The sequence below is a fragment of the Dendronephthya gigantea genome, unplaced genomic scaffold, assembly GCF_004324835.1.
Source record: "Dendronephthya gigantea isolate DGI-Jeju-01 unplaced genomic scaffold, DenGig_1.0 000189F, whole genome shotgun sequence".
In the NCBI taxonomy this organism is placed as follows: Eukaryota; Metazoa; Cnidaria; class Anthozoa; order Malacalcyonacea; family Nephtheidae; genus Dendronephthya; species Dendronephthya gigantea.
In genome coordinates, this window is record NW_021163199.1 from 236190 (window position 1) to 308278 (window position 72089).

A 72089-nucleotide genomic window follows, 5' to 3' on the forward strand; every position below is an offset into this window, starting at 1 on the left:
TTCTCTCAAAGCAATAGGTCCATATCATTCGCTGGTAAAACAATTCATATATTTCAATAACAAACAAATCCAAACAACATCAACGGTAGAATATCGCCTGTCGTAAACTAAACCCCAGATCGTTTAACAAGCAGAATAAAACTTAGGCCCTGTTTATATGAAAGGCGAGACGGGACGTTTGCCGGGACGGGACGTTTTTCCATCTCGCGTTTACATGATTGTTTTATACGGGATGTTTTCTCGCGAGAATACCCGGGACGTTTATGAAAAAAATCATTGAAAATGATATATATATATATATGTATTAATATATATAATTATATTATATATTATATATATATATAATATATATATATATACAGTAAAGCCCGCATAAAAGAACCAGTGGGTTAAGAACCACCAGCCTGAAATTTGGGCAATTAAGCAAATACAAGAACCACTTCAGGCTGACAAATGAAACTGGTTCTTAAGAAACCTTATTAAACTTTTAGCTGAATTAGTAAGCAGGTACTAAGAAGAAAACAAAATACTGTAATCTTGCCAGCAGGAATTATGTCTTTCAACCACATCATGCATGCATTTATTTTATCAAAACAGCAATCAATTCACAACATAATTCAACTTGCATAACTATATTCAAAAAACTTACATCATGATGGCCCTTTGTTCACTCAGTACTTGATGGGTATAAAATATACGCTATGCATCAACCATATTAACATAAACAGTAAAAACAAATGACAATGTCCAGTACAAAAGTGAAGAAGTAAGGAATCTAACTTAATTTTATGATATCAGTAAGTTTCCAGTTGCTAGATATTTCAATTTTCTTGAGCTTTTTAAGAAGTTGTTCCAGATAACCAGCATTTCCAATAAGTTTATAGTCCACTGGTATTTCTAGACCTTTGCCTTCCCCTTCATTGTATTTACTCCCAATGCATTCAGCCTCAAGTTCACCATAGTCCACTAAAAATTTGTGAAAGATTTTTGACAATTCGATTGGAACATGCCCTACAGTGTAGCCATCTTCATTCTTAACTACCACAGCGTATTTGTCATATTCATTGTCGGGTTCCACTTCACAAGTCAGTATCTCACCAATGTAAACAGTTGAAGTTTGAAAATATGCATGATAACCACGGATGCTTGCCTCTACATAAATTCCATACTCATTTTCCATTCTTGCAGAGAAATGTCGGTATTTTAGTATATTTTCTTTGAAAAACTAGCAAGAAATATCCAAGATGGCGGAACGGTTCTTACAAGAGTGTCTGACTCGTACCCAGTCGTCTCTCTTTCATGGCATTCACATGATCACATCTTGCCAATCCAGCGCCATTGTAGCTAGTTTGTAACTGTTTATGCAAATGAATCGTACATTATTCGATTGTGGTATCAAAAAGTCAGTAGAACTGAAAGATGGACGGCTTTACGACATTACAGAAACATTAGGAAAGTCAGTTGAACTGAGCAGCAAATCTTTGAAATGCAACATCTGTGAAAAATCGTTTACAGGAGAGCAGTATCTTAACATTCACGTGCGCCTAAAACATGAAATTCAGTCTGCTGCTGCGGCTGGTAACACTCATCGTAGTTTAAGCCAAGGACCATCTGGAGTGTTGCAGACAGATTCATTAGAGAATCTTGACAATCGTCAATCTGAATCAGACAAAGAATTCAATATTAATGGCCAGTCGGGACAAGGCCAAAGGCCACAACAACAGGAAAAGCGAAGAGGAAGTGCTAAACGGAACTCATACACCCTGGACTTTAAAATAAAAACTCTTAACCGTTTGGATCAAATCAAAACCAAGGGAAAGGTGGGCAAATTTTTAGCAGTTGCAAAGGAAAGGGGAGTCAGCAAATCCCTGGTGATAAAATGGAACAAAGAAAAAGACCGATTACAAGAACAACTAGTCCTCAACAAATACAGGAAAAACACGGGCCCAACCACAGCTGCTAGACGAAGGCGGAGAATTACTGATAACCGATCAAAACATATGGAAAAGTACCCTCGGGCATCAAAATTACTGGTATCAGAATTTAAACTGCGTAGAGCAGCAGGCAGCAAAGTTTCTAAACTTTGGATTAAGAAAACAATGAAAGCTAAAATCGAAATGTGCTACGGTAAAGAAGCAGCAGAAAGGTTTAAAGGCAGTCACAACTGGTTTCAGCGATTCAAGAAAAGACATGGCATTGTTCTCAGACGTCGCACAAACAAAAAGAAAGATTCTGCAGATGATGGTAGGAGTACTATACAGAAGTTTCACAGGAATTTGAGGAAATCTTTAAAAACACAAAGGAGAAGAAACAGGTCTTCTATTATTAATTATTTTTAATTATTTTTATTATTTATTATTTTTTTACCAATTATTTGTAATAATCTTAAACCGCTCTGATGATGTTGCGCTGCAAGCAACGAAACGTTAGCAATTAAATTTCTTATATATATTATGTCTTGTCTCAAAGTCATTTGCTGGGCATTAATTTTTATCTTTAAATTAGGTCTTCTATTGATCCAAAATATGGAAGATGGCTACCCAAGAACAGATACAACATTGATCAGGTGCCCCTTGCATTTGTTACTGGGCAAGAAACAACTTATGATACATTGGGTAGCAAGCAGGTATGGGTGTCACAACCATCATCTGGCTTAGATAAAAGGCAAGCTACCCTACAACTTTGTATACGTGCCGAAGGTGAACAAAATGTCAAGCCAGCCATCGTATTCAGGGGAAAGGGGAATTTAAGTATCTTTGAGAAAGAACAGTATGACAAGGGAGTTGATGTGTTTTACCAGCCATCTGCCTGGATGGATACAGAGGTAAATATGCAGTGGGTCAAACAAACACTTGTTCCTGGGATTGGAAAAGACAAAGATGACAAGGTTATCTTTGTTGATAATGTTGGTTTTCAGCAAAGCAAGACATTTCACCAAGTATGCAGAAATGAAATCAATGCATCAGTGTACATGCTTCCTGAAAATCACACGGATAAGATCCAGCCAGTTGATGCAGGATGTGGAAAAATGATGAAAGTAAAAATAGCCGCAGAAATGGAAAGGTGGTTGGAGGAGGAACAAAATCTAGAAAAATGGCATGACAAACTCTCAGCCAGAGAAAGAAGGATCCTTATGACAAAGTGGACAGCAGAGGCATGGAGGGAGCTAAGTAAAAATAAAGAATTTTTTAGAAGATTGTTTGAAAAAACTGGCTGTTTGTTAACAGCTGATGGTTCAAATGATGATAAGATCTGCCCCCAAGGGCTAGACAATTACCAATTCTAGTTAAAGACAAGTTACATTTATAGTTTATATAATTAACAGTTAAATTACAGTTCATTTACTAGTCTCATTGTATACAATAAGAGGTTTAAAACTCTAAACCAGGAACAATTGTTTTTGACTGGAAATAAGAACCAGTTAAGAACCACTTCAGCCTGATTTCTTTCTAAGTACCTGTTATAAAAGAACCACTTCAGCCTGAAGTCAAAATTCACTGGTTCTTTTATGCGGGGCTTTACTGTACCGTGCAAAATGAGAGAATCTATTGATATCTACCAACATTGTGTAATTTATTTATCACCGATGATGGCACATATGTACGCACTAGTATGTTCTAAATGAGCTGGGATACAAATATATGCCGACATGCATACTGTTCAGTCAGCTATGGTGTCTGGAATCTGAATAAAATAGGGTGTGTCTATATAGAGTGTTCACCTGCTGTGAACTGTAATACTTAACATGCAACGTGTTAAATGATTCGTTTCATTTGCTTCCCGGCATTAGGAATTCGTCAAATGAGTAGTTACTTAAGTGTAAACGGGCTTGCTCTTTTCTATAGGAATGTTGTTATTTTGAGTCTAGTGATGGCCTGTTGGGCAAAAGTATATGTCAAGTTATATTTATCATGTAATGCCTGTACCCTGACTGAACAAGATCAGGTAAAATAATAATGATTTTTTGGCAATCTTTAGTAATGAATTTGCACGATAACTAGCTCTGTTTGTTTCTCAAACTGTACAACTTCAAACGACGTTAAAATGGTTTGTGGAAATGATTTTCTCATTTTAAAAAAGACACTTGCCTATTCTCATTCCATCGCTGCGGACGCTGGCTGTGTTTAATTTTGCACAGGAATACTGCATGGGTACAAGATGAAATGATTTGGTTTCAGTTTTCAAGCCAAAGCTTGATTTCATATATTTATTACAACGGATAGTGCAAGGTCAGGTGCGCGGCTGGTGGATACAATTATAGTTTAAACTACCGCGGCAATACGATTCGAGAATTTGCAGAAAAAAAAATCGAAAAACTGCAGAACTGCATGTCAAATTATCTGACAATTACATTTCTAAATGTGTGGTAGATTATATTTCTTATATTTATTTTTCCTTATATTTTAACCGATATTATAGAAAACAATATATCGTTGAATGTAAAGCACCACGAGTATTGCACGTCTAGTCTTAATTGTTTGTAAAACGATCTGGCATGAGGGGATTTACAAGCAAAACAGCGCCTAGTGGAAAACAAGCTTAATATTGGGTTATTCGTTCAAGGTAATTGTATGGAGATAAGAAGAAAAAATGTCTATATAATTTGACGGCAAAATATCTATAACATTTCATGAATGCCTATATTTATCTATCTTTCGACTTATTTTCAGTCGTATCATGAGAATAAACTTAAAAGTTTGTATTATAGGCCAAAAGCGGCATTTATATATATATATATATATATATATATATATATATATATATATATATATATATATATATATATATATATATAATTATATAATTATATGAAGTGATTGAAAACAAGACGCCCACTCTGGCGTTAGCTTGCGATGCGAATTCTAGGCTGTAGTTACGAACAATATAGCTACGATAGCACCACAATTAGATTGTACTAAGGGTTCGATTACATGGTGCAATTACAGAAGTAGCTGTTGATGTATGGAAATGAGAAATATTGATTCAAAAATGCTGTTTTTCATTTATATTACGTTCTTAGTTTTCATACACCAACAGCCTCTGCGGAGTCGAAATGTCCGCCCAGGCTTAAGGCGGATTTCCACTTACAGCGAAATCGTTCGCTAGCGAAATATTTGCATATTTTCTTTTGAATTTTAACAGCATAAATAAATTAGTGCGACTTGACTGTTTTCAATTCAAAAGAAAATATGCAAATATTTCGCTAGCGAACGATTTCGCTGTAAGTGGAAAATCGCCTTTAGATTGCACCGAGTGCTAAAATAATATTTCGCGCTAATAGACCGCAAGTAGTATTAAATATGTCATGCATGATGATTTATTTGTACGTGGATAATTATATTTAGCTACCAACACCAGATCAGTGACAAACACTAATTATAATCACCCGAAAAAGGAGTTTTAGTCATGAACTACCGTAGTTGTACAGCATACCTTCAGGTTTTGGCGAACAATCTCACCAATAGACCAGATTCACTGTAAATAAACCTTGATTTTGTTGTATGCCAACAAATATATTTGGCCAGCGCGAGTTACAAACTATAGTAATTGTGACGTTACCTTATAGGAAGTTACTTCGTGTGGAGAGTATATACCGCTTCTATTATAGTAATGAGCCCGTTGAACAAACGGCAAACAGCTTCACGATCATAATATATACACTAAGCATATATCGAAATATGTTCACAAGTTTTGGCGTTCAAAAGGCTTAATAAACTTTGAATAGTTATTGCTGTTTTACACATAGTCTAACTGGTGTTAATACGTGGTATACGTGGCCATGCAGTTTTACGATGCTATAAACGTCAATGTAGAGATTCTAATGCCAACGCACATTATTTCCTCTAATGTACCATCACATGCATGCGTAAACAAACGTATCCCACTCCCATAATCCATGCCAAAGATGACAGTTATGTTAATAAATAGAGGAAGTCACACTACTTCACTGAGCTTCAGTGACTTCAGTGATGCTTGTTTTTAAATGATGTATTATACTATACTCTGAATTTAATACACAAAAATACCATGAACTCCAGCAAATACTAGGAATTACTGTACAAATAAATGGTATATAAATATAGAAAGGACTCCGATTGAAGGTCTTTGGTCTGTACAATAAACAACACTATAAACATCAATTGTATTCAGTGCCTAAGCAGAATCTATTCAGTTGTATCGGTTTAACTTTTCCGAGACAAGTTATGCTACAAACTGAATATGAGAATTATAGATCCAAAATTTTACTTTATTCTTCAGCTTTTTTGCAATTAAAATTTTGGACCCCTGTAGTGTTTTTTGACCGAGTGCTATGACCAAGTCTATACAAATAGCACAGCAACTAAATAAGGTAAAGGTACAGAACCAAACAACAACAAATCATGTGAATGCGGATAGAGGCACGCGTTTCAACCAACTTTGGTCATGTCGTCAATGCTCGCTGGCTGAAAGGACATCCGACCAGATAACTGTAAGCCTCCGAACAGACAATTCTATCCATTGTTTGCAAAATGTAAAATCGTGTCGTACAGGGAGCATAGACGTTAGTCTATAGTTAACAAAAAGCCTTTTAAAACGAAGTCCAGTGCAAACGCTTGATGTTTTACAACGACGCATGCGCTCTGTATTACACGCACGCTTGCTAAATGTCTCCCACAAGCTACCCGAAACACAATAGTCACGGTAATATATACGAAGGCGTTACGTATATCTGATGAAAGAATGATGAAAGATCATTAGCGTCGTGTTTTGACTGTGACGGAAGCTACGAAAAACTCCGAAAAACTGACGACTGTATGGTGTGATACTAAATATCCGGGGGGGGGAGGTCAAACAGCTAAAAGATGTAAGACTTTTGGCTGAATAATAATCAGTCGCTTGAATAATAATGAGTTGCTGAATAATAATTATACCCCGTGGCCGAGCGGAGGTCTACTATCTAGAACCCAAAAAATAAAAACAAAAAAAAAAAAAAAAATGCCCATTTTAAAGCTTGCTATGCTACGCATCGCAAGCAATTAAATATATCTGATGAAATGATCAATTCGTGAGTTTAATACAGTAACTTCTTCATGCAATCCAATTGATTTTCGGTTTGTTACCTCAATTGCATGGATTCTTGGTATATGCGGGACCGCAACTATAGCGCAATGTATATTCGTACAGTATATTCTCACTTCTGACTATCGGAATTCTTTCGAAAACACACATACATACAAAGCAAATCTGTCGAGCTGAACGAATAGATTAATATATGCAATACAGTAATCCCCTCTAAAGTGGGTTGAAATGAGCGCCATAGTGTCTATAAAGTCTCGTGTCGGAGTTTTTAGGACATTCTAGCTGTAGTGACGGCCTTGGAACAATGTTAGCATGGATTTGCCATGGATTTGTTTTTGAAATTGTTCAACAAATATACAGGTTTTTTCAGACAGTATCATGCAGAATAGGTATAGATTTCATATATAGGCTCTTTACTCTTGTGTATACAAGGAACGCTTTGTATTAACAACGAATCGCTATTACCCATAATGTATATGTTTTTCTGATTGAAAAGGATTAAAATTTAAACTTTGTGCTCTCAAAAACCCATTTTATTGAGTTAATTAAAGCAGTGTTTTTACAGTCATTCATGGTGGAATATTGGTGGAATATGTCTTTGTAAAAACATAGTTACCAAGCTCATATCACAAATAAACTGCATGCATCTTTACACCAAATAGGGAATAAACAAATTAAATGCACCTACTCCTCCTACCCTCCTGCTTCCCGGCGTGCGCTACTTGACTCCAAATATCGAGCAATCATGCTATATATGTTCTCGAAGATTCTCCCTTCCCCATGCAGTGGCGTAACTAGAACAATAATTAGGGCGGGGGTGAATATTCATATATTCAGTTCTGCCCGATGGATTTCTTATGCAAAAGCTTACAATAGAAATCCGTCGGGCAGAACCGAATATATCCACCGAATATTATAGTTCTAGTTACGCCCCTGTCCTCCCCACGCTTTCATGGTCTGTTCAGTCCGTCCTATGAGCTTGGCCTCAGGTTAGCGATGCCGTGTGAGTGAACGCATATTTCTCATATTTGGAAGGACAGAGATGACGTAGCCTGAAGATGCCTCAAAAGCGAATATATTCGAAATCGCCGGTTGGTAATATAAATTTGAATTTGATAAGAACTGATATTTAACCACGGATTATTAATTGCAACAGCATAAATGCAATGTTTAAAAGATTAAGGGTAACTTACAATTACAGCATTATAATGTAACAGAAGTTGGCTATGAATTACGCGGCTCCCCCGCATCATCAATATTGCTTGATATAATCGCATGCATGAAATTGTATTTAATTAAGACTCTAAAATGAAAGAGGAAATTTATAAGATTAACATGAAAGTCTTTCTACACTTTCTGGGCCTAGGACTTTTTATTTCAAAACTTTTCTTGGCTTTTGCCATTTAGTACACTTCCACTTGACTAAATATTCATACGTTGCTATTGAAATCATAAATGGTCAAAGACTGCGTGTAATGTTGTATTGCCATTGACCTAGAATACAAGTGCTATATCACACAAAGTAAGGCAGGAAATCTGTCAAACATCAGAACATTTTTAAATATTAACCCAACAAGAGCGACCTGATCATTGTTTTTGGCGTCACATGTTTCGCTGCCAAAAAGTCAATGAACTGTCAAAGGCATTCGTATATAAAAATGAAAACAAAATAATTTGACTTATAAACACTCGTGGCGTTGCATTTAATATTATGGCTGCTATAAGGATGACTGTTTACCATGGAATATCTCTGTTGGCTATGATTCTGGCGTTTCAGAATTCTGTTGCTGCAGAACAAACACTTCAAAGTAAGCACTTCATTCAGTATGTTATTTTCTATTAACTGAAAGTTACATTGAAATTACTTTAAGTAATTTCTCAGCTAAAGTCACTCTCATACATGTTGTCTGACCGCTCAAACTAATATTGCTGTAAAAAGCCCCTTTTGTATTGAGAATATCAATGCGAATTACATATAAATTTTAAAATCATCTAGTCCATAAGCTAATTTTGGGAGGGAAATTGTTCGGTTATGTTAACGAAGTTCATGGTCCTAATTAAAAATAGCATCATTTTATTCCACTGGCCGAATATATATTGCACTGGGCAAATACATATACTTCATTTGACGTTGCGCTTCTCTTCATCTTGCGTTATGAACTGCAAAAGCTCGAAAACCAGATGGATTATTGACCTTGGAAGGTTAGAATTGAGACAATTCTCTAGCAAGATTTTACATCATTACTATAAGATTTCTAAACATGCACTTTCACATAAATCTCGTGCAACTGGGCTAAGTTGGTGGCAGTTTTAAGCGCGAAAAGGTTTGAGGCGGTTTAAATGATTTGAGTGCTTTTACGTGTTTTTTTTACTGTTCGTGGGTGCTTGTACTCCTTAAATTTTTAAGACCGAAAAAAGATATTCAGTAAAATAACAATATAAAGCATGCATTTAATTTAAATATTTTTCTAAATGCTTTTTAAATTAACTATTGCATTAGTTACGCCCCTTCCGGAAAACCAACACTTTCGTTGACAAGGCTAGTTATAGCGTCCTGAAATAAAGCCTACTAAATACATACACATGCACATATATGCATGCATACATACATGTATATGATTAATAAAAACGAGAACGTATTTGTACATCGCTCGCACCAGTACATTCGCATCATGTTCCGTTACAGAAATCACTTGGCTGGCTACTGCATTAATTAACTGCGTAGTTCGCGTTTGTTATTAAATTAGAGACGATTACAAATTAATGTATTTAAAACCGTTCAATTTATGCTATATTTTAGTGCTCAAATAATACAAAACTCCACTTCAATAGCCTTTGTATATAAATGGTAATTGCCTAATTGTAGGACCTTTTTGATATTCCCACTGCTAATGCAAGTTTTTCATCAGTTCAAAAGAGATCTTGGAACTAACATTTATTCTCTCGAAAACCACACCTACTTTTATATTAACCGCTTGTCTGCGTCCGAGAGCCACTCAGCATGTTCTTCCGAGATGTATCTCAATCCATCTGTTATGGCAAATATACACTCGCATGCTCTTCAAACTTGCTACTTGACCTACCTTATTAACTGCTAAAGAATATTCTCCCAACATATCTTCAATACATTATAAAATAAAACGAAACCTAATAAATCCGGTAGTAAAGTATCCATATTTACTTAAAAATTGATAAGTTAGATTTCTACAACAGTGCTGTTGGTGATACTATATATTTATAACCTTAAGACATATTGAGACATAAATATAGCCAGAATTTCCACAGAATTCCAACAGAGTTTGCCAAAAAGTCAATATCTGCGTTTACTTCGATATCTGGAGGCGAGGCTCCACGCGGTACTTGAAATATCTGTTTCTTCTTCAAACATCGAAGGCTACACCTGTTTGTTGCCTTGTCGAGGCAGTTTTGAATGTGAAGTGAAAATATCAATCGAGTTCAATTCGACAATAGTGTTACTGCATGGTACTTCGTGAAAATATTTGTTTCTTACGGCCTACATAATTTCTCCTACTATGCCTGTCAGTAACGTCGCCAGTTTTTTCAAACTGGAGGGGACGAGACAAAAACAAAAGGCGTGACACCTCTGGGGGGGTTTGGGGGCATTCCCCTCAAGGAAATTTTTATTTCTATAGAAATAAGGGTTTTTAAAACGCTATTTCCCGCACTTTCTGGCACGTTCAGGACAATTTGAAAGCCATAGATCGGCGATTTTTGTTATAAACAAACAGTTTTCACAAGGGCAACTTTCTGTTGTTAGCTAATCTAAATGTGTCAACAAGAGTATCCAACTCAATCGTATCTGCAATGTCTCTTTCTATGCTGATATGTTATTGTAATGTCATTCGTTACGTGATCAAAAGTAAGGTTAATTCGACAATTTCGTTATTTACACGGTTGTTGGAATACCCCCCCCCCCACTTTTCTTTTTAGATTTGAAAAATCTTAAAAGTGGTCTTTAGAATAACTGCGGGGAACGAATCTCCCTCATTCCCCCCCCCCTGGCGACGCCACTGATGTTTGTTTGCATTTTTCTTGTTTAAAGAATGAAAGCCACTACCTAAATTCTAGAAGATGTTAGTTTTCAAAGATAGTTTATTTATAAGGTCAACAATGCAAGACCAAAGACAGAGGCGTCGCTATACCGATAATTGGAGGGGGGATTAATATATTCAGTTCTGGCCGACGGATTTCTTTTGTAAGTTCACTAATTTATGAATACGCCCCCCCCCCCAATTATCGCTCTAGCCAGGGTAAAGTATTCAGTGTAGATATCCCCTAGTTATAAAATATAGCCACGGTTGGTTCAGCGAAATGAGTTGTGTTAAGATCTAATTATTGTACTGAAAAATCATATTAAGATTAAGGTGCATATAATAAGGCTGCAGATGCACGGATTGTTCACGGCTATTTCATTCATGCAATACACATGGTCATGGAGGAGATTTTATCATGTTCTGTATTGTTTGATTGGGAAAAAGCATCTTCAGTTTTATATAGCATCATAGTATATATTTTGATGTAGATAATCGTTTCGAGCTAAATCTCTCGATTAGACGCAATAGACACCTGTTCATTCGTACGGCTGTGGGTTTGCAAAAGTTATGGTGCCTTACTTTTTAATTCAGCCAACGAATTCTATGTCTGATTGCATAAAACATTTCCCTCATATCTATATATAGCTTCCTGCTAAAATCTGAGCAATGCACTTGTTTATACCATTGTCGCCTTCGCTGATTGCATATATTGTATGTCTAATACGACATACTCAAAACTTTGAGGAGCTAGACGCATTTATTTGTTCCTAATGATGTATATTAACATTCAAACGGCGGTAAAGCGTAAAGCTATCTTTCAAGTTATAAAACATGGATTGCTGCCCAGTTCTCCAGTCGATATTCGACAAGTGATATGAATTAATTAATCAGTGAATATAATTCCTAAGGTGGTACTCTTTATATCATGATTCGTAAATTTACCCTAAAAGTTACATTAAAAGCACCAGGACAGAATTAAGACTGAAATCAGGGCCGTAGCCAATCGCTTAATTACAGGACAGGGTGTATATTGATACATTCATATTTACATATTAAATCGCATAACAAGTTAGAGTCTGCACGAGAATAAAGGCTTTGTTACATTACACGTTGTAATTGCTTGCGCATCTTGTCTCGCAATATTGTTACAACTTACAACGCAGGTGCTTTGAAAGATGTTTAGAGCTCCCGTTCAGGAGGCGCCATCATGGCTGGCGTTGAGCAAGAACTTTTAAAGTTGATTCCATTTCAGAGCACAGTTACATGTGTTCCCTATATGTACAATTTCAAATACATTTGAATTTCAAAATAATTTATATTATAATACTGTATTATTGGGGTGTCGAAAGATTATTGGGGGGGATGGGGGTAGGTCGCCAAAGTAGACTGATGTCTACATGTGCAAGGATTAACGCAATTCTTTGCGAGGCGGTTTGCATGAAAAAATTGCGTCGTGTAACCGTGGCTTATGCACGAGCACGGAAGCAGGCATAGAAAATTTTTCAACCCGGAAAAAACTTTTTTGTTGGGACTCTAATCTTGTAACAAAAACTAGCACTATTAGTTGATGGTTCTAAAGAATACGTCTTCCTGCAGTAGCGCACCCAAACCGACAATTTATAGTCCATTCTTGAAATTCAAATTTCAGACCTCAGATATTACTACGCCCAAAAACATATTTTTTTTAAAGTAGCCGCACGCCTATATAACCACCCGCGAATTACGTACATGTCGGTCCAAAAGTGTATTTAATGCGATTTCCCTGTTGAAGCTATAACTTTATTATAAAAGAGATATACACATCGCGAGAATAGTGGTCTTAGTCGTGAGCATTTTAGACTCCCATGACCAACTGAACTTCCAGAATAGTGATACACGAGCGGCAAGTATGTAAACGTAATCCAGTGTTTTCAACCCTTGGAGAGCGTCGTCACTTACATCATTGGGAATGAAAATGGTAGGAAGTGACCCTTTTCTGTTTTTTACAGCTATCGTTCCGGGGCTTATGAAAAAATTACTTAATGCTTATTAATAATTAAGTGACTCACAACAATTTCAGAACTTTCATTTTAGACGCCTTTCTTTGAAAAAGCCGTGTCACTAAAAAAACTTGTTTTCTCAGTAATTGAGCTTAGGGGGGTAATCTACAGTTCGAGTGGATTACGAAGCTTAACTTTTTCGAGGGTTTTCTTAACCTTGTAGTTTCAGCCATTTCCCTGAACATTAACCTCCCTTGATTAACTAATCTTTTGTAATTGGTTGTTTTTATGATGTGCCTTTAAATGTTCCATTTTACTGATCGCATAATGAAATTTTCCACTGCACAGTCTAGCCGTGCAAAGAGTTTTTTCGATTATACTTGATTCAGTGTAAATCGTATCGTGAAAAATTTATCGGATAAAATTATTATTTATTTATAAACATAAATAAACTATATTATTATTAGGAAATTAAATATAACACCTATAGTTAGTATTAATTAGTTAGGTGTCAGGGACCAGTAACTACATAGATATACGAAATGCGTACCTATTTTTGCTAGGCTAGGCTAAGTAATGATTCAGTCTCGCAGAACGGATTTACAAGTTTTTAGTTTTTATATCAATGAGACAACAGAGTGAAGACTCCCAGATGCTTTTCGTTTAACATAAAGTTAACATTTGCTATCAAATATGTTAGTCAACCTCGAACCGCTCTACGTACTTATTGGCCTTAAGAAGGAAACAAAGAGTCACAAATAAAGAAAACATTGTACGCGTGGTTGTGTTTGGCTGCTCGTATTATCTGGCAACGCTGCAATTAGCGGAAGCCATTTGAATCTGTGTTTTGGCTTGTGTCATCGCATAAATAACTTTAGTTATTGATTGAGCTTGGTAATGGGGAACCACTTGACCAGGTAATGACGTATATGCATCATTGTTTGGGTATAGGTTATCTGCTTTAGTACCTGTGTATATCAACCATTGATATACTAATCCCACAACTTTTATCGAGATAATTTTATGTATCTGAAAAGTTGAAAATGTCATGCAGATTTAACAAACAATAGTTCAATAACAAGAATTATAATGCTTGACTTCTTTATATATACGCGTTTATACATGCGCAGTATATTTCGGTATAGCTGCTATCAATTCATTACATTGTCATCACATGATTCTCACATCTTAATAACACGCAGGGATTATCAGAGCAGACATAATGAACATTTCGACGAGAAAATCCAATGTAGCTAAAATGTTGGCACTAGAAAGGTTCAATATCGAATTTCGAATTTCGTTTTGGACTTCCATCGCATTTTATCAGCGCTACAGCACATTCGTGTATGTCCCAATGCATGGATACACATACAGCACGTCTGATGTGGTCTGACATTCCTGTTTTTTTCTGAATTTAAATTAATCTAATTAATGAAGGAATGAAACAAACTTTCGTCGAAAAAAATTTGAGGAACCATGGAAGAAATTAACCACTCATGATGATGACAAGTTTGGAGACGATATACCAATATTATGCCCCTTCAGGTTTTGCTAGTGAATAAATAAATATTTTAATGGTCGAAATTTTACTTAATAATTAGTGCGAAATTAGCAGTATGGTTGATAAACCTAAATGTTACCTCCTGTTACTAGAAAAAGGAAAAGCTGCTCCAGGTTTCTCGAAACCAGAACAGCTGTTCAAATTTTAAAAAGTTGCTCAAAAGTTGCCGAGCACAATACACGTTGAGGTCTAACCAATATAGCCCATTATAGGACGAGGCCAAATTCGATTATACACAACCTAGCTACACAACATCACATATTAAGCACAAATTACCATGATTTTGTAAATAAAATCCCTTTAGGCAATTTCTCGCATTTTCCACAAGTAAATTAGTCAAAAATGGGTTTATAGGTCACGATAAAAAATAGTTTGATCCCATGCATGCGTGTTATTTTGACCTATGCAGTAAACGCAATATCGTATACTTCGATCAATTGGGCGTAGCAGTGTAATCTGATTAGGCACTAAACACGCGTGATGCGTTAATTTCACACAAAATTACTGTTTTCAGTTATTTCACGTGTATGCCGTGAAACATGACAACTTAAAAAGTGGCTTCATGAGGAATGGTGGCGTTTAAAGTGTTGGCTTGATAAACCTTCTACTTTCGTGTCGGTTAAAAAGTGACTTTTTATGCTGCTGTAGGTGGAACGTAATAGTCCTAATCAGCCTAATAAGATAGCGTTAATGAGGACATACTTTCACAATCATAAGCCTGTTATTGCTGATGCAACTAGGAACTAATTTTCGGGAAAAAAATCAAACAATTTTTTAACACTCTGTTGGTATTTTAGATAACGATTTTGAGAATCTGCGATATCAAAACACCATTGAAGCGCTATTCGCCCATGAAATAAAAAAATACATGACAATCCCGAGTATTTTTCATCATTTTCATCTCAGCAAATGTTAACTGTAATCACTTAAATTTTTGCATGCTTACTTAGTATAAATTTGAGTAGCAATGTAGTTGAGGTGTAAATTACCTTACGCTAAAATATACAGACGCCCAAGATGCACAACAGCTAATCATGCATGCGTTATATAATATATTATACACTAGATAGACTTTATAAAGCGGTTAGGAGATGCGTATCTGCGCATCTAGGTTGCTGATTTATTCCTGATGAAGCTGTCTCTTATCGAGGCCGGATCTTAAATTGAATAGTTTTATTTTGTGTCGTATTATATAACAACCCTGTAGTAGGAACCTCTCTGCTTATGCGTTAAGAAATCAAGTAAATTTTAATATTTGAAATTTTGAATGGTGATTTATAATAATGTATTATATATCTAACTGAAATAATCAAATTGTAGAAAACACCACGTGTAAATTCTATATGGATCGTTAATTGCACTGATTAAGGCTCGGGTTAACAGACTAAAAGCTCTGCATATAACAACATGGTGTTTTCTACAAATTGATAATTCAAGTCAGATAAATTTTCCCAAGCACTAGCTTGTTATTGTTACCATTTGAAGATTATTGTGAGATCATCTATAAACAGAGCAGTGTTCAAAGTTGTTCAGAGGTTGTATGGTAATTTAAACCGAATGATTAAGGAAGCTGTACCGACTAAATTGTGTATAAAATTCTAGATGATTGCATGGCGTATTGTTCATTGACGACGTCCTCTAGAACTTGGGAGCTCTGGGACGTCGGAAATGGCGTTTCTATATACCCATATTTACATCTTATAGTTCGATTAGGCTTCAATGAGTTACTGTCTTATATGTTGTTCACTTAATTGTTATTTAAAATACGCGTAACACAAGTGTAATTAGATATTCATCTCCTTCGTTCCAAAAATTTTGGGAGTACCATTTCAGTTAGTCAAGTATGTTTTTGGTTTATAGCCCATTTTTATTTTCTGTTTCACTTTTACACTTCATGCAAATTATCCGTAATATTGCTCCTTAGTCTTCCAAAATCTATTTCTGCCGATTAAAAAAGTATATCTGCCGACTGATATAGTCCATAATAGACTTTTAGGTGACACCCTAGTCAACAAAAGATGGAACTTCTACAACTACTTGATTTAGAGAATGTTCTGATGTATGAGAGCCCTTATTGGAACATTCGTAACTAATTTACTCCTTCACATCTATCAAAAGCAGTATCGGCCCTAGTTACTGAAATAACACCAAAATCGCAAGTGAAAAGAGGCCTTTATAGGAAACTGAACTGCAAAACTGGAACTGCATTAACTTTTAAAAAGCTGCACTAAGATACCACAACCTTGCTAGTCGACTATTGGCATTTTTTAAAATGTTCCGCATTTTTAGTATAGTCACTGTTGATATTCAGTTACCACATGTGCGCTAAACGCATGCGCAGTTTGTAAAATAGAGATTTAATAATTTGTTTTCAGTCATAAAAATCATTCCTAATTATTGAATGACTGAATTTTCTATTATAAAATATATGTGGAGGATGGTCAGTTCAGACAATAAGACATGAAAAAGTCTTATCGTACTGAAAAACGTACGATTGTTATTTGTTGATGAAGGTTTATTTTACTATCCATGGCAATACCGTCTTGATGGAATCAATGATGAGATGGGTTTGGTAATGTAGTCTTATACCGAGGAAGTTATTTTCCAACCAATTCGATTAAACATGCAGGAAAGATAGACATTTACAAGTATTTAATCTTTCGGAAATAAGTAAATGTCGCCAAATACGAGTGTTGCGTTATTAACACTTGAAGCTTTTCCTGTATGATAGTGCCTCTATAGCAACGAATGTCATCAACTTTGAAAAAAGCACCTTTTGCTTTTCCTATGGCTTTTCGGCGTGAGTGAACTGAAGTGGGGTGGGTTAATCCATACTGAATTGCGATAAGGAACCGTATAGATATGCATTTCGCTGTAATAAAAAAGATGTCAGTCAGATGTCGATTTAGCTAGGGTAAAAATCTTCTTTTAAATGACACATGAAATCCCAGACATCATGCACTTTCTCACTTTAAGGTGCCATGTATGGGGTACAAAATCATTTTAGACAGATGCACCATCACTACCATGTCATTGTCACTATATCCGCTTTGATGAGATGTTGAATTTTGTAAGAAAGAATTTTCGTATTGAGCCATGACGTCTAGTGTAATGATACTTTACTAAACGCATGTTTTCAAACAAATACCTATATACATAAATATAACTATTATATGTGACCATATTTTATCGTATAAATTTTTTTATTTCTCTGGTGTATGACATAAATTTCAAAAACAAAATGGATTACAGGAAGTAGTAGACATGCAAAAATAAAAAGACGAGGAGCTACTCTCAGTCTGCTGGCTGAGAGCTCTGGCAAAATGGCGAAAACGCCTTGGAACTTTTTCTGCATACACCATGCAGGATATGCGGCAATAGAGCGGAAGAGACGATTCATGTTAATAACTGCGAAGAATTTGGCTTAATATATCAATTCATTGTCTGATCCCTTATTCCTATAACTCGTGAAGCAGGCCGGAATAAGGACTTTTCCAATAAATCTGAACAATATTTTTTTCGCTTCTGACCGCTATAAAATATAAGTTATAACATTTTGAATTTTTCATCACGAAAATACAATAGGTAGGTGGGAAAAAATTGTCTCTCAAATAGAAAATCGAAAACGCGGCAAACAATGCAATGCATAACAGATTATTTCTTTATAATGTCTAAAATAATAGATTCACGAGAAAAAATAAACACTGGTAAAACTATGGTAATTACTAATTAGCATAGAAAAACTATGATAATTGGTGTAGATATATATACATGAGAGGAAGGGAATAATAATTTCATACGGCATATAATTAGCCTCAGAATAAATTACCTGCATGTTCCAAGCATTGTCATCAGGACGCGCTAGTTCCGGCTTCCTGTGGTCGTGTGATAGTCATTGCCAGAATAAAGCATAACCTCACGATGTTATTATGCATTCGTGATCATTAGGTACTTCAACGACTCTCAATCAAGAAAGACGAGAATTAAAAAGGATTAGCACTTTCGGAAGTACGTGCAAATATTAATTATTTTGCGAGGATATCAAGTCTACTTCGACCCATTCAGATTATAGTCGTGATTAAAGAAGGTGCACTAACGCCCGTTTTAAGGATTGTGGTAAAGGAATTAATCAACACTGAACAACAAGGCACGAACACTTTTAACAGCTCTAAGCATTCATCTTCGCCTCACGCTAACGCTTATTAGCTTTTTACCTGCTGCCCCATGAACTCCGTCCGGGCCATTAAACGTCGAATGAATTACAATCTGAAAAATACTTGTATAGCTATAATATTCCAAAACGATATAATGAATATAATTAGCTGTGTTTCGTGTCATATTTTTAATGACCTGATTGAAGATGCCATTTCAGGGCCTGGCCGGCGTGATTAAGCGGACAATGAAATATACAAAGATTACTTCAATTCAAAGTCTTGCCAGTTTTAGGTGAGAATTTCGTAAGTGACGAGTACTTTTCTATTCTATTTTCGGGAACCCAAATTACAAATCATGTGTGGGAAGCGACAATTCTAATTTCGTGCAGTTTTCTGTATCATTCAGTTTCTCGCAGTCATTTGGAACAATCGCAGCGTAAATGGTGCACGGTTTTATGGTTTAGGGGAGGGGAATCGGTTTCATTATCCGTAATAAACATGCAGGTTGTGTAAATACTTGTATATACATTGTATAGAGAGGACTATTCTTCTAGTGTGTTCTTTTGCATTATTCTACGTGAGTGTGTTGTTGCTATGTAAACTAAATCTAAAAAAAAGCTTGCTAGACCTCTGTTATCTACCTGTGACATGTAAATGCATCACATTTTACCCACTTGTGGAATTTGAAGGCCGATTAGAATGACTGATATCGTATGGAATGCATTACGTCAGTAACAAAACGTGCGCGGCGAGGTGCCAGCGCGATGTATTATAATGACCATATGAACACCATGCCGAGTGATGACAGACGAATGTCTCGTAAATATCGCATTAATCAGTGCGCTAAAAACACCGTAGTTATTTTATCAGCTGACGCACAGTTGTAAATCGGATTGCCACTAGCCAGTTTTGGGTCAAAGCTGGCGCGCACTATTAGCATTATTATTATTGTACAGCGTATCAATAGAGGCAGACATTGAATGAGCAACGCAAAACGAAACATGGATATTATCACACGCCTTTTGTGGTGTCTCGGGTTGGTGATAACATTTTCAGGAGTTTGGGCAAGTAAGTCACGCGTGCCTGCATGTTTGTCATAGACCAGACATGTTCGCCAAAATTATATCCTAAGTTGTCGTCTCCTAAACAAGTCAAAGTACAGAATGAATTTGCGTTTGTAGAGAAAGCATGATTTAAAATGCAAGCCTAATGACTTGATTGCCTATATTTTTTGTGCACTTAACCTTTCAGCTGTGATAACAACTGCGATTTGTGAACTCCGGTTACTTTGCGTTCAAAGCTACCTGCGCGACAAAGGTTTTACTCTCGGTATTAGTCACTAGGTCGCATATAATTGATTCACAACAGGAGCAGCAAGGGATAGTAACAATTGTTATTCTTGGGAATTATTCAAGAACTATTCAAAAGCCATAAAGAGTGTTTCACAAGATGAAAACTTGATAGTTTATTTCTTTCTTGAAAGGTTTTGGGAGGCATCCATTTTGATCATCACGTATAATCTTTAGATTTAGATCCAAATCTCGCGTTCCATAGTCTGCAATAAATCTGTAGTTTTACTCTAAAGCTTAAACATTGTAGCGCATTGTTGAGTACATGATATATATTGTGAATTCAAGATGCTCTGATCAAGTTGCCAACACTGTGGTTGAATAGCCCAAGGAATCGCCTATCCTAAGAACATATGGCTGGGTGAATATCCTACCTGGGGCGACAGACATTTTTTATTTGCATGCGTATTTTGAAAACCTCCGTCTTGTGCGGGTTTAAGTATGTGTTATTCTACCCCACACATCCGACGTTCTGAAAGCGCAATCCTATTGTACCCTAAAAGCCAATCAAGCACTTGCAAACTAGCGAGCACTGTTAAATACTCGTAGCAGGAAGGATCAAGGATCATTAATAACTACAAGAATGCTTTAAACATAAACACTTGTATTGCTTTAGAATTTTCCGGAGTAATAGACCTTTAACACCATGTAACCTAATCGTGCATTATGTTCCGCTAGACGCAAGTTATAACAATAAAGAATGTTTATAAAGATAAAGTAATTGATTTTGAAGTTTTTGACTATCTGTAAGCTACATTTTCGCTAAACTGTGGTATTCTTTTCTATAAGGGGAATTGAATGATCAAGTCTATATTGTTAAAACTAGTTACAATCTTAAAATATATTTGCCCTCATGCTGACAAAAATGTAACCAAGGTGCCAATATTCTTGCTGTTGAGGGCTTTTCCGGACGATCAATTGCCAACTTTATCGATAAAATCAGTACTTTGTTTTGCTTATATACACATAATTAAATTCCACCCACATTGCAATAATTTTATTCAGAAAGCGCCAGCATTTTTTGTTGTGTTTCGTGAGTAGAGCTGCTTGTGTGGCAAGAAACTCTTGAAGTGTCTCGATTATTTGTCTGAATTTCACACTATGCTGGCAGTCTGGCACTCATTTCGCATAGAAATTAGTTAATACTATGGGCCGATTAAAGAATAAGTTATTTGTCTAACAAACTGTATATGATAATGAGTGGGAATATATATTATAAGCTAGTGAAACACCTTGCTTTATCTTGCATAGAGCCGAAAAGCAACTCTTGTTTAGCGTGAACAAGAAATTCTTTGACATTCGTCAATTATCAGCTTTAAACCATATAAGCTCAACATTTAATGAAATAATACATAACACAAGTCTGGAAAAATATGATATTCGTAGAGAAGTGGTAAATGCTTTCAAAGTGTTGATTCACGTGCGAGGTATTTCATAGGGTTCCGCGTGAGAACAAGGGAATGGATAATTTTGAAAACAGTATCTCTATTCTCTATTATGGCAAATATTGCATAGTTTCGCTATCCGTACAGCATATAGCTAGGTATAGGAGGTGATGTTTAGTGATACTTATAGGATAGCAGAATTCGCCGGTCTGCATGTACATATTTATAGTTCACGTCTTCGCATACGTTTTTTCCATTATACAGTAAACGACGCTGTCAACAAGTATGGAGTATGACTTAAGTGATATTGGTTAAATTTTCACTTGTGTTCGTTTCATCACAAAGAGCTCATGCTCTGTGATTTTGGTTTCGCTGATATTGAACGTCTATTGAGACTTTGAATGTTCCAGAGCAATTTGACGCACTCGTATAACATACTTATTGGACGCAGATACATGTTTGGATTTTGGAATAATTTGACGCAAAAAATACGCCAAGAATGTTTGTACATAGGTTGAGAAATATTCAGTCCCTGAGATTATATAAGGTATGCTATACATAGCGCAACAATTGACGCCGGTGGAAAGTACTGGAAAGAAATAAAAATTTAGGTATCCAGTAATGCTTTGAAATATTTTTCTGGGGCGCGTCACCTAATTCTTTAAGGGGGGGTGTAATTCACACGCGTCAAATCAAATGGTCATTGGTATAACACTTTGTTTATGCACGCGCATGGGATCGCGTGTATATATAAAAAACATGAAAACCTCGTATCAATCAGTGGCCTATCCCAATGAACAATGTACATCTATAATATTTACCATTAAATAGGTTTAAGTCATTTAGTATCAATCAAAATCGACGCCGTCGGAATTTTTGAAATAAATTTTACAAATTTGAACGAATTTTATTTCGTGTGTATAGTGACTGGCGTGCAACCTAATTATGTTCTTAGCCTTCGCCCATTTCCTGGCTTCGAATGATATAGGATGTTAAAATGATTGATTTTTAGAAAAAATTGAAAGAGATATGTTTAGTCTATGCGTGTTTGTAAATCGAAAGGCTTAATACCTTCATTTTCTTAGATAATGTTTCTTTTAGGATAATTTCGAGAGCAAACTTAAGTTCGTTTTTTTAATACTTAACTCGCGATTTTAATGTTTACGACGTTCGTTGTTCTAATGACTTCAATTGTAGCATGCATCACAATGCATGCAACCATTGTTAATATAATGAGACCATTATATTAAGTATGATGTGACATATACAGTGCCATGAATATGACGATGTATATATACATTGTATATAACTTTTATCATTTAATATATACGCTAGGTTTGTTGATTCAGTGATTAAGTTAATTTCTACGCTTTTTGTAATTCCATTTAAAGGTGAGGTAATTAATATAATCTCTATGACGAGGTTACAGATTATAAGAATTCGTACGTGCATGCATGCAAGTCCGTCCACGGTCACATTGAAAGTATTGAAACTTTAACGGAATTAAAAATCTACAAATGCCTGTGCATACTGACACGTATATATCCAGGGGTTTACATGTGCTTGATATGCATAATAATAAATGATAATAACAATGTCAAAGATAACAATGTTTTCTTTTTTAATAGCTTTACCGTAATCAATTCATATATTTCAATGCCTATACGCAATATAAATAATAAATATCCGATCGTATAAAAACGCGTAGGACCTAAATGAATTAATAAATTTGTACAAAGCAGCTTTATAGCTATCTTCAGAAGAATAGGTACGTTATGCTATACGTCTTTTATCAGTAATCATTACATTACGCACAGCGGCACTTCAACTTGCCAAAAATGAGGCAAAATCTCAAACTGTAGGGGATGTTTGGTAATTATTGCATTTGGTCATTATTTTCTTTGTATAGCAACCCAAAGGCATTATATTTCAAAGCTCATGCCTGACGTGAGCATAGCGTGCAGTAAATCTCGTTCACATCAGAAATCTTGTTATTTTGCTTGGCACAGAGTACCTATTAAAAACGTTAGTGACATCATTGTAGTAAATTAGAATTCTAAATAAGGTTTAATTAAATTTCCCGTTTTAAGCCATTTCCGACCATACCAAGAACACGTGAATACGCATCAGTATATAATTGTCTGAGTTTTGAATAACATCACTAGTGTATTCATTGAGTTGCCGCCACACACGACCACAGCACCGACAATGCTCAACAAAGAAATGCCCTTTGAAAGCGGACATTGAATCCATAATTGGCCCCAACTTTTCAATCACAGCTTCCTGAAATACATACTGTATAACAGTATAAGTAGTTTTAAGATTTATAATTAGCTTCTAGCTGTATTCCGGTAGTGTAGGCCTGCGTTGCGTTTTTATTTCGTAAGCAATTTTAAACCACGATTTCTTATTATTCTTAATGAAAGTACATAGCGCGGAATTATTTTCTAAAAACCGCTTTTAGGTTGGCCGTGATACTTAAAACAACCTATGAGGTGTTTTATGAGAAATTTGGTACATATTTATCAAATTGAATAAATATAATTTTCAAAATTATAACACGATAGTAAGCCACTATTTGTGAACAGACTATACGTATTTTTTATACAGCGAAACTTTAGATTTGTTGACCCATGCATGCAAACGTTCACACGTGCATGCTATGGTATTTTCGGTTACAATGAAATCTTAACTGCTAAATCTTGCGGTATCTTAAAATATTTGATGAAACCTGAATTTAGTATTGAAGATAAGGTTGTCATGATAACATAAGTGTATGATACATGCAGTAAACTGCATTTTCTCGAATCACTAGTACAATCTTAACCTACTGCAACATTTGTTCTTTGCCTAGCAGAAAATATGGTAAATTAGACAGAGCCGGCAAACAAGTCAGTGCCCGGCCATAAACTGAGCTCTTATATTTACCCTAATACAACAATTGATATCTTTCAAAAAATATTATAAATATCCCTTCTACAGAACGTATTTCTTGATCTAGATAGTCAGTCAGACAATGTGACGCCAAACTAAAAAATGTTACAACATAGAAGCATCGCACATGATGTTTATCTCAAAAAGTAACCCATGTGGTGCAGCTGAGTTGATTTTTTATTGTTTTCTCATGATATATCACAGTGTTATTATCACTTTAGGCCAATTCCATCATGCGATCCTGTCGGTCGATAAATTCATTTTGCCAGAGAATTCACCTAAGGCCATAGTCCAACTGTCGGCAGTGCATGCGACTGTAATTGTCTCTATAATTTAAGCAAGTATGAAATATTTGAAAAGTCGTACCTTTCAAAGAATTACGCGGAGAGTTAACATTTACTCAGAAATTAAACATTACTCAGAAATTCAGTCAAAGAATAAGAAATATTTGCCAAGGTTTTTTTTTGATCGAAATTCCATTGTTTTCTCCCTTTTAGATAAATTTCTTTGGGTTTCCATCGCCCCAATGCTCAAAATTACACTAGATATAGCACAATCCAAACCCCTCCTCCCCCAATCGTGTAGATAACGTCTTTATATAGGCTTTACAGCATAATTTAATTTAAGTAACCAATTTAATTTCAGGTTCTATCAGGTTCTTTCAGGTTCTATATATACACTTCACGTGTATCTTGTTACAATAAGTATGACTTTTAGAAACAGGTGGTCGAACTCTATTGCTTCTGTGGAACATATTTAATTGACACCCTGTCCTGAATAACCTTCTCCTATGTATCTTAGCATCTCAAATATAAAAAAATCTCCTGAGAGGGCTTAAAGTATAGCTATAGGATACATTTGATATGATTTATGTTATTTACATTCCAAACTAAAAACAAACATCGCCTCAAATCTCATGCACCCAGAAATGCATGCACCCATTTGGCACACATCATTTCACCCCAAATTTCAATCAGCTATTTTCATAATAATCATCTTACGGGGGTTTTTTGACATCTCATCAAAGAATTCCGAAGTACATATTAATTACTTCAATGTGTGCACGTCTGTCACTTTTATTCTAGAAAGTACCAGCTATTAGCATAACTTCACCGATCATTATAGCCTATATCCGAACGTATGCAGGAAAAATTTCTTAAAATGTTCTCTATACTATGAAATACTACATCCAATAACAAGTTGTAGTTCTGAATGAGAAGGAATTAACTAGGAAAAGTTTCCAATATCTCTATATGCATGCTAGATGATGTGCTGCGTATAGATATAGCTTTAAGTATGGCAAGAGTGTTAAAAGCATCAAAGATTTATAAAATAGAGGACCATTATACAGTTCATTATTAGGAATTAGGATATTGTTAGCTATAGTTTCAGTTATTTGAAAGCCATGCACATTTTGTGTAACCACATAAACAAACTGAAATCCAATGCACACCAATTTTTTTTATAAACGCTGCACGTTATAGCTATATAATACCACCCATTATAATCTATTTTATTGATGACTTTGCCATGCCTGGAATTCGTTTGGATTGGGTTCAGACGCCCATGGGCTCGGCAGTGCGCTTATGCACTTATTCAACAGCCAATGTTCGCCTAATTTCTGGGATACACTTCGGTTTTGCTTGGAGACAAAATATTTCTCTTTTGGGGTAATTAATCAATTAAGGACAATGTGTGAAAAAGCCACTAGGGTCGTCCAATTTGATGGGTCTTATTGTAGCCAGACAGAAACAAATTGCTTCAAGATGTGTTATTCCTGTCTTTTTTTGCAACAATCTGCATAAACATAACTCATAAATGAGTTCATATTCCTTTTTATTTTAGTTAAATTGATAATACTGTGCATTGAGAGAAGGGGTCGGAAGAGTTAACTGCCTGAAAATCGAAAATAAAACGTCATTCCTAAGTAAAGCACACAAACTGATTGGTCCGTCGTACTTTACCTGCGTATATTAATGTTTCTCTAACTTTTTTTTAAACTTCCATTATAATAACTCTAGCGTATATATCGTAGCTATAAGATAAAAGGTAATACATGCAATAACTGCGAGTAAATACTTTAATTGCGCGTAGGTTGTACACATGTACTGTATAAGTTAGCTACAATACAGAAATACCACATGATATCATTTGCAACCGTTATTATAAATGACTAACACAAGATTTGATGTCCAGCACAATAGATCCCTTATTTGTATATGTGTTGAAAGTTAAATGGGAAGATATAGAAAAAAAAATTCTCACGAGGTGGCTAAAATTGTCTAGCTATGAATTATCACACAGTTATCTATAATAGCCGCCCGTATAGATTGGCAAGTAGTTTGTACGATTGCGCCCTCATATGCCATATAATTGGGGCAAAAATAAATGCTTTTAACGTAAACATCGCTGATAAGGTAAACTGTTATTCTGTTATAATTAAAATGGTATAGTTAGCAATCAACATCCAAGGACCAAGATAAAATAATTCAATCAAGAGACGATAAAATCTTGAGCACGCATCTGCAGTTTGCATTAACATTTTCTGCTCAATTGGTTGAACTTTGAGTCTTTGAGATCAATTTGGTTCAACTCAATACTTTAATCACCTAGCCGGCGTAATTGAAATCTGACCCTATTGTCCACGTTTTACAACCTGTGAGGTTAGCATGACTTGGCATTCAGTGAAACTGCCCCTCCATGATTGAAAGCATCGCACATTTCATTGCCCACTGAAGGCACTGAAGGTTTCTTAAGCCATCAAGATATTTTGTCAATTAGTTAGGAATTTTTCAAGAAATTTCCCAAAATATTTTACGAACTCCGTAAATCAACAAATAAATGTAAGCAAATAAATAATGCCTCAATATTTTTGGAGCGCTTTTATGATCGCGACTGTAAGGTCACGTTGACACGCCTGTTCCCTGGTTTGAACACTTATAACCAGTCGAATTTTCATCTGTTCTCTCCGTGTGAACACCTGTAGGCTGAGTATACTTTACAGTTGTAAGAACTGATCGGTGTTATTTATAAGTAATCAATAAGTAATGAAACTTTTCAATTGCTGCATGTTATTTTAACACATGAGCATCGAATTGATGGAATTGAAACCGGCATGGCTCATGTTGAATGTAATTTATTAATTAATGATATTCTTTTACCGGTGGTCAACATGAATGAATTATTTGATTGATCACAGCCAGTAATTTTATGGAATATTTCCGAGTTCAGGTCGCCCTTGGAATACAAAGCAAACTACCGGAGGGGCAATTCGTTCGTGAACTTCAGATCTTGTCATTTTCTAATTTATTTGCCACATGGAGTTGGCTTTAAATAGCATTCAAAACCTAACTAATTGTATGGCTGAGGTCGGTACGTTTAGAAAACTATTCTAAATTACCCTAATGAAAAACATCTTGCCGTGAAAATCAAGCATGTTGTAAAGTCATTGGTAAATAATAGGACTATTGTTTTTCCTATTTTGTGATTAAACTATAGCAATATGTTTTAGAATTAAATAACACCTCGCCTTTACTTGCAAAATCAAAGTATATACTAGTTTAAAGACTTCTCAACTGTAAAAGTAGTGACAGATGATTTGATCATGGACATTAATTAATATGCAGATGTTTTCGCATTGCATCTATATTCTCCCTTTCTACTTTTAATCTCATCAAGCGAAAGATTTTTCATGTCTCTCTTCGTTTCTCGACTTTCTTTCAGCGGAGTTAACGGCATTTCACTGATGTTATACGTGTTGAAAGATCAGAATCTGTTTGGGCTTTATATGTTTACATTTATATTTAGATGTTATAATTAACTCTGTGTTATAGAGAAAATGATTGCAAAGATGCTCACTATACTACTTAAACAATTTCACTCCGAATCAGAGTTGGTAGATATGCAAATATTTTAGGCCAAACTGTCATTAGTGCTATCAAGAAAACAAAGAAAACAAAAGGCAAAGACAAAGGAAACAAAGAACTAGTGTGATGTTGTTTGGCCTCAAATATGCAGCTATCTACCAACCCTGCTCCGAATCCGCGGGTCAATCATTCTGATTAAAATTCCTGAGACAATGTTTTCCCACGCATAGTCTATCAGATTGTTTCAAGAACCTGTTCCTAATACGGCTTCTGTTTTATTGGAACATTATTCTAAGAATCATCTAACCATTTTGTCCCTCGTAGTATCTTCATCTATCTACCAAACTATTTTTTTTTATTTGTTAGTTTCTAAAAATATAATACAGTGATTTTTAATATTATGCAAATATTTATGTAAGCACACGCATGTAGCAATAATTCAAAAACATACCGCTCTGTTGTTGATGCAAATGATCATGTTTAGCTGAGAAAAATGTCAACAAAGTAAATTGTATTTTTCTTAAAAACAACTCAAAGAGGGTTTCAAATTTATATTTGGTTAATAATCTCAAATTTTCCCAAAGGTCGTTTGTTTATAACCTTCATTTCACTCGCCAGACAAGTCGCAACAAGAAAGTGTTTGGATAGGTGAATTGCACACTGTTCAACAATTGGACATATTGCTGTTCAGTCATATTATATTATTGAGTCATATTTGGACCGCTGTGAGTTACAATTTAGTAGTGTGGTTTGAATTACCCTTGCAAGAAAATAAGGTTGATATACCAATATATGGTTTAAAAAATCATTTTAAAAAGGTTGATATACCAATATATGGTTTAAAAAATCATTTTAAAAAATATACTTAAAAAATGGGCCTCATATCTGAGAAAATATAGAGGAAAAATTGGGAAAATAATACGATTATAAACGAAATTCTAACATATAGCCATATTAAACCATGGCTACCCTTTAGATTTTGTATCTTTAAAATTTGTCTGACGTGTAAATAATCTAGTTCTTGTGGTAACGCCCTCCATAATTGCATTCTGGATAAGTGTTATTATTATAGTGTTGAAAGCCATATTCTGCACTTGCTTTAAGTACATACAATTAATAGAATACATGCATGCAGCAACCCCTCGCTATTCATTCAAACCAAGTACACAATGTCCTGAACTAACCTGACCTAAACTTATATTATGAAATGACACAAAACTCAAATCAGTCTATATTATATTTCACCAAATATATTATAGCTTAAATGTTTCCATCCAATACAATTATAATCATAAAGCTAGTGTAAACCTTGGCTGTTCAATTTTGCTGCATTATAAATAACATGGCAGCAATTAAGTAATGGTTTAAAATTGACGTTTCAAACGATTAAAACAGTACAAAATCTTCACAGACAAAGAAAAAACCTCAAATACCTCAAATGTTATTTTATTCTGTGCTGCTGCAGCCGACGGCTAAAAGTTTTATACTTAAACTGTGTATTTGTGACACCAAAATTCAAATTACACTTTCTCGTTTTATTTTGCACAAAGTTTATGAAACGTCAAAAAGAGTTTACAAAACGACAGTTGTTTACAAAAGAGTTTACGAAATGATGGTTATTGCTGACGCTCTCGTTGGAATACAAACTTTCTGTCTTAGCTAATCAGAACGTTGTTGATTACCACTGGTTACTCGCGCATGCGCATAACTTACAAAACCACCTAACGTCGACGTCCATGACATAGGATTTTAATCTCCGAGCGGAATTAATACCCTCGCAGGCGCTCCACGCCCGCTCGGGGAATACATGAGCATTTTAGTTTTTCTCGTTACACCAATGCATCATTCAAATTTTCCTCTTTTAAATTTTTTCTTAATTCCTTCTGTCGTGTATTCCTTATGAATAGAACTAGAGTGCATAAAACCCTTTTGATTTTGAAAGATTTTAGCGATTTATTTTATGGCAATATTATTGTTCTGACATTAAAAACATTTCAAAACAGGGTGAATTTGTGCGATGTTTTAATTCTAAAAGGATTTATTTTTAGCTATGCTTATGAGGGAACAAGTGTTTACCGTCCCACGCATGCATAAAACCATACGAAATACGAAAAAAACAATAATACTTATAAGGACTTAGGTTATCGATCCCCTTCGTTTCAATGTGAGTTTTTGCGGTTGGACATCAACACGTACGCTATTAATTAAAAGCTGAAAACTTACTCAGACAGGTCATGATCCTAGTATTTTTAATTGCAGCATTATACATTCCTTGAGCCCTATATAACCCCTCTCCGTTATAGTTTGCTATACTCTGTAAGTTCGATTGAACGTTTAAACGAGCTACTTTGAAAAGTATGGGAGCTGTGAATGGGACACATAACCACAGGAATATACTTGCATGATTGTGACATTACACTCCTAGCTTGGTGTGTTGGTTACACAGACTGTGTTTAGTGCCTGTTATATGTGCCCGAGCTTCACTTTTTGGCACCTCGGTAGAACACAACGCTTCAAAATGAAATTAGGCGTGGTCATGGTGCCCAAGAACGGGAACTACCTTCAGAGGTATACTGTGGTCAGCATGTGTTACGAACCAGTTATGACTTTGGACACCAGTGCCAGGGGTAGTCAAAATACAGGCTTTAATTGTTACATCTCATCGATGTGAAAACTAGTCCCTAACCATAATTTTCCAAAGCTATACCCGCCTATTGCTAGTAATAGTGTGGGTAGGGTTGGGTCGTGTACCCTCCCCCCGTCGCTTTGATAAATGGGTTTCGAGCAATTTCATGTATTCAGAGAAAAACAGTGTATACAAATTAAATGTATAAATGTGTACATGAAAAAAATACACGTCAGTATGCAGTAAATGATGTTAACATTTTTTTATTTTTTGATAGCTCGAAAATGCTCCAGAGATAATTTGGACATTTTCATTGTGCTGGATGGCTCGAAAAGTATCCAAGAAATTAACTTTGCAAGACTTCGGAATTTCTTGTCAGACATTGTGGGAGAGTTCAAAATTGGCGAGTTTGAAAGCCGCGTGGGCTTGATGCAGTTTAGTAACAAGTTTCGCACAGTCATCGAGTTTGATTTTGGAAAACATATGACGACCAAGGATGTCCAGGACAACATCCATAAACTTGTACACCAATATGGTAATCAAACATATGCTGGGGATGCTTTGAGACTCGTAAACAAGCATGTAAGTTTGACTGTTGTTTATACGATTTTAATTACTACAAAGACATATATATGTTATCAACAGACAGTGAACTCTAAGTATAGACTGGGACTGATAGCCCCAGTGAGTGAGTCTCTCGAGTTATATGATCGATGAAGCCGATTTGAATTTGATTTGCATACTAATTTCTCATAAATTAAAGGCGGGAATCACGAATCGGAGAGTGTCAAGGTGTGAAAAAGAGTGTGCAAGAAAAGTTCGTTTTTTACGATGGTCTTAATTTAAAAGACAATCCAAGTTTTCAGCATACTTTCAAGTAGTGTACTTGTAAAAAACTCAAAATTTTGAGGGGCGCCGCTTTATATTCGAAATATTTAACAAGTTTTACTGTGCCGACATTTTTTGAAAACATTTTAAACATGGATGTTTGTTGAATCATCTTGGTCCAATGGATGCATTTTGACTTAGGGGTTGACATTATCCCAATGGAATTGCTTTGGTTTTGTTTTTTTCTGTCGTTTTCTTGTCCGAAACTAGGACAGTAGTCTTTATAATTTCTAATTCATCCGCCATCTTGAATACAAACACGCGCAGCTGTCGCTGCATGCGTAGAACGTAGTTTTCCAGCCCGGTTAAGCGGGTCAGCTCGGAATTTTAAGTTTATATTGGAAAAATTGCAGCCTGGCCACGCCAAATCCAGGTTTTACAAACGCCCTCCATATAAACACAAGATAAAAATTAGTATAAATTCTAGAGCGGAATTAGATCTCGGCGAGCCAGCCTGCATGCGTACCCGGGCCAGCTCACCTCCATACAAACCCCCCCTTAATACCTTTTAGGCTTATTTTCGGCTTAAGACGTTCAATGACGGCTTTCAATTTGGCTTCAGATATGGTGGCTGAGTAATTATCCTTCTAGTCTGCTGAGAGTTTACTGGGTCCAAATGAACGAAAACCAAGGCCGAAGAGAAAGTCACTCCATAAGGCGGTCGAGGTCTAGTAAATGAAGTAAAAAAAACTAGTAAATTAGGAAAAAGTTGAATGAATATGTACATTCATCTGACCATCTTCTCCGTATAAAGCTTGCAAATATAAAGGAATTTCTTCACTTTCGTTTTATATAGGTGTTTCCAGGAAATACCAGTAGCTCTGGACGTCCAGATTCTGAAAAAATTTTGCTCTTGGTAACAGATGGCCAACCACACGACCAAGATTTGGCTTTAAACGAAGCATATGAATTGAAAAAGAAAGGTGTTCATTTGATCACAGTGGGAGCGGGAACAGAGAAATGGATAAGCAAGTTGAAGTTATTCCTCAATCGTCTTGGATCCAAACCAACCCACAACCAAAACGGGGACTTTAGGTACTTATCGAGGCTCACTCATCAGTTGGTTAAGGACATTTGCGGAAGCAAAGCAAGACAGCCAGCTCGTAAGTTTTTTACCTATCCGTACCTAATCGCAATAAACGTTTAAAGCTCTTTTTCTTACAACTGCTCAAATACATTTTTTTGCTTACAAAATAGTTATTGATTGAAAGGTCAGCATATGTGCTTTTTTTACTTAACATTTACCTAAAACCAAATTAATGTTTAGCTCCACACAAGTGTTTTCAGGAGAAAAATGACATTCTTATCCTGATGGATGGGTCCAAATCAATGACCAAGAGAAACTTCCTTAAAGCACGTTCATTCCTGCAAGATTTCCTGTCTCGGGTGGATATCGGACCCTCTCGGACTCACGTCGGCGTGATTCAGTATAGCGAAAGTCACAAATCAAGTATCGAAGTTGCACTTGATCAATATGGCACCGTGGAAGATCTGATGGCAGCTGTGGCAAAGATAATGTATCAAGGGGGAAAGGAAGGAGACTTGTTTAACGCTTTGAGACAGGCTGACTTATTGGTAAAGTTCCTACAAGCAGTGAAGCTACATTTGTTCAACAATCCCCTTGGGATTGTGTTGTGTGCTTTAGTTGTAACTAATTTTTAAGGATTTCCGTGGCATGAAAAATCTTCCATAGCTAAATAATGTCTTTGTTGTCAAACATAGGCTGTGCTATAAATTACATACTATAGGATGGAAATGTGTAGAACCCAGTTAGGATTAAGTACTTTGTTTCAATCCTTTTTTAAAAATGATCTGTTTAATTCAAACTCTGGTTAATCACATCCCTACAGGTTTTCACGAGCGGCCACGGTGACCGTGTTTCAGCGCCTGATACCATTATAATTTTCACTAATGGTAACTACAACAACGAAGGCGTACCCGAAATGATCAGAAGACTAAGACAGAAGAAAATTCGGATTCTAAGTGTAGGGGTTGGAAATGGAGGAAAGATTTACAACCAGGACAAGATTGATGCCCTCGCTATAGGAACTGGTGACGTGTACGACCTTAAAGGGTTAAAAGGGTCAGTGTTTATCGATGATGTCACCCCAACCACCTGCAAAATGACCACTTGCACCTCAGGTAAAATAGCTGTGGACTAACTGTAGTGCTCTCACCCTTTTGCGTCAGAACTTTACCGTTTCCAGTTTAGAAACACCTCAAATGAAACGGATTTCAAGTTTTACTTTCACGAACTAAGATGCAAAGATGTAAAACATCCTTCTTCAACACATGCGTCAGAAATAATTTTTCATTTTCACCAATGAATGTGGAAATAAGCCATAACACGAGAATCCCACATTTATGTTGGTCAAAATGAAAAAAAAATCCTTCTGACGCATTTGTTGAAAAGGGTTTGCATGTACATGTTTTACGCGCATAAATAACCTTTGAATAACCTGGGACAAAGAACATCTGAAAAGACATTATGAAATATTCCACCCTCCCAAGAAATTTCCTTTTCTAAGAAATTTCCTTAAGTAAAAACGCTGTGAGAACGCTGACCAACTGGAACAGTAACTTGGGAAACAAATGCATTCCTTCCTCTTTTGATATTTTTAATATGCTCGCTTAAATATCCTCTATAATCCCTCGCTCCGCGCTGCCTTCGTGTACCTCATCCACTATGGTGCTGGCTATATTTTTTGAATTTATTAAAAACCTCCCAATTTTAAGACAAGGAAGATAAACACATTATTATACCGTACCTCTTATCTCACTAACCTAATATCCTTCCTGGACACATAACAATGAAATGGATACGTTTTACCCGCATGTTTGTGAAAATCCATAAAATCAATTTTCGCTGATATGATTTTTTAAAAATCAAGAAAAATATAAAATTGCATTCCCTAGTTGCAACTAGAGAACTTATACGCGGCGACGAATAAACAATATAATAACATTCGACTTACTTTAACAGCTGCTCCAGAATGCTCACCAGAAAATCAAGACATCATTTTCCTTGTTGACGGCTCAGCCAAAATTGACGCGAGATATTTTCGACTGGCGCAGAGATTCATTAAACGTCTTATTAACAAGATGACTGTTGGGAAAAATACGACACACGTTGGTGTTATGCAATATGGATCAACTGGCCGAGTTATTCATTCGTCCCGGCTAGCTACAGAAAACTTGAGAAGTCAAGTAAGCGAACAAATCTCCAAGATGGTTTATATGAGAGAAACGGGACGTGACTCGAATTTGGCTTATGCTTTGTCCGTTGCGAGTGATACGGTAAGTTTTCAAATAGTTAAAAATTTAATTAAGCCAAACACATTTTTGGCAATTGCTAAGTGCTTTACCCGCACAAAAAAACTCTGAGAAGAGGTTATAATACTTTTCCTATGAAATATGAGTCAACTGTTGGCATCGTTGCACAGATTGCGGGCGCATGCTTAATTCCTTGTTACACGGTGCAATTTTTGTTGCAATTTGCAATGCAATTCTACTTTTAAAAGATGTAAATTAGTAAAAAGTCTTTAAAACCTTGAGTAAGAAACATGGAGTGCAACATAAACAAGTTTCGGTACTTGCCAAGTTTTTCATCTCCCGAAAGTAGATTATTGTATTCCAGATTGCAAAAGGTGCACCGTGAACGGTGCAGGGAGTCTTTGCTCATCCCTGCACAGTTTCCCTATACAAGGTATATCAACAGTGAACTCGACATGTTAAATAAAGGCTTAGCTCAAATTAACCACGTCTGTAACTTTTTTCCCAACTGACCAAACTTCCACGAATGATTGAATTAGCTTTTTAGCTCACATTCTGGTGAACGTAATAGATATTCGTGACAGTGTAACAATTTTGAATAATCATTTATCATATTTGCGTTCTAGCTGCTTAACCCTCAAATTAAAGATCGTGAAGGTGTTACAAAAACTATCGTTTTAATAACAGATGGTGATATTTCGGAATTTTCTGAAGTTAATGCCGTGGCTCAAACTGTACGCAATCGCGGAATTCGCATCATTGCCTTGTCGAATGGCATAAACAGCAAATATGAAACATTTGTAGCGTCACTACGATTAATCGCTTCAGGCCCTAAGGAATATTACAGATTGGACAATTCACAGTTCAATGAAGTTCTCAAAGAGCTGCAAAAGACTGTGTGCATCTCGGAACCACTGAGTAAGTAGGCAACTTAAGGTTAAATTATAGCCACTGGACCACGTACACGTTGAGAGCCGTGATCCATGAACAGTAATTCTCTGGAAATGTTCATCTGAAATTTCTAGGATGGAATTTCTTTGATTTGGAAGGATTTCACAAACTTACAATAAAATTTTTGACAAAGCAAAAACAATGAAGATGCTTTGAAAGTAAATTTACCCTTCCTAAAAAGTTGACCTGCATTTTCCTCGGTACCACATGATTGGGATTTTTTTCTAGAGATGTGCTTTACGAAAAAATGTACTGTATAATAATGAGGACTTATATCATAATCGGTGTCATCGTCGTGGATGTGCTTACAACTACCCCCAAATAAGGCCGACCCATGGTCACCACTAATCTTTTTGCAAAAAAGCTCTTCAGTAAAAAAAGAATTCGAATAAGCGTAATCCTCACGCACTGGCTACGGACGCTTTGCAGCAGGATTGGTCCCGGGGGCGGAATTATGCGTTCCCTCCGTTTTGCCTGGATATTTTCTACTTAATTGCATCCAAGAGCATACCCCAATTTTCAGTTAGTAAAAATATTAGTAACGTAAGAGCACTGCTAAAAATATTTGGTACAATTTTTTGAATTTAGTTAGTATGTGCCTCAATTCTGAAGAAAATATTAATATCGGTTGAATAATCTTAGGACGGCAATACTCCCTAAAAGCAATCTTTGATACGACAACTAAACAACAATGTGCATTGCATTAGTAAATCCAAAATCAATATTGTCGATTTTGGCTCGATTTATACTAGTGATGGATCGTGCATCAAAACAAATGACTTCGCCCAAGTTTGCCATCATGCCCATACGCATGATTTAATCACGTGATATATAAAAAAAAACATTTCTCTTCCAGTCCCAGATACCTGTTTTTCCCAGAGAAGGCGGGTGTTTTTCGCGCTTGATAGTTCGTCAGGACGGGGCAGGAAGAAGTTCAAAGAGGTGAAATCATTCGTGGAAAATTTGGTAAAGAAACTTCAGATTGGTTTGTCAGATGGTCTGGTTGGTTTCATGCAGTATGATGATCTCACGACTGCAAGAGGTCGTGTTGTGTTCAGGCGAAATGAAACGGTCAGCAAAACTTTGTGGCGCATTCAAAATATGGAATATCGCAAGGGACAACGGAGCTATCTTGGAAATGCGTTAAGAATTATAAATAACGAGGTTAATTCAAGTATAATTGTCTAAAGTTGGTAGTCAACCTGACGATTTTGTCCCGCTATGTAAATTTCAAGTCATAATTATTCCTGTCTTTAGAAATTAGCATGGCGAAAAATCGTCAGGCAGGCAACGCTACCGTTTTCCCCCATCGCCAAATTAAGTTGCAAGCTCGTCGCCAGGGTTCGGACAGATCTATTTAATTCTTACGAATTGTCACGTTTACACAATATATGATTCGTCTGTCTGACCGGGTTTATCACAAAGTTTCATCATTTTGCATCACCCATCTAAATAAGCTAAAGCAAAGACACGGATTTGCTGATTACCAGTTTTACTCATGGCATGCGCTTAAAAATGCTGAATTGCAACACAATTGAGACGAAGACATAGCTGTAAAGCTGTCTATCTGTGTACTTTTAAACCTACACATTGATATTAAAACTTCGATAGCATTTTTTGTGACATAGAATTTGGACGACTTCCGATTTTGCATTGCTCCACTACAATACTCGGGTGCAACCTGCGGGTGGAATTAGTAGCCTTGTGCGATGAGGGAATAAGGTGTTAATAAAAAATAAATTTACTAAAAATAAATTTACTCAATTGGTACGTTAAATTTTCTCACTTAGGTATTTCGAAATGGCGCCGACCGTCACGAGGGATACAAGGATTTACTCGTTATCATCGCTCACAAAGAAATCATAGACGCACAGGTAGCCTTCGACGAAGCTGAGAAACTTAAAGACAAAGGCGTTGAAATAATCTCAATAGCCACTGGCAACCGGAAGACGATAGAGAGAGTAAAGAGTCAGTTGCAAGTTATCTCAACAACATCGACCAACACACATTCGGCCGACTACACGTCACTATGGGCTTCACTCGAAGATGTCCTGGTTAATGTCTGTGGTCTTGGGCAGTGCACTTCATGTAAGTTTGATATGTATCTTTTTCCACATCCTCCCACCCTTTGGCCCCACTGGTCACCACGCCTTGATAACCTTAGCAAATTTTTTGCAAACAAATGTTGAAGTCGCTCACGATATACCCCTGCATGGGCAGAAAAACTTTTTTATATTTTATACGATGGGGTTCTATTTATATTATTGCCTTGTAAACAGGAATGGATTCGTGTTGATAGTATTTTTTACATTCCTCAACTCTTTTTTTCATCACACGTTTTTAGTCATGGCGAAATCGTGTACTCCAAAGAAACAAGACATCGCGTTTCTCATTGACAGTTCAAGAAGTATTGGAGCCGTGAACTATCGTCGACTGCAAAGATTCACTCGACGTCTAGCCTCAAGACTGGACCTCGAGGAAGGTAGAACGCATCTTGGTGTGATGCAAGTCGGAGGTCGCAAAGAATCGCGTTTCCAGTTCAACATGGGTGAATTTCCTGACCGTAGTGATGTCCTCTATATGATTAAAGACATGACCTACATTGACAGCAAATATACGTATATGGGTGAAGGTCTGAAAAGAATACGAGAAGAGGTATGGAATTCAATATTTTATTATTATTAACTATAATGACAAAGGTGATTATTGAAAATTCACGTTGTTGAATGGTGGTTAACTTTATTTTGCATAAAAAACTTTATTTTTGCATTTGTTTTATTTAAGTCACCGTGATATTGTGGAGATATTTGTTTACGTTTGTGAAAACGCATTTTCTCCTAAAAAAACTATTTTCAAGTAAACACCTTGGCACCCATCCCCAATTAAGCTTCTAGCTACGTCCCTGCCGATAAAGCGCGAAAACAAAGCCTGAAAACTCCCTCTGTTTTTATAGTCAATGAATGGCAACGAGTCTGAATTCTATATGCTGTTTACAACTCCATATGCAGTGCTATTTCGTCCTGCATGTGTATATGTGCAATACAATAAAAAAGGCCTTCTAAATTTTCTTCTTGGTTTTAGGTTTTCAACAACCGTGGTAGGGATCGTCCTGAGATTCCTAACACTCTCGTAATCTTCGCAGACGGGCACTCTCACGACGCAGACGACATGTTGAGGGAGTCGGAATTATTGAAAGCTAATGGAGTAACGATTCTGGCAGTCGGTTACGGTCAAAATGCGTCTTTGGAGAGATACGGAAAGAAAAACCTAATTAGGATGGCAACAAATCATAGGGATGTTTTCAGCATTGATTTTCAAAATAATGACTTAAAACTGGAAGAGAAAATTGAAGTGATTGCTAAACATCTGGTGAAAGTAGACTGCCCAAGAGGAGCTCACCGTAAGTAATTTGTTTCTCAGTTTAATCGACGGAGGCCGTCGTTTCAAGCCTTCACGTGTTTAGTCCACACACAGGAGACACAGAATTATCTTCTCGACATCCTCAAAGAGTCCGTATTTACATTCAACTTCAATAAACACTATCTATTTTATATCATATATTCTAATATAAGTTATAACTAATATCCATATCAGAATATTCCCATCGAAATATGAAGCGAGTACTTCGAAGTGGATACAAAACAGCTGGGCTTATGCATGTCCAGTATCAACTCCCACATAAAGATTCTAGGCACTCGATAACTTTGACGAATTCAAAATCCTCTCCTTTACGTCTGACTCTACGAGTTAATCACGTGAGAGTCTCCTCATGACCAAATCTCAAGCCAATTTCCTCATCACCAATTCTCTAATGTTCAAAGCAACTCGATCCTTCTCAATTTATTCTAGTCCGTCATTATTGTAATTGTCATCGTGTCGTGACGTCCTTCTCCCTAGTCCCCTTATGCACCGTTCTGTCCTTACGTTGTCCCTGTTTTACCCTTATCCAAAATTACATTTAACTTGATAAGTAATAAAGCTTGTATATGTACACCACGTAAGTATCTAATACTGCAAAGCCTCAGACCGTTAACCCGGGCCTTCAAGAATTTTATTAAATTCAACTTGTTTTTTAAATTTAAAACATGAGGAAACCTTTCGAGGAAACCCTTCTTAAATCATGACAATTAGACATGACCAAATACGGTGCAAACCCAAACCTGAATAACGGAACATGAAATTTGTGTGCTATAAGACTACCAATTATTTTTCGCGTCAAACAGGATTAAAGTTCGTATTTTCGGACATATTTAGAAAATTTCTCTTCATATTTCAGCTCCTGTGCATTGTACCCAGGGATCAGTCGATCTTTTCCTTCTCGTCGATGGCTCACGAAGTATCACGGCAGAAAACTTCAAATTTGTTCGAAAATTTTTGAGAAAGCTGACCGCAGAGTTCGACATCAGTGAGAATGCGGCACATGTCGGATTATTGCAGTTCAGTGACCAAAAATCAATGAGTTACGAATTTGCTCTGAATGAAATGAACAGCAACAGGCAAGTGAGAAAAGCTATCAAACACATGAAATACCAAGCTGGCTCAAGAACGGAGACTGGGGACGCCTTACGAATTGTTAACAAATTTGTAAGTATATACCATTGCTTTCAGATTCATAACAACGAATATAGGTGGCAGTGTTGATGAAATAGGTTAGCTGATATGGGAATCGCCTACATATAAGGCATTGATTTTCATAACTTTGAAAATGTGATCTTTTAGCAATTGGGTCGAAACGAGGCTAATCAGATTCTCTTTCGCTAAAATTTTTAAATATTTTTTTATTTCTTTTTATGTCGAAGGAACGCTTCGACTTATTTATTTTTTGTGTAGCTTTTACGTCGGTCCAGCGAATAAGGGGAGATAAACAAATGATTTAAAAAAAATATCTGGCTAGCTATGTTTCGCCTCACTCGCTGCTTTTTTTTCGAGTATAGGTCTATAAGACATTAGAGGACCTTAGCTAGAACGTGCATATGAGGGGCGTATATTAATATATTCATGTTTACATAGCATAGAAATAATCACTTTCAAAAAAATTCACTTCCCTCCTATTTTAAGCTTTTAGCTACGATCCTGAGACGATAAAATGGCAATATACCGCCAAATATAGCTTCTCAGGATCGATTCAGGGGAGGCACTTTGTCCCCCAATTTTTTTGTCTGCCCAACAGTTTGAAACAGTAACAACCCCCCCCCCGACAGAATTTTTCATGTTACGTTAGTATAGTAGTTTTATGCGACGTTAGCTTATAAAAATGTTGTCCCCCAAAACATTATCTTGTCCCTCTTCTTCCATTTTAACCCCACACCGATTTTTGGACTTTTTGTCACATTGTACGGGTATACCCCCACGCCATGCATAGACACCCTTCCTTTAATTAACAACGCCCCGAGTTCGCCCGTGTATAGATTGCTCAACGCTGGCAACGCCGGCCGGGCCGGGCGCGCACTTAATATATAGTTTTCTTACAATACGCTATTTTATAGATTTTCAATCATCGTAACGGCGACAGGCCCGATGTGGCAGATGTTTTAATCATATTTACAGACGGCGAGGCACACGACTTCGAGGTCGCTAAAAAACACGCTCAAGAGATGAAGAAGAGAAACATTCGCATTATTACGATTGCGGCCGGCCCTGATGCGAAGAATCCTAAGGCAGCACTTGTGAAACAAATGGAAGCTCTCGCGAGCGACCCGCTCAACGTGTACACTGTCGATTTCTCTGAACTCAACGACATTGTGGACAGATTAATAGACATTGATTGCTCTATAGTGCCGGCAGGGAAAAAGTTAAGATAAAATGCGAGAGAACCATGTATAGCGACGTCTCGCGGGACACACGGGCGATGTCATTTATATTCATACTTGTACCATATATAAAGCGTACATTTGCGCGAAGATATAAAGTTGATAACAGTAAGGAATAGAAACTGTAACTACCTAAAACCATGTAATGGTGTACGTAGCAAGAGAAATAAAGCCCGTAATATTGATTCTTGGAACTTTTGGAGTTCAGAGTTATATAGTAAATGAGTAACGAGTAGCAGCCGATCGTTGGTTCAATTACTTTAATATAGGTTTTAGTAAGTGCAATAGCTTACAACAGAAATCCGTAGGGCAGAATAAACACCCTCCTGTTAAACACCCTCCTATTAAACACCCTCCTATTACCGTTCTAGTTTCGGCCCTGAAAGCAGCGTTTTGACATTTTCAGTCAAAATCATTAAATAAAAATGTCGATGAATCGGTTCAGACAAGCAAGGTATTTAGACAAGCTCAAAAGGTGACTAATTTTTATGAGCGAGAATTACTGCATATGTGTAGCTAAGAACAGGGACAGGCAGTAAAGGGTGTGAGGCTGGGCAGTGGCGTAGCCAGCCTGACAATTTAGTCATGCTATGTTAATATTTTGATACTCATCGACTGTCAAAACAATGAATTTCTAAAGTAATCATAATAACATTAATTTTGCATAGCATGATCAAATCGTCAGGCTTTTCAAAATGGGTTGAATGTCCGTCCTGAAAAGTTATCATCATGCAGTCATTGCTAGAACTGTAATATACACGACATATACACAATAATAAACAAAATTGCAAATTTCAAACTGTGTACCTGAGACTCCATATGAGCACATGCGCAGGAAATTTCGCTGATTTTGGAGACTCCAAATTTCAAAATTTCCCCTTGTACCGCTCATTTTCTCACTTCTTACTTCATCAGACTCTGTTTAGACGCTGATATTTCCAAATTAAGGTCTTCGCTATGTAATCACATTATTTATCTAGTAGAAGAGATATTGATTTCGTATCATCGTCTAAAGGAAACCGAAAAGTGCGGCCTGGGAAATATATAGAAATATTACACAGCCGAGATAACAAAAACACACTGCATCCACCCAGAAATTCATGACAGGTGCTATCAGTGGCGTAGCCAGCCCGACAATTTAGCCATGCTATGCATTTAGTCATGGCATGCTAATATTGTGGTATTCATTGACTCTGAAAACAATGAATTTGTAAAGAGATGAATAATGATAACATATAAAATTTGCATAGCATGACTAAATCGTCACGCTGGCTACGCCACTGTTTGCTATTACATAAATATGTTATATAGTATATGCGAAATAGATTTGCCGACTGCCGTACCATTCTTGTTATCAAATCTAAATGATGGCTTAAAATAATACCAAATGCTGCATGGTCTAATGTGAACAGAGTTGGAAGCTATTTTCAGTTTTATCCACACCGTTTCTAATTGAACAAATTGTTTTAATTTTTGTATAGCCAATTAGCCTTTACTCTTCCCCACTGGAATTTGGCTCTATTCATTCCCCTTTGGTTGCCTCGGGTAATTTTTGAACTTCTCTTTAACACGCCCAGTATTTTTTTGGCCGAATATTGCCGCTCAAAAAAATTTTTGGTTTCCTGTTCAGTTCATGAATGGATATGAAAACTACCGAAAAGGTAATTTCTTTACATGGAGTCTGTAAGAGGGATTAACCAAATTAGTTGAACAGATAGACCCTTATTTCCTTCGGAAATTTTATTTACGCGAATTGTTTCCTGTTCTACTTATTGGTTTCTTCACCCAATTTATAGTTTTGCCGATCTAATGTAATTAAATGATCACAACTCATCGACTTATATAACTGAATGTGACCAGGGTTATAGTTCGACGGCTTAATGGACGACTTGCGCTTTAGACTAATTTCTTACCTCGGCGATAAAAAGGACATTTTCTGAAAGAGTTTACTAAAATAAGTAAAACTGCCAAGTTTGACTGCGAATTGTTGTAAAATACGGAAAATATACCCATGCGAAGTTGTCGATTTTTGTATACTTTTGTATTACGACCGGAAGTTTGTAACTAAATTAGTTACACATTTCCGCACGTAATACAAAAGTATACAAAATTTGCCAACTTCGCATGGCTATATTTTCCGTATTTCACAAAATTTCGCAGCCAAACTTGGCAGTTTTACTAATTTAAGTAAGATTTTTCTAGCTGGGCTGATTTATTTTCCTCTAGTTACTTCGATCAAAAGTTAGTCTAAAGCGCAAGTCGTCCATTGGGTGTGTATATTTATATACATGTATATGTTTCCATACCCTGGGAACAATAGCGTTAAAAAGATATCAGCCAGTCATAAGATGAATATATCGGTAAATGAACGTAGACTGAACAGGAACTGAATATTTTAAGTGAAAATTTGAATTTACATAATTATATACATCTTTGGCCATGATTACTGCGAATTGTATGTGGGAAAATAATTTCAAGGAGGAAATGATCCAAGCCCGCGCGTATTCATAAAATGCCCGCCGAGCCTTAGCAAAATGCCCACGGTTTTTAGAGCTGTTTGCTGAAACTATCTCGAACAAATTGCTCAAATACAAAAGAATAAAATATCTCTACTGGAAAACCGGGTTTAGTAATGTTGACAGGGCTTGCCTGCACGAAGTTCAACGTTTTCATGTGTTTTCGAGTGGCTTTTTTTAAGCTGTGTGTCGTATGGCTATTGCTTTATCGTAGGCAGGAAATATCGTAAAACACACTACAAAATAATGAAAATAAATTTGTTATAGTGCACGAGAAAGCCCGTTGGCACAGTCGCCAGAAACTGAATTATGTCAAGTGCATGCTCAAAACTACTCAAATTAGGCTCGAAAAACGGAAAATGAATCATAATGAACAGGAAATTAAAAAACAAATAAAACAAGCGTAATTGATGATGCTCAAAAATCACCAGGGTAAATAGAAAGCAATATTTGGCAAGACAGTTTTAAAGCTATTCAAGTACCTCGAGCCAAGAGTACTTGAAAAACCACTGTTAAAAACAGAAAAATTTAATTCCCTTATTTATCAATAATGCTGCCATAGTAATGAATTTTACTTAAAACGGCATAGCGGCTTATCAAATAGTCTTAGGAGAGCATGTAGTCAGAGTTGTGTAAGTCAGAAAAAGAAAATCATCCTTGAACTTGTTGGCATTGTTAGGTCACTTGTTTGAACTTGTTGGCATAATGGCATTGTTATATTAGGTCAGGAAGAGGTAAAAATTGCTACATGCTCCCTAGGAAATTAGTTTAATTTGTTGCCTGCTTAGAAAGAGAATTGTATCGAATTAATTTTGTAGGGCATTATTAATAGGGCATATTGGTTGTGAACAAAATTGTGTAATTTCTTCCCCTTATAACCCATATTACATCTTAATTTAAGACATTGTCGCTATTAGTGAATAAGTGAATTAGAAAATAAATGTAATATTCAATATGAAATAATGTTTTTGTATTACGATTCAATTACGCGTCTTAAAAATACAAGCGAATACAAAATATTCAATCCCAGCATGCTTTTCGGAAAGCGCCTCCAGGCCCCCAGCGTGCAATAATTGGCATCGATTTCACCGAGCATCTATTCAAAGATTCAAATTAAGTACCGACCAGCTTAAATGTTTGATCGTGTTTCCACGCCAAGAGATGAGCAAATGATACGAAATATCCGACGGGATCGAACCCAATATGATTATAGCTTGCGTTTCAGTAGAGTGGAATCTATGACGTCACAGTAAACCCAGTTCTAATTAATTAAGGAGCTATATCAAGTGTATTCTGTTCAAAAGAGTGGTTTGTTGGCATTAATTGCACGCCCTTGGATTTGGTAATGTTCTTTATAGTAATTTACTCCGCTTAACTTGAAATCGCTAAACTCGAATTCCTCGCTAATTCGAATAAATTTTGATTTTCCTTGGTCGAATATATCCGGTTAACTCGTACTTTGGTTTCGAATCATAGATCAGCAAACTTTGAAATGTGAGAAGATATCATTTTGACAACTGGAAACTATAATGTTCGCCAATACACCGCATTATCATTACTATAGAAACTATCGAAATAACAACAATTTATTCGGTGTGTAATTGCATAAATGATTATAAATTTTAAAAGATTATATGTAGTGCCACGATCGTTATTGATCTAGCTTTTTCTGGGGTTTTTTGTAACATCTTTACATATTAACTTCAGTTAATTTTGATGTCCAGGGGCCGGTTGTATGAAAGCCGGATAGCGCTATCCACCGGATAGTGGTTTTTTCAATCGCTTCAAAATCGCCCATTATTTGCTACAACTTTGATTAAATCTTAGTATTCCTAAATCGAAGATTCTATTTAATAATTGCTGCTTCCAAGCTGAAATTTTATCGCTTTTCGAGCATTTTTAGAACAGTTGAAAAAATCACTATCCGGTGGATAGCGCTATCCGACTTTGATACAACCGGCCCCAGTTAACTTTATGGTGTTGTTGATTAAAGAATCAGTATTTCATTATTATATCAAGCAGGACTTTCAGTTAGGAAATAAACGCATGAACTGCGGCAATCCAATATACGTAAATATTGACGTGACCTTAACACCAACCCCGGTTAACTCGAACCATCGGTAACTCGAACAATTTTTATTTCCCCTTTCCCCGAGTTCGAGTTAGCGGGGGAATATACTGTATATATATATATATATATATATATATATATATATATATATATATATATATATATATATATATATATATATATACGACCGATTACGACGGGTAATTTAATTACAGGATTTTGACGCGCATGATGCTTAATATTCATGTATATATAGTGGTATGACGATACAACTGAAAGACACAATATAATTTTGGCTGAGATTGTGTTAATTAATATACGTCATTTATACGAGGTTTAAACAAGACGTGTGCATGAATATGCGATATCTGCTACGTCAAATGTGGTTATGTCACTTATGTGGATAAACGTATGATTCCATTTCAGTTTAATTGCTCGCTACGTGCATGGATAATAGTCTGATAAAACCTAACTTTCTCATGACTCACTTTAAGACTGCATGAAGCCTCATTCATATCAAAAATTCAACATAAAAAATACTGATTTAGACTTTTTATTCTGATATCATTAAATTGGTAAAGAAGGAAAACCTTTCTTTATCACCCAAAGAATTCCATACGTGCATGGAAAAAAAATCAAAGGACAATAATTTAAGTCATCCTCACATATGTTTCCTGCAAATACATATTCTATGATGATCGCGTCCGAATTTTGATAACATGAGTTTACTGCGTTACGTTAAGATGCCACCAGTCGAAAGCGTTCATTTTAAATGTTATAGATTTCAAACCATATGCTTGCATTTTTTGGCCGGCAGATAAAAAACTAACCTGGCAATCAACCAAAATCAAGAATTGAACTCCGAACATCGTTGTGTTTACTCAAATGTGGTCAAGAGGAAGAAATTATTACCTGTATACCTATTTTAATCACAGCTGATATAAGGGGCTTAAAGATTACAGATGCAATGGTTGGACACTTGGACTGACACTCAAACGTGACCAGGAAAACGTAATTGCCAATTCTTGAAACTTGTTTTTCTGGAAATATAAAACAGCCATGCAGCTAATAAAGATCTTGCATGGAAGGAACACTGGTTCTATTTGTTTCCATCTTAATACATAGCTATGTCACTCTACCATGCTTCTAACACAGTAACAACAACAACAAATAATACAAACAATATACAACAAACAATAAGATTTTCGAAGCAAATGTCAACGGCACTTCTACTAGGGGGGTGGCGAGTTGACGCATTCGCGCGGCATAAAATTAAGAATATCACGAATCTGTTGTCTTCGACGATTATTTTTTACTAAAAGGTCAGGACTGTTTATAGGGCAGACTATTTATCAAGGTCTGGTTTCCATTTAGTCGCAATTGTCCTAAGCAAGTCATTTTGACCAAAATCGGTCATTTTTGACTGACACATAGAAATACTCTATATCACTTCAGCTATCATGACATGTTCTCGAAGCTCACGACTAATTGGAAACCTGGCATGAAGGATATTTATTTGACGACAAAGGTGGATGGCACAGGCTGTTTGACTGCAGATCGTCCTGGTGAAAGCATAATGACCTGTCATTACACTTTTCTAATATCAGTAATATGTATGTTGGACTGCACATGCAGGTAATTAAAAGTGTAAGAATGGTGCATAAAATGTGCTGAACCGAAACAAATTGCTCGGTGACAGCAAAGAACATTTGCCTGACGAACTCTACTGCACCCTGACGAAACAAGTAATCAAAATTGGCTTCGAGTTTTATGCGGAGAGAATTTTCTGGCGGGAGGTCAATGAAGCAGCTGCGATTGCGAACAAAAATTCTTCCTGTCAAAATTTGTTAAAAAAATGGCATGTATAATAAATTACTTATTGACCACGCTTGCTCAGTGAGTAGCTATATTAAATTTTAATAACCAGTTATGAGTTTTGTGAACCGACTAATGATTAAACTCATGCAGGAAACAAAAAGCAAGCTAATTTTTAAAAATAGAATTTGGAAATAATAGTTTTCCCTAACGAGTAGACATCCATGAAATTAAGAGATCAGTTTCGGCGCCTTTCCGTTTCGTAGGGAATACGGCAAAAAGTAGCAGAATTTCCTGGCGTCTTGGGACTTTTTAATTATGGTGAATATCGATGAATGACGAGTAAAATATGCATTTATTGCTCACAGGTACGTTAATGAAAAATTAATTAAAATATATGTACCATTCGTCTAAAAGAAAAGAAAATTATAATTGGTCTGTTTGGTAAAAGTATCGCAAAAATAGACAAGAAATGAACTAAATTAAAATTATCAGAAAATTTTTCTTTACTTCAAATTTGGCTTATCTAATTTCGTTATATCAAGAAACATATTTTCACTGTTATAAATACATATGCGAGGCTTAGCCCCCAATTTTATTTTATATAAAGGAAAAATTATGTCGAACATGTTTTCCTGGATTATGCATGTATGCATGTTCCCCCTCCCAAAAAATGGACTGTAAACGCGACAAGCACAAATTTTTAAACTTGGAAAGTTTAGTTTAACCCACTCAGCGTTCATGGCTCTAACTGGCAGATTTAACGTTTATGCATGAATAATATTCTTGTGTGTTTGCATATGGTGACATCATCAATTGCGCTGATGAAGGCCCGGGTTAACGGACCGAAAGCTTTGCAGTATTAAATACTTACGTGGTCTACCTACAAGCCTATTTACATTATGCATGAGGTTTGTGTGAACAACTTTTCCCAAATTTGCTCACTTGAACTATGCCGTCAGAACCCCATATCCTCAATTTTTTTGTCATATTATAGCTCAGATTCTGGAGATTGCTCAAATTTTTGACGGGGAATTTTTAGCCTTGTTCATGGAAATTGTCAATGATTGGTAATAGATGATAATTAAGTTTCAATTCAAAAGCTGATATTTGCTCGAAAATTTGTATAATTGTATAAATATATGTATAAATGCATGTTCATACATGTTAGTAAGTGTGTTGCACACTATGTTTCGGTAAACTTGTTATGACATCTGTACTGTGTCAATACGCATAATATAATTACTAGCTAACTATTATTCTTACGAAACGAACACGTGTGACGTTAAATTGTTTGTATATAAATGTTGTTAATTATAAATTACTTTTGTATCTGTGAGAGCCAGGGTTCTTGGTAAATGTTTGACTGAATTTGAGCGGAAAATACATGCAATATGCATATATTATAAATTCCTCTGTGTATTTTCCATCTCTGATATTTACCTCTATCGAGCGAAATGCCTGAAATAAATAATTGAATTAGCCCTTATAAATAAACTGTTTACTTTTGATCAGATTTTTCCGGAAGCCCGATTCGCATCAGAACAATCTAATTTATCACAAATCGGAGATACATGCACGTATTACGTATATTACCCCAGTTGCGATTTTTATGATCTGACGTCAGAAGAAAATAAACAAAATTAATGTAACAATAGAACTCTAGAAGTACTTCTCAATGGAAATTATCCACTCAATTTTTTTCATAATCTTATTTCAACAAGGTGGCAATGAAGACAGTTAAAATTAATTAAGCTCTCAGCTTAAATAAAATATCGTGTGGATAACTGTTAAGCTCTTTAAGTCCTTGCTCTGTATTGGTTAGTTGCGAGGTTAGTGGAAGCTGGCTCACGCAATACTTGAATTCATGATTATTCATCTTTAAGTGCAGTGCTAATTCTCTACTGCACCGTGATGAAATCGCCTTATTTACATCAAGCTTTTAAATTATTAAAGGATTTATAAAAGCGATCAATCTTTATTTCGTCTGGCTGTGTTCCGGCTTTATAATGCAGTTAACAGCGGTTTGGCAGCCATTCAATACTCACACAAAGATATTCAACAAGCATCTACACTCATTACACTCGGATGCCCAAGATGTTTATGGTATAGATATTTTCCCTACTGTCTGCGTTGTGCTTTAAGCAATGCCATATATGTACTTAACAGTTGCTAGAGTCAAGTGTATTCATGAAAATCATGAATTATTATAGTGACATATATATAAACAGACTAACTGAACAAAGTTAGCTATGCCGGCCACATTAATATGAATAGAATAAGTAGTAATCTCTGCTGGCGACAACATTTTTCATGCACTCGCATGTAATATGACTGTAGGATTATAACAATAGGCCTACATAAGAAATCCAATTCATCAATGTGCTAAATATACTATACATATATATTCCACAACCCTTATAATGCAAACACGAATATCAACCTATCCCTCGTGACCCGTTACTTCTGTTTTGTCAATCAAATATAAATATTAAAGATATTGCATATGTCAATGCTCTGATCAGTCTGATGTGATTGTTGTGACTATACTATAAAGTTTAAATGTGACTAGCCCTATGCATAGGGATATTCGCCAAGCTTAACTATATAGTACGTTTCAGAAAGCTCAATGTTTAAAGGTATACTATATACGCTTAAGAAAAGCGGGCATATCCGACGATGAATTGAGAATACTGTTTACTTCACGCAGGATTTTCTACAGTAAATCTTTTCACCTATGACAGTAAAGAGGTTGCCACACATTGCATGAATGTTAACGTCCTCGTGCATTTACTGATTTGGTTAGGGGAACTGTTATTGGATCACTAGAAGCTTGCCATTCATAGTCTAAAAAAGTAATAATTTTCATTACTCTGGCAAATTTCTGTTTACAGTGATTTATTTGCTAATATTTTGTTAAATGGAAAATTTAGTCTCTTTATATCCTCTTTGGAGATTATAAAATCTTATGACTTATCCCTAAAACATTATAATGAATAGAGTGCGCAAATCTTATTTTTGTAAATCTTAGAGATGATTCGTTAAATGAACAGGTCAGATTCTTCTAGATCAGAATGTTTAAGATGTTTAGGCGTGGTCGTTTCATACCACACGATGGCTCAATAAAAATAGCCCTACCTAAGTAATGGATATCTATTTTTTCATCGGTTAGCCATATGAAATGTTTGGGAAGCGATTGAGCTACAGAGGAACATGGCCGACGGAATAGAAAAACCTGACTTTCAAAATAAAACGATTTAATCTGGACGGTAGAAAACAATGGGTATTATAAGTGCGAAAGGCTCTTGGTGAATAACGGTTTATTCAATTTTTGTACAGCCGAACCGGTGGTTCCCATCTGGGCAGATCTTATCATGGAACTTCGCGTGTTTCAATGTTTTATATTATTTACTTGTGTTTTTCAAAACGATGTAAGATGAACAGATTTCACAGTTATGCTATGACGCTACTTCCAATTCCTACGTTGAGTGAGATAAGGGTTAGCTGAACGTTGATTTGATATATGCATGTATGCCACGGTCAGCTTCTTTCCTGAATTAGTCTTATTAACATTTCACAACGTAAAATTCAAAGTCCTAATTCGAAATCGTCAGATACGACCGGAATTTCAACAATGTTTTGAAATTATTTATATTAGCTTTTTATCTAAGCATCACTGTAGCAACTTGTTTAGATTGTTTAGAAGAATCGAGATTCCACAATGAATAAGGAGTACGTACTTGTATTTAACGTTGATTTTCAAGATTTACAACGTCAATGATTCACTCTCATGCGATAAAATATGGATGTATTATGCTAACGTTTGCTGCGGTTTTGTACAAATTTCTCAAAATATCAGTGTCGGTATATCACGCGCGATACTGTCCCACTGGAAGCAATATCTAACTGAAAAAACACTCAGGACACTTTTAACTTAGGATGAAATATAGCACTTACGAATAATCTAGCCACTGTAAGGTTTTAAGTACACTGCAAATGCAGTTCACGACATGCGTTAGAGAAAGAGCCCGGAATCGTAGTTATATGATATAAAACACAGTGTGCCAGACATCGCTTGAAAGTTACAAGGGCCGCATTACGAAAGTCTATCCTAAGTCAAGATTGGGAGACCCAAGGTAAACAAAGATACGTTTGCTATGCCTGCATGCCCTTTTTCTCGTTCACTTGCGAGTTTCCTGTTTTCAGAACTAGCTTATCAATAATACGCCACATGCGTGCGTGCATGACGCCCACCCCGATAATTTATAGAAGCCGCAGATTTTTTGGCGTGATTATGTTACATGTCAGCGTTGCTAATAATCCAATAAGAAGCCTATTAAAATATCGCATTTCTGTAATTCTCAGGGTTTAATATAACGCGGAGACGAACGGTCGGCATAAAGGCAGTTGTGGTCAACGCTGTGTGCTAAATCGCTGGTTGGTCTTTGGTTAAAACAGATATTTTGAATCCGTTGCTGTCGCGTCAAAATGGACACGCCGTGTCGATATGTTTACTTTGGAGTGTTGATACTTCTCGCTATAGCTTGCCAGGCAAACAGTTATAGGAATGGTATGTTATATGTTCCTAAGCTTACTTCTTATTCATTTATTTGTCATGCTATGGTTTGCAACGGTCTCTGTGAGAACCATCATGAATGCACATAGAACGCCTACTAAACCATAATGGCCAACTCGCAGACCTAACACCTATATATCATATTATTATTACGCCTTCGGCTTTGTACTGTACAGTGTTTACATGCATGCGCGTAGAATATATCCCATTCTTCCAGTCGTCAAGTTTGTTCAGCCCTCGTGCCATTAATGTCCTATGGCTATGGCGTATTGTATTAATGCCCTCAGATTCCCGGCTAATTTATTTGAATATATAATGATAGCTCATTATACATGACTTTTAAGTACTTGCAATTTGTTTGAACATCGAAGGGAATGCACAAAAAACGACTTTCAAGTAGCATATATACTACAATTTGGAACATATTCCCATACTGAAAAAGAATTCGCTCATTACTATTGATATCGAAGCGCGCAGCTTTCTGAATCTCAACATTGCAAAACTGTAATCATTGCGTCTCGTATACTCAGCATATTACATTACCGGGATTACGATGAACGGTGTTTACTAACATAAGTTTCTCCAAAAATGATTTCTGTGCAGACGGGTCATTCTTCTATGCTAACAATGGTTATCGCCTATTAAATTGGGTTTTTCAAGAGCAGCGCACCATCTGTATTTCTAATCTCGCTCATTCCCAACAATTAGTAATATTTACCTCTCGTCGAAACGGCCGATTTAGATCGATTTGTGATACGTTCTGTTTTTTCAAGCACGCACATCCTATTTTTATGATAAACGACTGTTCCCTATATACTGTTAATTGAACGCATGCCCATTCGTATAGATTACTTATATGTGTCTAATTACCTGTCCTAACACGCGGTTAGCTGTAAAATGTCGCTTTTATTAATTTCATTTCATCGGCTTCTTCCAGTTCCTGTGTCAAATTTGTGATTTTCACATTTTGAATACGAAAAACGTATTATCAGACATTTCAAATGTTAACAGAAGCCGACTTCAATAACAGACGTTTACAAAACATCGCGCTGAAGGAGTCACGGCATTAAACCTTAAACCCACAAAAAGCCCGTTCTGTATAATTTCATGCATGAATTAATTTTATCTCTCATTTTAATCTATTGTGTTACGCGTGAAACTATAGAACAATCGTGTTTCACAATCTCAAATAGTTTCAACATTTATATATTCCATTCCGTAAATGAAGACAGCTCGCTTATTGTGCTCCATATTTTCTAGTACTTTCTTTTATGCAAACTGGTATCAAGGTTAGCTTTAGGGAATTTTAGACGTTGAAGTACGAGCTTATCTAAGAGTATGGGGTGAAAAAAGTCAAAATGGCATTGCGTATTTTGTTGATAGGGTGAGTGGGTGACCAATCTATGTTAGACCCGAAAGCTTGACTGCTGCCCATTCTGGGTTTTTGCTCATATGAACAATACGAAATTGACTGGTAGATACACACCCAGTGCAGTATACAACGTATGATATAGTGAAATATTCCAAGTAAGAACGCAAATGGTATTTTTCAGCGAACACGGCTCACTGAACTCGCCAGGCTCAGGTCAAGTTGACAACAGACGTGCAAAACAAGGTCTATAGTATAGACAGATTTTCGTTTGTGCTAATTGCGCAGCGATTTAGAGAGTAAATTCGTGGCAGATTGGCCAGATTCTGTCTGACATCGAGCGCAACAAGATCCATATAGGAAACAGCACTTCAACTGTCAATAAACGTTGCTTAGTTTGTATATTTTCAGTTTTTAGTACACTTCAAATTAAAAGCCCTCTCTTCCAAGTCCGCCAATATAGGAGAGGGAAAGTTTGTTGACAATATGACATGTGTATTTATTTAGAGTGGATGAACGATGCGTCCTTTTTGTCGGAAATGTATATAGTCTTATTACCAATGAATACATTGCTTTTATGAAACTTTTATCACATAAATTAGCTGCGTACTTTCTACCCCAGGCATATCCGGACTTTAATTGGCTCGGGGCGGTTGCAAGTTAAAACATCGCGATTATATTTAAATCAATGGAAATATCTTACATTTAGTTAAATAGAATTGCGATTTTTTTTTCATTAGGAGGGAAAATTAGCAAAATGTAACGAACAGAAAAAAAGTCCACATTCCATTCGGCAATTGCACAGAATTTTAATTACGTTTTAGTGTAACTTCATTAAATATCAAGTCATTTAGACATACTTAGACATATTAATATTGTTTGTCTACGATTTAGATTGAAATTTCTCGGCCCAAGTTTCAATTTCACACCATGCACGCTAGCACAGTATATTTCGTACATTTCCACACGCACATGTATGCTTATTCAGTTATTCTCACCTGATCATAAAAATTATACCCACCATTTCCCTATATTATGTTTTTAATGGTACATTATCACGCAGAGATTTAATGTCATCATATATGTAACAAAGTGCTAGTTTATAAAGTATAACGACGCCGTTAGCGGACTAAAGAGATCAATAGCTCTCATGTGAGTAGGATGGCATACAAGTTCAAAGAAATCTGTGCTCCAACAAACTACCGAATCAAAACATAATTATTCGAATCATTCCTTTCGCATAATTAATAAGAAATCACTAAAGGTAAGTAGAACATTTGCCTAGGACATGGTTCGGAATATGTTTCACTGTGATTAATGATTTTCAATGCTGTGATTTAGGAATTGTGTATGTTTAAAAAAAGTTGATAGAATGGTTTTTCCGGATATGTCAATTCCCGGAAATTTGGGGGGATTAGCCATCCCTCCCAAGTACTCCCCATCGATATGGCGCTGAGCCCCCTCATTCCCTTCCCCTTCCTAGTAATGGGCCTTGCTATCAGGTGTTGGGGAACTGCCTAAGTCTATAATATTTAGACGTACGCAATGGTGAGTCAGAATAATGAAACTGCCGCCCTATAACGATAGATTATAAATCATTTTGGTTAGTTTGGCCTAGGGATAATATACATCAGCATATGATAATAAAACGGAACCTTTGTGTGCCAATATAGTGCCGGCAAAGTTTGTTGACAATATGACATGTGTACTTATTTAGTGTAGATCAACAAAGCGTCCTTATGTCGGGACTGTATTCTAATTCTATAACCAATACTCTGTTTCATGAATTTCTTAGGCCTAACTCGCAAATTACCACAAGGAATATACAAATATATACCCCCATCTTAATTGGCTTTAAATAATTATTGGTATCATTCATTTGTTAGTTTTCTAAATATGAAACTGGTGTAGAAGTGCATGGCATGATATAGAAACGTATTTTACGCACTTTGGTGATCGCCCAGAATTTTTACTGTAATTTTTTATTAATGTTGCTTAAATATTAAGTAGTTTTGATACTCTTAGACATACTAATATTGAATGTCTGCTGTTTAACGAACACTTTCACCACACATTTCGAAGTCACATAAGGCTTACAATAACAAAATGGTTAGTCAGTTTTTATCTTTTGAAAATAGATATTTCAACTTACTATATAGTGATGGCGAGACCACCAACAGTTGTGTTATTTCCGTTACTCTTTGAAGTTCTCGTTAGCATTTGAAGATCTCAGTTAAGCGTCTCATTATAGGTTTAGCGTGGTTAGGTTTTACGAAAAGGATTTAAATTGGACCGTGCGAAGATGGCGACTTGTGCCTTCGAATCGTGTTGCGTCTTAATGTTTTGAGTCAAAGGATATTTTAATACTTTCGCAAACGTTTTATAACTCGCGTGCAACACTGTTGATTTGGTGAACACGGTATACCAGATATATTAAAATATTCTGTTGTAGCTCTCAAATACTTTGGCACTTTGACAAACATGTTTGCCAAGGAAATCATGGTTAATTTGAACATTTTTTAAATTTTGCTAGGCCTATTAGTATTCATTTTGTGTAATCAAAAACCACTACCGGCCGAGTATAAAAAAATACAAGACAAAACATAATCAGACGGTTATTAAACACCTGCAAACCCGATGCCTGTTGATTTCGCAATGGGATTGAAATTATTATTATGAAGTCATTGTTGTCTTGTTTTTGTCTACATTTTGGGTCTGAGGGTCCTTTTTTATTTATATCTGTGTAAATAGGTGCCGATACCGAGGCCGATACAAAAATCAATGTCGAATAAGACGAACATCTGTTGTCTCTGAAACGTATTCTGTGTTTTATTAATCTGGCGCAATCACAGCGGCAAACTTCCTCCGAAGACAATCGTTTTATATGTCTTTAGGAGAAATATATTAGAAATTTAGGAGAATATATCGATTTTTTATTCTTGTATATTTCAACTGATTTGAAGTTTGATTTGTGAAATAGACCATAGAATTAATCGCGGACTTTATCGTGTTCTTAATTAAATAGTTGTTTTCATAAAAACCTATTTTTGAGTACCTTACTAATCTTCAATTGGCATTAGAAAACAACGCTGGTGGTTTCAAGAAGACCAATTATGTTGGATAAACACGCCCAAATAAAAGAAAATGCCCAAATATAGTAAAAAATTATTTGGAGTGCATGCAGTTGAGCTGTTTATATCTGCATATGATATTTGTTTTTTTAAAGCCATATCAGTAAATGTTAATCATATAATATGCATATCATTATTACACAAATGAGTTTACATCAATACAGTTTTAGGGTAAGAAAATGAATTCGCTTATTCAGATTTGAAAATGTCTCAATACAATAACAATAATTGCATGTAACATGTACATGAAATCGCAGGGTCAACCATCTGGAATACTCCGAGAAAAAATGTAGTTATTGGGAGTGCCCTAAAGTTTAAGATACTAAAATTATTGATTCTCCGAAAAAAAAAACGAGAATGGTGGGAAGTTTGCGTGCAACGAGAATTGATTAATTTATTAATGACTTTAAGTTGTTTTTCCGCATATTTATATTTTGGACCTAAATCTGATCTTTACATAATTATATAGGCTACAACCTTTAACTTGGTTTGTATACCCTTACTTAAGTCATACTTAAGTTACCCACTTACTTCACCTCCGTGATTTTAATCGGAATTCTTTGTGTAAAATTGGATACGTTCCAAAATAACCATGCGCTGATAGTGTCTTCAAATAACTTCTCGTCAAACGTGGCCATGTTGAGAAATTGCCTAAAGTATACAATTAAAAATGTCCTGATATGGCTGATATCTAGATCAAAGAGGCATTCGTCGTCAGTAAGTTAGGTTGGAACACTTTTTAACGTGAGATTGCAAATATTTTGGCCATACACATCAAAAACTGTTTGTTTGCTTTGAACTCAAATGACATCTATAGCTGTCGTCGCACTGTTCTGTATCCAAGATACAACAATGAAACATAAACACATAAACTTAGTCTAATCATAGGATTGGTGATAAAAAATTTAAATTGCTTGCTGTTTTTTAGGACATAATTATAGCATGAGATGTTCTGTCTCATGCATCACCGAATTGTATAGTGGACCTGAGCCAACTACTCAATGAAAAAAATACCTGCAAAACCTTCTAGAATGAATCACTTATCAAATTAGACCGGCTGTCCCCGGTTACAATTTAAAGCTGAAAAAGCGTGATTAAAAATTTTTACTGAAATTTTTTTTATCCACAAATTATAGTTAATTTTGACTTGAATGTCATTTGAGTCTGAAGGTATATCTAAGAATCAAATGAAAGTAAATAAACAAAATGTAACCAACCATATGTTCGAGAACACATTGAGATTACTTAGGTTTTCTTCAAAAATAAACATGATGGAATTATTCCAAAAATATATGGTGACAATCCGGATATTAACACTAAACTAGATAGAATTGTAGCCCTTTCGTAGAATATTTTCAAAATCGTTTCAGAATATTTTCATTATATACTAATATAGCTAGATAAACCGGTCGAACTTTTTAACCATTGAGTGAATTCCATTGACGCTTAATTTGTCATGACAGATTTGGTATATAATCCCAGTTAGACTAACCACATTTTTTTTCACTGAAGGTATTATTGCTATGGGCTATAATCTATATTACACATCGACAAAAAGATTATACAAAATCGCACTGTTTAACCGCAAACGGACTATTCTAGTTTCCACCGATTTTGTTAGAAAGCGAATTTGAATCTTTAGGTGATAATAAATAAAATACGAGCGCCCATGTTATGTGCGGAGGCGATTGTTGTAGCTACTGAAATCGTCAAATGTTTACCAATTTCATGCAGTCAACCGAATCGAAGCGAATAATATATTATTTACTGGGGAATAAGAACTAATTGATACAGCACATGTCCGCATTTCGCTACAATACGATGAACGTGGAAAACAGGCTTAAGGAATAAGCATTTAAGTCTATATTTCTATAGCAAAAGTGTGGGTTTAATTTCTGATGGAGTACTAAGCATGCCAAGCACTTTTACAATGAAAGAACAGTGTCAATGTTCTCCCGGGCGTTCTGCAAACAAACTACACTATATATATACCTCTTTATATATTCCTGCTTAAACTAAAATATTTACGTTGATTGTAGTTCACGATTTCAGTTCGCAGATCTAAATGGGGTTCCTAATAAGTTTTTTTGCTTTAATCACTTAATGTTAGATTGACAACTACTTTTTTCGCCAAAGGCGTGACAATGAAATGTACTATATTAGCAAAATTTAGTAGAAAACCAAAATTAAAAGATAATTAAAATTAATTCTTGGAAATGAGCTGACATATTCTTAGCACGTGTTATATACTGGAATGTGTCACAAAAACTCACAATTTCAGCTTAATTAATATTAAAAATGTAATAAATATTATTGTATGCATGACGGTAAATGGAAGCTTTATTGAAATTAGTTTAGCACGTTGAACACATGAGCACGTGTTGCTTATTTTAGTGAAAATGTGTTAAATCTGTTCAAGAGATCACCATTCATATTAAAATAGAGCACACGTTGAATTTTGCATGTAGTATCCAGCCCTAGCTTGTTAACCAACTAGCATTATTGTCAGTCTTGTGACCCAGTCAATTCACAGGGTCAATCAGCAGGCCGTAGTTAGACTTGCGGGGTTGCTCATTCATATATTCATATATTTACATATACTGTGTAGGAACAATAGCTTTTTGAATATGCACCACTCCCTTCTTACTACCCTCCTGTCAATCACCTACACTGTCAAGGTTATGTGCAAAAGTTTCCAGACCTGTTTCAGACATTGAACTTTTCATGTGCCGAAACTAATGTTAATGAGCTATAATGCGTTTGTTTAAGTTAATTTGCATTCGAGTCGGCACATAAAAAGTTCGACGGGGTTAAATAAATTGAATATACTTGGAAATTGGAAATAAACCTTGATAAATAAATTGAACTGCATCAAGACTCAAGAGTGAAGGTTCTCTTTAAACGTCTGATTCAGTGCGTGTGCAGGAGTTGATGTCCTAAAAGTAAAAAAGTGCTTTTAGAACAAGTATCTTTATAGTTATTTAGTTATATAGTTATTATGAGACAATACTTTCTTAGTGAACGAGTCCAAATAAGCCATGGCATGTTAGCGCTAATTAAAAAAATCTTAGGGAGTTAGGGTAATTGCTTTTTGAGAATAAATATGTCTCATTGTAGTACATATTGGTTCAATGACGTCTGTGGGAATTGATCGCAGGATCTGGAATGTCATGGAATACTGAGTTTCCGATACTTTCAATATCTCGGCTGAAAATTTATTGCTGAAGTTGAATTATTGTTATCAGCAAGCTTCGCCGACTGAAGATTAAAACGATTAGGAACTAATGGAAGTAAACAATATCCGTTCAAAAAACTGATTTCACCCAGATCGTTTCTCTGGTTGTTAGAAAACCCAGCAAATAGCGAAGCAAACATTTCTCGGGGTCCATTTCTTTCCCTATGAAGAAGGCCTTCCCTGGTGTCCCGGTTGGTTTCAGTCAGAATGTCTTCACACAATTAATCATGCACGAGTGTTGACATAGGGTGAAATTTCCAATAAATCGATCACATTTCATACGTGCGTCATTACACAGACCCAGCTAGTATGTATAGTAGTACTAATGACATTCAAATGAGGGAAATGAACATACAATTCTCGACGTTTCTACTCTAAAAGCCTAACTTCTGCTCTAATAGCCTTAGTCATTATCTTGGTATGTAGGAATGTGTATCTAAGATTGTCTATATAAACATGCTTACATTTATATCAAGCCGAATTAATGTCAAAACAGATATATACGTCACATTAAGGTTAGTAGTCGTACCAGGGATAAATTTGTGAATAATGTTAAGAAAAAAAGATTGCAATCGAATATCTGAAAATGTATAGTCACGTGAGATACGAACACTAACCTTATATGTATATTAATATAAACAGCAATACTCATTTAAGTGACATGCTATTCGTATAGTGAGTTTTGTCTCCCTAAGCGTCGACTTAGTTGCAGAAAGTATGTTAGTGATGATAATGGCATTACTCTTATAGTTCTTGTGCAGCCAGTGATAGGACTTTGAGTAAATTACTCAAGATTAAGCTCCAGATAAAAAAGCCGCCGTGGAGTGGTTGGGAGATGATTGTGACGTCATACTCATTAAGTATCGAAATAGATTGTAAGAAAACACGGTGGTGAAAGACAGCTACAAAGATTGATATAATGATTGAAATAATCCGTCTGGGCGTTTTCCGTTTCGACCACTTAAAGTATAGTAATAGTTCCCTAAATCTGCATTTCACCGTCTACATTTTACGATTGTGGTGATTTGGGCTTACGAATAGCTATTCAGGATTTCTACACAATCAAGGAGTGCATTAACAGAAAACGTATGCTGCTTGTATAGTGGTTAAAATAAACTATACTTCATGCTACAGATACCTAATGGCTCATGTAGGAATGATCCGAAAGACGTAAATCATATATCCATAAAACAACACACTTCGTTCATTAAATAATTTGATGTTGTAGTTGTTGTCTACCATGCAGTGAATTTCTATTGCATACCGATATGCTTTGAGAAACAACAGACAACTGCGCTAAAATTGATAATATAGTCCTCATGTTACAGTCCTGGAGTGATGTGGCTAAATTTTATAGCACTATAAACATCAAGAGTATAACTTATAGCTATATGATGAAACGGACATCGAATTGGCAGGCATAAATTTTCATGCCGAATGAATATACTCTCATGACTATTCTCGCAATTCAAATCAAAAGCCCTGCCTCAGACTCCCGCGACTCGCGCTTTTTTATCCCATGCAATGTGGTTTGACATTGCCATCTATTGATCTGTCATCATTTGTGTCCGCAAAGCGCAATTTGGAACCCAAAGCGCATTTAAATCGGCCACGCAAAAATCTTCGAATGAAATCTAACAAAAATGACTTGATGTAATAGATATATGTGAAAAACAATAAAAAGGCGCTGTTTTTATCGACGTCTCTAACCAATTATACAATACAAAGCTTTTTTGGGACTGCGTCCTTATCTAATAAAGCTCTCTGCGTAAGCTCTCTGCACATCCTCCAATATTTCAATTATTGGCGCAGTAATTATCTAAAACAAGGCCACTTGTGACTTGACCTTGCAATCGCGAAACACCCGCATCTCGATAAAGCATAACACATAGCTAGAAACACCTAGAGAATGAGCCGCTGATTAGTTGTTATAGGTAACAACTGCGAGATACCGAAATCCGAGCATTGCCAACGCAAAAGTAGTGCACTGTGTGGACACGATACTGTGATAAGAGAGATAAAGATTTGGAGTAAACATCAACGATTAACGATTAATTTGTTTGCAAGAGTAATTTGTCCGCGGTTATCATCGCGGTCACACTTTTTGTGATTTTTTCAAAATGCGTGTTTGCCCTTTATGGTCTCGAAGAGAAAGGTTTAGTCGGCCATCGTAAACCGAGGTGAACTTTCTTGTGTCTTTCCACCAAGCGGAATTTTGTGCGCGGAGTGGAATTTTTTGTTTCGCGCTCTCATGCAAAACTAGTGTGAGAAAAATAAAGAAGAATTACGCTCTACGGGCAAAATTCCATCTACAGGAAAACAGGCTTAATGTGCAAGCAAAATACCGCTTAGTGGAAAACAGACTTCAGTTGCGAAAACAGGGAGTAGCTATTATCTACAAGTATCAGTGCCCCTAATTTCCATTAGATTTGTCACCGGCGAGCAAATGTTTTTTAATATGGATTTTGAATGAAATTTTCGCAATAAATGACAAAGCTGCATGGGAATGTGATTTCGTTATGATTGCCCAGTTTTTTTTTATCACCCACATGCAGACATGCACGTTTGCTTATTTTGAGGTCTGTGTCTACTTTCATACATACGTATGCACACGTAAGAGTCTAAATCCTAATATATGTTATCTTTCAAAAAACTAAGAGGAAAAATCGAAAGAACTACGTTTTCCGCATTTGCTAACCCCAAAGTTATAATAAAAAATTATAGCAATAAAAATTTTTCGTGCGTGTACGTGCGTAAGAAATACGCGTTAATGGACTCTGTCTAAAGGGCTAAAATCTGTGCGAGTCGCTTATATTCACGTTTGATTTGAAGATTTTGAAATTCGGAGACCAAAATGAATATACTAAATCTTAAAATGCTAAGCTTATAGTAAAACCATCTCTAGCGTATCAATAAAACAGAGCTGCACAATTTGCTGAATAGGCTTTACCTATTTCCTTCTCTTAACCGGTGCGAAATTCTATCATTACCAGGTGTTCCCATATGTTCTGAAAGATAAGATTGAATGTCAGATGAAATCATTATTCAATTTAGTGGCCATTCAACTCTTGTTGTCACAGGAACTGATTTCCCGCGTAGCAAATAAAATGTATATTAAGCAATTATTATCCAATTGGCATCTGTGGTTTTATTAATCTTGTCCAAAATACTTGAATAAACGTGAATGCGAAATAAACTTGATCGGTAAAATCAGTTATTATGCGTGTTTATTACCGTGATAGTTTTAAGTATTTCATTTTAGTGCATATTTCTATGGGTTATCGCAGCATATTTTGGGGGAGAGGGATATTTATATGCTAAAATGTTCGTAAATATTTATACTAAAGATTAGTCAAGTACTATAAAGACAGCTGGTATGCATTAAAGAGTAAACTGTAAATAAACATTTGATAACTGTTTTTGGAATGCTTTATGATGGCAGCAAATGACGTACAAGTCCTATTAACTCGTCAAAACTTATATTCCATTATTTTCTAGCAAATTTGAGTTATTTTCGGAACGGTATGAGTAAACGAGTTTAAATTATATTTTTCAAATCAAAATATAAAATAACAATTTTTTCAACTCACTGACCCGATTGTTTCCATTCCCTGGAACGTGGAAAATCTAAAAGCCAACCTGCGCTTTGCGGCGATTATTTTTTTTCGAAATGAAGTTACAATACCCAGCCTACAGGCATGGTAGTAATCCGTACCGTAGCCAACCCGACAATTAATCATGCTATGCTGATATCTTGGTGTTTATTGACTGTGAAACAATGAACGAATAACTATAATTTGAAATTTGCATAGCAGAGCAAAATCGCCACTGGTGGTAATGTTTACTATATCCTCTTATTTATATCTGATGACCTTAAAAAAACACTTGCAAACTCTAGAATATAATCGTAATATACGCAAAAATCTTTAAGTTTAATTTTGTGAGAAGATTTTTCGAGGCACTCCAGTACTCGATATACTAATATTTCTCAATATTTGCACTGATTTCAACCTTTAAAGTTTTTGAAGAGCGACAAAACTGTGATAAATCCGTGATTATCCACCTTTTATGGCCCTTTTTGAGGTCATTGTTTGGTTGATATGGCAACTGCAAAGGTGATAAACACTACAGTTAGACTTAATATTAGCGTGTCCTTTTTGCCTCCTAAGAAAGCTCCAAGTAAAATAATCAAAATAGCTTGAAATTTTGCGAAGAAATCGTCATGTAATGGCGCAAGACCACATTTACAAATGCTTGCGTGTTGCTTTCTTGCGGTCAAGTGATGTTTCCTAAATGGTGGGTAATCAAACCAACTAAGGGCAGTGGCGTTGCCGGTGGACTGGAACGATGACTGACGGTTATTTCATAGAGTTATTTGGCCGCCATATTTGAAACCAATTTTATACCAAATTGGGCGCCAGTGTGAACTGGAGCGATAAATTGGTGGCTATTTTTGTTGTCAATTAGAACAGAATTTTGCACCAGTACCAGCCCCTCTCTATTTTTTTCGTAGGCGCCACCGTCGGTTCCAGTTCACATAGGGCGCTTTCCTTTATACGGTAAAAACGGCCAGACCAGTTCTGTTGAAATTCAGTACTGACAGATTACTAGTACTTTACGTTATTTACGTCTGCCTTGCAAGGAAAACGCAGTTTCACGACTATATTATTAAGAAAATACTTTATTTCAATCCAACAAAACGACCGGTTTGACCATATTGGGCGCAAGAAAGCGTTCTTAGAGTTCACTGGGTGTGGCAGTGAACCTTCCACAAGACGCTTCAATCCCAAATATGCTAGCAAATTCATTCTAATTATTCATTCATTTACAAATCGATCAGTGGCGTAGCCAAAACGATAACTGGGGGGCCCACATTCATATATTCGTGATTCGCAGGATTAATTTCTTTTGAAATCTATTATCATGAATATATGCATATGCCCCCCCCCCCCAATTATCAATGCTGGCTACGCCACTGAAATCGATTGTCTTCGCAGTAGTAAGGAGGTTACAAATCCCTTTGCTCTCATGACTTGAGCCTTTATTCATTGCAAATCGTGAAAGTGGATTTTCCTGTTAATCCTCTTTACCGTTCCATTCGCGTGGTTCATAATTTTACGATTAGACAAATTTTTGTCGGCAGTGAAGATGTACATTCTTTTGTGGATTAGAACTCTTCCTAAGTAGGAGCAATAAAGAACTTAGGCCATCTGGCAACAACATGCATCTACTAACGTTGTGATTATTTTTACTATTTTTTTATTTTAACATTTCCGAAAAACGCGTAACCATAACATTCGCAGATTGCAAAAATGAATGCTTAAATAATGTGAAGTTGGTGTTCGTGAGGACGTACAACATCAGTTTATCTGGTCAATATCGCCTAAACCTAATTAGTGTCTGTTTTTACGTTTTGACGAAAGATAACAGACACTTATTACGACACTCAACCTTTTTCGGCTTCTTCCCAGAATTTATCACAGAGGATTCGCAGCCTATAGCGTGCACAGACATACGCCTGTATTCCAAAAGCTTACACTCACACTCATTGAGTGGGACATTTAATTTTGTTAATGCTAGTGAACGAGAACGTTCTTTCTGAATAGGTGGTTTGCGATTGACGCCATCTTCTTAAAAAGTAAAAAAAAAACTTATTCCGTGATCTAAGCTGACAATTTACGGCCAACACGACGTCGGGGATCATCAAAATGCATATTTTTTATATATGATTTAAGGTTCTCGTGAAAGGTGTCGGCAAATATCTTTAATGTCCTCGTATAAGACTAAAAAAAAGTTCAAAGTTGTTCAAAACGATACGGGGGAGAGATTTTAAAAATCTAAGAAATGATCATGCAAATTCAGTCATTTTGAGAAGTGTTTTTTTTTTAATGCGTTTTCTACTCTTTTAGTTTACCGCGCAGATGTGACAAATGATTGTGCATCTCGTAAAATGGATCTAGTGGTGATAATGGACGGCACTATCTCACTCGGTTACGAACATTTCAATATTCAAAGAGATTTCGTCCTGTCAGTATTATCGAAAATGAAATTTGGCCCTCAAGCAACGCAACTTGGCATCATTCAATTCAGCGACGACCGGAGAACTTCAGTCGAGATGGAAATAGGAAGGCATGGGAGGCAGGAAGATGTGTTAAAGAATGTGTCCAACATTGTGTATCAACAAGGTTTGCAAACCAAGACTGGTTTGGCAATGCATTTAGGCTACGAACAGGTATTTCCCACTTTTCAAATTTTCGTTTCGTGCGAATAATCTATATGAATGCGGCACAACAACATGCAGGAATTTCATTTTAAAGCAATCAGCAAATTTGTTTACATTTTCAGTAACCTAATCAGAATGCATAAATATCGACCACTTTTGGTAAAAAGGTGCATTATTTGCCAATTTACATGTGGTAATAAAAAAAATCATGCATTCTAATTTGTTTAGGCTGAAAATGAAAAAAAAATTGCCGATTAGTTCAAGTTATTTCAATTACTCCTTGTTTCTCATAACCAATCCGAAAGTGCGAGAATCAGCGACAAAAAGATACTTTTTCGTATAGTATTTAAGTATTTACCCCCCGCATGCATGCATATGTATGTAGAGAGTGAAGTAGTTTTTACTTAGTTCACTACCACTCAGTTGCCATTGAAGATTCGGCACTGTTGTCATGTTATATATGCGTGAAATATATTTCTAGTGTGTATGTAAGTATTTGTGTGATCAAGTTTAGGCTCATTTTGTTTAAAAGGCAAATGCAAAAGTTCAGTGGCGAACAATTTTAAAGACGCGGTTACACAATGCAATTTTTCTTATTGGTTTTCTCCAAAAAAGTGAAGTTATCGTATTTTGTACGTTTGCTTCAGCAAACACCACGTTAATTTAGTTTCGCAGAGCTTTCGGTGCAAATCATTATCATCAATCGACCATCGATTTTCACTGATAATGGTCCGGGCGTACTGACCGGATGATGATGTCATTTCAATCAAATGTCGATTGAAATGAGGATTTGCACTGATAACCGTCCGGCCTTACGGACCAAAGGCTCTGCAAAACAAAATGCAAGTGGTATCTCCACAGACAACGTTCCATCCCAGGACTTAAACGATCAATGCATGGAGTCAGAACCAGTCACATTAGATTTCACTGGCTTTGTTTTAGTTTATCATCCCTAACGATGTATAAGGAAAGAATAAACCATACGGTATACTAACAGTTATTCGCCGAAGGCGTAGTGAATATCACTGAATATAAAGCTCAACTTCTTCTCGTCTTGTTTTAGAATAAATAAAAAGGTAATTTTTAGAAAAAACGAATCTGTCGTTGAAACCACAAGACACATGTTCGACAAACGTAAACAAATATCTCCCCTCTATTACAGCGAAACACAACTCGTACCTACGGGGGGGACCTGACGTACGAGGTGGAATAAAACAATGTTTCCGCACAATTCAATAAAGTTAAGCAGTTTACCACGCTGTTTTCTTACCTCGAAATGATTCTGCCCCTATATTTTTTAACTTCGACATAAAAATCTTATCGCCATTTTGAATAATCCGCCTAGGTTATTACGGCGTAATAATCCGAGCCGCTGACCAATCAGAGGCCATAATAATTAAATTTGTAATTATACTAAACATGAATGTTTTTAATATTAAAATTAATCTCAATAATATTAACATAATTAATGTATCTCCTTCTAGTTTTTTGGTGGTAATAGCCAATCCCGCCGTGGAGTTGACAAGGTCATACTTTTGATTACCGACGGAAAACCAGTCGATAATAATTTGTTGCAAAATGTCGTCAAAGACCTCAACGATAAGGACGTGAGGATTGTGAGTGTTGCCATTGGAACAAGCAATCACCGCATACAAAGATTTCGTTACATAGTAAGAACCATCGCAAGTGGCTTTAATCAGGGCTTCAAAGCCGAGCATCGAAAATTAAAATCTTTGGTGGATGATGTAGCAAGAGAAGTCTGCACGTTAAAAAAGATACCTGCGCCTCCAGGTAAAGAAAAATGTAAGTATGAAAAAACATGCATAAAGGCCTAACTCCACGAGCCCTTTTCCTCGGTAAAGTGCGAAATATTTCTTTTGAATTGCGGGCACTCAAAGACACGATTTCTACTTCATTGCTCACAATTCAAAGAAGCCGGTGAAATATTTCGCAATTCGCGGAAAAATTTCACCCGTGCAATCAGGTCTTAACATAGTTTAGGACAAATAGTAGCGATCATATTCAGATAGATTTTGATAACGTGGAACGCGGGTTATAATAAATTGAAATGTATTAATAAAATTCACCTTCTATTCAGCCATGGATAGTTAAAAGACGTGATTTTAATGACTCACACATCTATTTTCCCTACCATAATCTTCACCCCAATCAATACAAATGTCAGATTATGTTAGAAATAATGCTAAAGTGTTATTATTATATTTGTAGTAAAACAAAAATGCTTTCAAGAAAAAAAGGATATTTTGTTTGCGTTGGATGGATCGACACAAGTGGACACTTACATATTCAACAAGGCAAAGTCGCTTGTTGCACAGATCTGTGCCCAATTGGACATCACTCCTAATCTTATTCATGTTGCTATGCTCCAGTACAGTGACGAGCTGAATACCAGAATTGAGTTTGACTTAGATCAATATACCAAATATTATCAAATCAACGAATCGTTACAGAATGTTTTCCATTCAAAAGGAAGAAGATCAGATTTAGAAAAGGCCTTAAGTATTGTTGATGAAAAGGTAGGAACAAAGTTTTAACCAAACTTTTAGAACGTTTTTTATCACATGACAAATAAATTTTGTTATAACGGATCAATGAGATTTTGTGAAAACTCCAAGCGGGAAATTGCATTTGGAACACCCCCACCCCCTCTTCAGTAAGCGATAGTAGATATTTATAGACATTTGATAGGAAAGGATCTATATTTAGCATCTTAATTTTTTATCTCTTTATATTAACCGCCCTGTAATATCTGTCCCCGAGGACGGGTGAATTCAAAATTTAAAAACTTGGACAAAACGAATACTTGGGACATGAAAATTCTAGAACTGAATAGTATTAAAATATCATAATCTTACTTTTGTGTTGATTTCGTAAATTTCCATCGCGTTTTAGTTGAGTTATCGCAATATTTCAACAAACAACGTCTCACTCAATCTCAAAAATGCATTGTGGAAAGTATGAAGCAATGCTTTATCTTGGTAGCGTTGTATCTTCGTTTCTTTTCAGCCAAAAGTGACGGTTCGCCCACCATTTTGTTTATCAAACTCTGCTCTATTTGTGTACTAAATGACATACGCTACAAGTACATATTTTGCCTTATGTGGGCATTTGCGCAAACACTCGGTCGGGCGAAAATCTCCTTCGGGCGCCTTTCGGGCTGGCTGTATGTTTTGGTATCATTCAGGGGCCGGTTGTATCAAGCCCGTTTAGCTTAAACGGTGGATAAGTTCAAAATAGAAAGCAAGTCTATCGTTTTATTCAACAAGCAAACTAAATGTTTTCAACCTTAATACAAAGATACTGTTTACAACTACATATTCAGTGCATAATATTCAAGTTGACTCATTCAAGAGAGATGTAAAAGTGTTATTTAATTTTGACTTATCCACCGTTTAAGCTAAACGGGCTTGATACAACCGGCTCCAGACGACGTATTTTAGTTGATTTTCAGCCAAACGTGTGGCTGTTCTTCGCAATTTTTAGCGATGCGGTTGCATGTAATTTTGCGATTATGTTCAATCAGGAGGGGGTACTAGTTAGGAATTGCGAAAACAAATACATCAGATGAAAGATCATTGTTGGATAAGGAAGGATTGGCACCCACGGTGGTGCTATTTCAACACTTCAAAATTAACAGTGTGCTTAAAATTCTCATTTCAACACAGATTTTTAATGGTAAAAATGGCGATCGGATCAGTGCGGAGGACTATCTACTACTATTTCTAAACGACGCTGTTAGGCAAAGCGAGAACATTATTAACAAAGTAAAAAGTTTAAAAGAGAAAGGAGTCCATGTGATCATTGTTGGATTAGGAAGACTTCAGCTAGATTTCTACGAAACGTTAGCGTCCCATCCTAGTGATGTGAATTACATTGACTCTGTCAAGTTGAAACACATAGTTGGTGATCTTACTGCAATTACCTGTAGAAAAGTGAATTGCGAGGAGGAGAAAGATGAAACTCAGAAAGGTAAAACAACAAAATCGCAGCAAAAAATTAAAAATTTAAACGTTTACAAAAAAGATGGTTAAAAAAAAGATAAATGTTTGGCTGGAAGTTTTAACTTTTTTTTTCCGAACTAACTTAAATTGCTAACACTGAACTATCCGAGCAACTTCAAAATAGAACGGAGTATTTAGGATTGCATTTGGTATTTTTTATATTTTTTAATTATTTATACAAAAAATATTCTAGATAAACGCGAAACAGAGGAAGCAGATCCATCGTGCCAACAAGGCTCCCAAGACGTACTTTTTATGATTGATACAACAAGAAATATGAATGGCTTCTTTCCAAAAGCTTTGAAATTCTTCACTAAAGTCGTCAAGAAGCTCAACATAGCAGCAACTCAAACAGACGTAGGGCTAATGACGTTTGGAAGCAACGGAGGGCATATTGCCGTTGAAATGGGAAAACTAAGGTTTGAGCAGGTCATTTCTAGAAGATTTTTGAGAATAAGACAAACAAAAAGATGGTCCCGTACAGCCGATGTTGCGAGAGCTTTGCGTATGGTTAACAAACAGGTATGGGTGTACTCAGAATTGATAGATATTTCCTGAATTCGCATGAGTGTAAACAAATTGATTATTGAGTAGTTTTCATTAGAAACAAACCCAAATTGTGTATAAAAACTTTAAATCATGGAAATATGGCATCAGAAATCCAAGGCATTTGAGCCAACAATCTGCAAATTTACAAGTGTATTGGAAAATTGGAAATATTTATACTAAACTAACGCTGCGCAAATAAATTTCGCAGCAATATCATAAAAAAATTGTCATACAGTGCGGTGTTTCAACCGGTTTTAAATCGAATTCGGCGACTGCAATATGTATTAGACATAGCAGTTGCTATACACATAAGATAGTATATACGGTGCCCGCATTGGCCGAGCTGCCTATGCTTTAAGTTCAAAATTTTTCTCCTGCGTTATTACACAAATAATGAATGTCCAGTGGTAAGAATATTTTCATTATGTTAAAGATGAAATGAGGCGAGGCGATAGCCAAGTTGAATGGAACATTTCCTCTTTCACCAAGTGAAAATATTTTTATCATTGCACAAGTGAAAATATTCATTATTTGCTTTATGTAATACCAAAATAGACTGTCACTTCTCAACAAGAATTTATTGGATAATGAACGTACTCTATGAATCAAATTTAAATACACAACCACAGTCTTTTTCGTATTTTCAGCATCCGAATCTTCAATAAGTTGAGAAATTTAAATAAATTACGACC

At 35.9% G+C, this 72089-nt stretch overlaps 5 protein-coding genes across 6 annotated transcripts in view; 4 read left to right on the forward strand and 1 right to left on the reverse strand.

The window, feature by feature from the left end:
• Nucleotides 1–616: 616 nt before the first annotated feature.
• Nucleotides 617–1393, reverse strand: LOC114538597. The gene has a single exon (XM_028559729.1). It carries the CDS (start codon nucleotides 1178–1180, stop codon nucleotides 776–778), a length of 405 nt encoding a protein of 134 aa, XP_028415530.1. The 5' UTR covers nucleotides 1181–1393; the 3' UTR covers nucleotides 617–775.
• LOC114538610 (tigger transposable element-derived protein 2-like) lies at nucleotides 1368–3286 on the forward strand. The gene is made up of 2 exons (XM_028559738.1): nucleotides 1368–2314; nucleotides 2506–3286. Exons 1-2 carry the CDS (start codon nucleotides 1368–1370, stop codon nucleotides 3284–3286), a joined length of 1728 nt encoding a protein of 575 aa, XP_028415539.1.
• A 5403-nt stretch (nucleotides 3287–8689) lies between these two features.
• On the forward strand, nucleotides 8690–42084 carry LOC114538595 (collagen alpha-6(VI) chain-like). 2 transcript variants are annotated; one of them, XM_028559725.1, is made up of 13 exons: nucleotides 8690–8867; nucleotides 31246–31550; nucleotides 32653–32959; nucleotides 33124–33431; nucleotides 33707–33998; nucleotides 34840–35153; nucleotides 35756–36047; nucleotides 36937–37244; nucleotides 37871–38168; nucleotides 38425–38735; nucleotides 39162–39480; nucleotides 40357–40664; nucleotides 41567–42084. In XM_028559725.1, the coding sequence occupies exons 1-13, from the start codon at nucleotides 8771–8773 to the stop codon at nucleotides 41879–41881; spliced, it is 3774 nt and encodes a 1257-aa protein (XP_028415526.1). In that variant the 5' UTR covers nucleotides 8690–8770; the 3' UTR covers nucleotides 41882–42084. The 2 variants fall into 2 exon arrangements, with proteins under 2 accessions (XP_028415526.1, XP_028415528.1); XM_028559727.1 differs by lacking the exon at nucleotides 8690–8867 and adding an exon at nucleotides 19667–19876.
• A 24469-nt stretch (nucleotides 42085–66553) lies between these two features.
• LOC114538612 (collagen alpha-1(XII) chain-like) lies at nucleotides 66554–70878 on the forward strand. The gene is made up of 4 exons (XM_028559739.1): nucleotides 66554–66835; nucleotides 68311–68617; nucleotides 69077–69363; nucleotides 70513–70878. Exons 1-4 carry the CDS (start codon nucleotides 66554–66556, stop codon nucleotides 70876–70878), a joined length of 1242 nt encoding a protein of 413 aa, XP_028415540.1.
• Nucleotides 70879–71322: 444 nt separating this feature from the next.
• Nucleotides 71323–72089, forward strand: part of LOC114538596 (collagen alpha-6(VI) chain-like) — a 9047-nt gene continuing 8280 nt past the window's right edge. The window contains exon 1 of the mRNA XM_028559728.1: nucleotides 71323–71370. Coding sequence (XP_028415529.1) covers nucleotides 71356–71370 — 15 coding nt within the window. The 5' untranslated portion in view covers nucleotides 71323–71355. The remainder of the gene's footprint in view (nucleotides 71371–72089) is intronic.

Bases quoted from the DNA above. Each gene is read 5' to 3' on its own strand.
- LOC114538597 (XM_028559729.1), bottom strand. From the start codon at position 1,180: ATGGAAAATGAGTATGGAATTTATGTAGAGGCAAGCATCCGTGGTTAT.
- LOC114538610 (XM_028559738.1), top strand. From the start codon at position 1,368: ATGAATCGTACATTATTCGATTGTGGTATCAAAAAGTCAGTAGAACTG. The intron at 2,315-2,505 runs GTCTTCTATTAT...TCTTTAAATTAG, and splicing joins ACACAAAGGAGAAGAAACAG to GTCTTCTATTGATCCAAAAT.
- LOC114538595 (XM_028559725.1), top strand. From the start codon at position 8,771: ATGGCTGCTATAAGGATGACTGTTTACCATGGAATATCTCTGTTGGCT. The intron at 38,736-39,161 runs GTATGGAATTCA...TCTTGGTTTTAG, and splicing joins TGAAAAGAATACGAGAAGAG to GTTTTCAACAACCGTGGTAG. The intron at 40,665-41,566 runs GTAAGTATATAC...GCTATTTTATAG, and splicing joins TACGAATTGTTAACAAATTT to ATTTTCAATCATCGTAACGG.
- LOC114538612 (XM_028559739.1), top strand. From the start codon at position 66,554: ATGGATCTAGTGGTGATAATGGACGGCACTATCTCACTCGGTTACGAA. The intron at 66,836-68,310 runs GTATTTCCCACT...ATCTCCTTCTAG, and splicing joins TGCATTTAGGCTACGAACAG to TTTTTTGGTGGTAATAGCCA. The intron at 69,364-70,512 runs GTAGGAACAAAG...ATTTCAACACAG, and splicing joins TAAGTATTGTTGATGAAAAG to ATTTTTAATGGTAAAAATGG.